Source organism: Oryctolagus cuniculus, chromosome 7, assembly GCF_964237555.1.
Source record: "Oryctolagus cuniculus chromosome 7, mOryCun1.1, whole genome shotgun sequence".
In the NCBI taxonomy this organism is placed as follows: domain Eukaryota; kingdom Metazoa; phylum Chordata; class Mammalia; order Lagomorpha; family Leporidae; genus Oryctolagus; species Oryctolagus cuniculus.
The window spans coordinates 128,686,994-128,758,459 of NC_091438.1; the positions used below are offsets into that span (position 1 = coordinate 128,686,994).

A 71,466-nucleotide genomic window follows, 5' to 3' on the forward strand; every position below is an offset into this window, starting at 1 on the left:
AGGCAGAGTGGACAGTGAGAGAGAGAGACAGAGAGAAAGGTCTTCCTTTTCCGTTGGTTCACCCTCCAATGGCTGCCACGGCTGGCGCACCGCGCTGATCCGAAGCCAGGAGCCAGGTGCTTTTCCTGGTTTCCCATGTGGGTGCAGGGCCCAAGCACTTGGGCCATCCTCCACTGCACTCCCGGGCCACAGCAGAGAGCTGGACAGGAAGAGGAGTGACCAGGACAGAATCCGGCGCCCCGACCGGGACTAGAACCCTGTGTGCCGGCGCCGCAGGCGGAGGAGGATTAGCCTAGTGAGCCGAGGTGCCGGCCACAGAGGACCATTTGGAAAGCATGTCCTCTTCTGCATGCTCTTCTTTTGAGAACCAAAACCTGCTTCAGGATAGCATAAACGCTTAGCAGTTCCACACCTGGGAAGTGAGGCCCCACCTGCTCGGCCCCCAGCTTCTGCCTGCTTTGCTGCTGCAAGTTCACACCTGTAACCTTGGGAGACACTGGACCCCCATCCCCACCCCACCACACAGGGGTCCAGCAATGCCTGGCAGGTTCACAAGTCCACATTCCCTTCACCCTGTGAGCCCCTAGCCAGTCATGGGCCAAGAGTACAAAAGCTCATCTCCTTAGCACAGGCTGACAGGTGCGGTGACAGCGCGGGCTCCACCTGCAGCTATGGCCTGCCGTGCTGGGCCTCTGCTGCCCTTCCCCTGAGGACTCTCCCAGGAGCCCTGCCTTAGGAGCATTCACACAGCTACAGCCAGTGAGAGTGGAGACCAGAATTGAATCCCGGAGCACATAAAGCCAGGGAGGCCTCCTCAGAAGTGATCTCAACCTTGCTCAATTTGCAAACATAAGTGAAATTCTACTTGGGTCATTTCTGATGAACACTTCTGTTAGAAATAAAACCAAATTCAACCAATCAGAAGTAGTCAACACAATTTGAAGTATGTAGCCAGGGCTGTTCCAGCAGGGTAGACCAAAAAAGGCAGTTTTGTGTCTGAAAACCGTAGCATAATGCCTTCTGCATTTTCTTCACAAATCCTTGCCTCTGCTTTGCCGATGGAACACAAAGGTTGTTTTGTGTGGATTTCCCAATTCATTGTTTCTTTTTTTTTGTATTTTTTAAAAGATTTATTTATTTATTTGAAAGTCAGAGTTACTCAGAGAAAGAGGCAGAGAGAGAGAGAGAGGCATTTGATCCCCTGGTTCACTCCCATTTGGCCACAACGTCCGGAGCTGTGCCCCTCCGAAGCCAGGAGCCTGGAGCTTCTTCTGGGTCTCCTACGCGGGTGCAGGGGCCCAAGGACTTGGGCCATCTTCTACTGCTTTCCCAGGCTGTAGCAGAGAACTGGATCGGAAGTGGAGCAGCTGGGTCTCAAACCAGTGCCCATATGGGATGCCAGCACTTCAGGCCAGGGTGTTAACCTGTTGGACCACAGCGCTGGCCCCAACTCATCATTTGTTGCTCTTTAAAATTTTATTGTGCTCTAACTTACTTTTGTAAAAACTTGTATTTTGTGATTTATTTTTGTTTATTTGGAAGGCAGAGAAACAGAAAACTCATCTGCTGGTTCATTCGCCAAATGCCCACAACAGGCAAGGCTGGGCCAGGCTGAAGCTAGGAGTCAGGAACTCCAACCAGGTCTCCGGGGAGGGTAGCAGAAATCCAAGAACTTGAGCTGTCACCTACTGCTTCCCAGGGGACATTAACAGGAAGCTGGAATTAAAACTGTGTGTTTAGGGGGGGGGTGGCAGAGCGGCACTGTGGCATACTGGGTAAAGCCACTGCCTGCAGCGCCGACATCCCATACAGGTGCCAGTTTGAGTGTCGGCTGCTCCACTTCTGATCCAGCTCTGCTGTGGCCTGGGAAAGTGGTGGAGGATGGCCCAAGTCATTGGGCCCCAGCACCCATGTGGGAGACCGAGAAGAAGCTCCTGGCTCCTAGCTTTGGATCTGCACAGTTCCAGCCGTTGTGGCCATTTGAGGAGTAACCAGCAGATGGAAGACCTCTCTCTGTCTCTAACTCTCTAGCTCTGTCTTTCAAATAAATAAAAAAAACCTTATTTTTTAAAAGAACTATATTTTAATTTTATTTATTTATTTATTTGAAAGAGTTACACGGAGATAAGGAGAGGCAGGGAGAGAAAGAGGTTTTCCATCCACTGTTTCTTTTTCTTTTATTTTCTTTTTCTTTTTTCTTTTTTTTTTTTTTTACAGGCAGAATGGACAGTGAGAGAGAGAGAGGCAGAGAGAAAGGTTTTCTTTTCTTTTTTTTTTAAATTTTTTATTTATTTATTTATTTTTTTGACAGGCAGAGTGGACATTGAGAGAGAGAGGCAGAGAGAAAGGTCTTCCTTTTGCCGTTGGTTCACCCTCCAATGACCGCCGTGGCCGGTGCGCTGCGGCCTGCGCACCGTGCTGATCCGATGGCAGGAGCCAGGTACTTCTCCTGGTCTCCCATGGGGTGCAGGGCCCAAGGACTTGGGCCATCCTCCACTGCACTCCCTGGCCATAGCAGAGAGCTGGCCTGGAAGAGGGACAACCGGGACAGAATCCAGCGCCCCGACCGGGACTAGAACCCGGTATGCCACTGCCGCAAGGCGGAGGATTAGCCTAGTGAGCCGTGGCACCGGCTAGAGAGAAAGGTTTTCCTTTACCGTTGGTTCACCCACCGCACCGCGCTGACCCGAAGCCAGGAGCCAGGGGCTTCTCCTGGTCTCCCATCCTCCACTGTAGCAGAGAGCTGGGTGGGAAGTGGAGCAGCCAGGACCCGAACCAGCGCCCATATGGGATGCCAGCAGTGCAGGCAGCAGCTCTACCCGCTAAGCCCCAGCAGCGGCCCCAAGAATGCGCTCTTTAATTTCCAGAGACTTGTGAAGTTTCCAGCTTTATTTGCCTGTTCCAGCTGTTCCACTTCTGCTCTAGCTCCCTGCTGATGGCCTGGGAAAGCCTCAGAATGATGGCTCAACTACGTGGGCCCCTGCTGCCCATGTGGGAGACCAGGATGGCGTTCCTGGCTCCTGGCGTCCACCTGGCCTAGCCCTGGCTGGTGCAGCCATGTAAGGTATGGGAGATTCTCTCTCTTCGTTCTGCTCTACCTTTCAAATCAATATTTTCAAAATTAAAAAAAAAAATATTCTCTGGTTCCTGGTGGTGTGCCCCCATAGTAGCACTGTCCACACCTCTGAGTGAAAGTGGTTCCTGCTTCTTGAGTGCTCAATGGCAGTCCCATCACATGTTTTGCCTACAACCTGGGGTGGGGGTGGTGTTCTGATGCTGTCTCTGATCTGAGAGCCAGGACAGGGCAGGAGAACCTGGGTTGATGGCAGGGTTAGGAAAGAACATCTTAGATAGGCGATAACTTGGCCTCGGTGGGGTGGGCCAAGCAAGGCATAGACAGAGATGTGGCAAAACTGAGTGGGCTCTTGTGGCCAGCCTGCAGCACAAAGAACCGGGTTTCCTGAAACAGAGAGTGGGAATGCGGGGACAAGGACACAAAGAATGGAGCCAAGACAAATCCTGATCATGGCTCGTTTATTCAGCAAGTCCAGTAGTATTTAAACATGACCAGTTGTACACAAGAAGGCACACAGAGGATTTACATATCTTAAAAGACTTTTGGGGTTACAAAGAGTTCCTGATACAGTTCTTCTGCTTAACAGATCACAAAGTGTTATCAATCATAGATTACAAGAGTATAAGAAAACACCTAGTTAATAAATGGAGGTTTAAGGTGTGGCTGATTATCTACATCATCTCTTTTGAGAAGTCTAGCAGTGAGATAGGATTCTTCCTGCCTCTTCCTGGAATCTCCTTAGCCTAAGTGTCTGTGCTGGGATGTCTCCATATGTTTAAGTGTAAACAAAAGGGGCTATTGCCTGTGGCTGCCCACAGGACAGGAGCTGGGAAGAGGCAAGAAGAATGTGAAGCTACCAAGCTAGAGCCTTTTGGGAGTTGACTGTGAAGTTGGATAGCAGGTGTGCAGTGTAGGAAGCCTGGAGGTATACAATGGCCCCTTTTAACGGAAGTGTAAGCTTTGGCCGTGTGCAGGGTTAGCTCAGCCTCTGAAGCTGTTTCCTGGAATGTGTCTTAGTCTGTTCTGTTTGTGCTGCTGAAACAAAGTCCCATAAACTAGGTGGCTTATAAGTGACAGAAATTTATTCCTCCACAGTTTTGGAGAGTGGGACATCCAAGTTCAAGGTGCCAGCAGATTCGCTGGCTGGTGAGGGCTTGCTGGCTGCCTTGTGGACAGCCATCTTCTCACTATACCTTCCTGTGGGGGAAGTAAAGAACTCTGGTCTCTGCCTCCCTGAAGGCACTCACTTCTTTCATGAGAGCTCTCCTCTCATGGCCTAATCTCTTCCCAAAGACCCAACACACTGGGGATCAGGGTTCAGCCTAGGAATCTGGGGGAGACATAGTTCAGTCCCTGCTAGGTTCTCAGGAAGCTCAAGCTGCTGGGTGCCAGAGGGGTAGTTAACAGTCTTCCACCTGGGCCAACTCACTTCACCTCCGTGGACCTCTGGATTCTTACATGAATTTAAGTTGTCTTCTGGAGTCATGATAGGAAAGAAAAGAAATGAGGTAAAAATCTTAGAAAGTGCATCCACTTCATTGAATCCCAGGAAGACATCTGGGGCGGCGGGCCATCTTTGGAAGAGTCCCTGGAGTGAGATCTCGGCAGGGCATAGTGGAGCATTCCTCTAGACTCCTAGCTGCACTGGTAGATAGAAATAGCTTAGGAAGAGCTTGCATTTTGAGGACAGGCAGAGTGCTGTGGGACCCCTGCATCCCACAGCACCATGCCTGGGTTGGAGTCCTGGCTCCACTTCCATTCCCAGCTCCTGCTCACGCACACCCTAGGAGGCAGCAGCGATGACTCCAGTGCTCGAGTCCCTGCCACACAGATGGGAGGCCTAGCTTGAGTTCCAGGTTCCTGATTTTCACCTGACCCGGTCTCTGCTCTTGTGAGCATCTGGGGAGGGAATCAGCAGATGAAAAATGTGCTCTCTGAGTCTCTGTCCCTGTCTCTCTGTCTTTTAAATAAAACACGAGGCAACAATTTTAAAAGAATGTGTGCTTTAGAAATGTTACTCCCTGTGTGGAGGGTGCACTGGTTGGAGTCCATTCTAGTATCAGGCCAGTTGAGGCGATTGCAGGCTTCAAGGCGAGGGCTGGGGAAGAGCTGGACTAGGATGAGATCAGCAGGGAGGGAGACAGCTGTATGGAATTTGAGTGGGGCTGGACTCTTGACCTTCTAATTTTTTTTGTGCAGGATCCTACAGCTGAATATCTATTCCAGTTACTAGACAACAACAGAGAGAGGTACACCCCTCCCACACTTGAGGAAATCGAGGAGTATTTGCAGGACCTCTGTGAGCCACATAAGGAAGAGGCAGAAACACCGGCAGTGCCTCTGCCTGCCTGTGGTGAGGGAAGCCAACAAGAGTCAGCCCAGAGCCTGGCGATGCCGACCTTGACCCCCACAGTGCCTTCTGAGCGTCTGAACATCCCCGGGACCGTCCTCATCCAGAACTCCACACAACCCTCTGTTACGGACCTTGATAGGCCTCTTGAGGACCAAAGAAAGACTCTTTTCACAGACCAGGAAGTAACCTTTGATCAGACCAAACCCACAGCAGACTCCCAGATGACAGGTGTCACTGACATTCCGAAGATGACACCGACTGATGGTCAGAAGTCAGCTGGCACTGCCGGCAAGCTGACAGTGTCCAGTGAAGACAGCCAGTTGAAGACCCTCGGCATGATCCAGATGACATGGGATGATCAGATCAATACACCCAGTGAGAACCAGACTATCCATGGAGCTCAGATGACAACTCTTACAGAGCGGCATGGGAGGACTCCCGGTGGTGACCAGATCCTCGATGGGGCCCAGAAGAGCAACACCACTGGTGGCCAGAGATTCTATAGGGGTCAGATAAGCAACTCCACTGATGACCAGACCCTCTATGGTGGTCAGATGAGTGCCCCAACTTGTGGCCAGGCCCTCTATGGAGGCCAGGTGAACTCACCAACTGCTGACCAGACCTTGTATGGGGGCCAGATGAACACCCCAGCTAGTGTGCTGACCCTGAATGTGGGCCAGATGAACTCAACAACTGGTGACCACACACTCTATGGGGGCCAGATGAACACCCCAGCTAGTGACCAGACCCTGTATATGGCCCAGATGAATTCTCCAACTGGTGACAAGACCCTATATGTGGGCCAGATTAACTTGCCAACTGGTGACCAGACTCTCTATGGGGGCCAGATGATGCCCTTCACTGGTAACTGCTCCCTCTCTGGGGGCCAGATGATGACCAATAGTAGCCAAGTCTATGGGACTCAAATGATGCCCCATCAGTCCTTCTCATTGCCACACCCAGGATTTGTATATGCTTCAAGTTTCCTTTTGATGCAAGGACAACCTCCAGAGTACTTTTCAAGTTCTTCTTTGGTTCAAGGACAACTCTTAGAAAAGCAGAATTGGAACCTACAGACCCAGCGCTATCAGCCTCCGAAGAATCCTGAGCTTTTGAAGCCTTATGTCTGTACATATCCTGACTGTGGGAAATCTTACTCAAAGTCTTCCTACCTCCAGATCCATAAGCGTAAACACACAGGTGAGTGAGGACCCAGACATAGGGGTAAGGGGTTTTGGGCCTTTTAAATTTATTTATTTATTTAGAAAGAGTTACAGAGAGATGGGGAAAGACTGATATCTTCCATCTATTGGTTCACTCCGCTAGAAGGCTGCCACGACCAAGGCTGGGCCAGGCCAAAGCCAGGAGCTTCATCCAAGTCTCCCACATAGGTGCAGGGGCCACTGCCTTTTCTAGATCATTAGTAAGCAGCTGGATCGCAGTTGGAGCAGCTAGGACGCAAACTGGTGCCCATACGGGATGCTAGTGTCTCAGGCAGTGGCTTTACCCACTATGCCTCTGGCTTTTGTGGCCTATTAGGGAGCAAACCAATAGATGAAGACCTCTCTCTCTTTCTCTTGTGTAACTCTGACTTTCAAATAAATAAATAGCTCTTAAAAGAAAAAAAAAAAAGAAAGGACAGGGTGAATAAAGTAGTCCTAGGACAGGCTCTGCTCGTGGGCCAGAGTTGTTCTGTGGCATGGATTGTATGCAGGTGATGGAACAAGGAAGGAATATGTTTGGCCCCTTCTGCAGGTTCTTGACCCTGCCTCTACGGGGACTGTGGCTTCATGGACCCCATTCTAGAACTAACAGCCCTGGACGCCCTCCGTTCACTCTTGTTCCTCTTCTTTCTTCTCCTCGTTTCCTTTCTTCCTCTCCTCCTTCATGGTTTTCCTCTGTCCCTCCATCTCCTTTTTACTCACCCCCTCCAGGCATTTCTCCTCTGACTCTTCCTCCCAACGTGCCCCAAACCCTGTTATTCTTGGTCACTTCCCACAGCGCTGCCTGCCATGACCCTGAGATAGGAGTCTCTCCTTGTCTCTCTTGCAGGGGAGAAGCCCTATGAATGCAGTGAGGAAGGATGCCCATGGAGATTCTCCCGCGTGGACGAGCTCAGCAGACACAAGAGGAAGCACTCTGGGGAGCGGCCCTACACGTGTACCAAGTGCGACAAGAGCTTTGCGCGATCTGATCACCTGCGACAGCATCAAAAGTCCATAGATGATTTCCACCCAGAACTATGAACTCCTCAGCCCGAGAGGAAATACATAGGGCTGAAAAATTCTCCCTTATTATTTTTGCTTTCCTGATCATCAGCACTGTGCCAACACAGTGCATGCTTAATATTATTGGTAAGCTTTTTAAAACATTTGTTATTTTTTCTAAAACGTGTGGATTTTCATACAAAAACTGGATCAAACAGCACTGCAGGCAGCTTTACCTGCTACACTACAGCACTGGCCCCAAAATGAACTTATCTTTTAATTCCATTTTCTAAAACCTTGTTGAAGTTCCTTGTACTTTGGAAGTAAATGGATTGAACTCGGAGATCAAAAGCAGTGCTTGAAAGAAAGGATTAAACAATAACTCAAATATATTCTAACTACAAGAGACTTACTTTAGATACAGACACAAATTGTTTGAAAGCAAATGGGTAAAAAAACAATATTCCAACCAAAGCATAAAGAGAAGAGTAGGGCTTGCTATACTAACTTCAGACAAAACAGACTTGAAATCAGAAAAGTAGGCTGGCCCCGTGGCTCCATAGTCTAATCCTCTGCCTGAGGCGCCGGCACATTGGGTTCTAGTCCCCGGTGAAAAATCATTCTACAATAATTACTAGAGACTTTATTAGTTGACTCTTAGAGTGATAGGACAAGCAGGCAGAAGGTAAGTAAAGAAACAGAGGACCTCAACAGCACAATAAACCCACTAGGCAAACAACACACAGATCACTCCACACAACAACAGCAGACCTCCTCAAGGCTACTCTCAATAGACTTTTTTTTTTTTAAGATTTATTTTATTTACTTGAAAGGCAGAGTTGCAAAAAGAGAGAGAAATACAAAGACAGAGAGATCTTCCATCTGCTGGTTCACTCCCCAAATGGCTACAACAGCCATGGCTGAGCCAGGATGAAGCCAGGAGCCAGGAGCTTCTTCCAGGTCTCCTCCATGGGTGCAGGAGTCCAAGAACTTGGGTCATCCTCCAACTAGACTCGGTACCCACAGGAGAGGCCGGTGCCGTGGGCAGCAGCTTATCTCACTACGCCGGCCCCCTCAAGAGGCTTTTTGAGAATAGATATGGGGCTGGCATTGTGGCACAGAGAGCTAAGCCCCAGCTCACAACACCTGCATCCCATCTAGAGTGCTTGTTAGAGTCCAGGCTGTTACACTTCCGATCTAGCTCCCTGTTGATGCTCCTGGGAAGGCAGTGGGTGATGGCCCAAGGACTTGGGCTCCTTCCACCCACATGGGATCCAGGATGGAGTTTCTGGCTTCTGGTTTTGGCTTGGCCAATCCTGGCTGTTGTGGCTATTTGGAGAGTGATAGATCTCTCTTTCTCTGTCTCTTGCCCTCTCTGTTGCTTTGCCTTTTAAATAAATAAATACATCTTTCAGAAATAAATAAAAATGGAGATGATACAAAGTATATTGTCTGACCACGATGGGATGAAGTCACAAATCAATAACAACAACAACAACAAAAACCTGGAAAACTGAAAAATGTATGGAAATTAAGCAACACACTCTTAAACAACCAGTGGATCAAACAAAAAATCATGGCAAAATTTTTTTAATACAGGGAAACATTTCTTGAATGATCAACAACTGGGTGTTTCCACAGTTACGCTAAAGAAACATTCTGTTACCAACATCTCCTGGGAGAAATATAATGGGTAAATCAGCTCAGTTATTTCTTCTTCCATTTTGATTTTTAATTCTCTTGTCTGATACTTGTTATCCAGTAGAAGGCAAATATTGTTGAAAATAAAGATTTTTGGGCTGGCGCTATGGTGTAGTGGGTAGAGCCACTGGCTGCAGTGCCAGCATCCCATATGGATGCCGGTTTGAGTCCGGGATGTTCCACTTCAGATCCAGCTCTCTGCTATGGCCTAGGAAAGCAGTGGGAGATGGCCCAAGTGCTTGGGCCCCTGTATCTGCATGGGAAACCCAGAAGAAGCTCTTGGCTCCTGGCTTTCTTTGCTTTGGCTCAGCTCCAGCCATTGCAGTTATTTGGGAGTGAATGGATGACCTCTCTCTCTCTCTCTCTCTCTGCCTCTCTGTAACTGCCTTTCAAATAAATACATAAATAAATCGTAAAAAAAGAAAGGTTTTTCTATAAGAAAGACATAGATGCTTGCCTAACTCCTAGAAATGTTGTCAGTTCTGCTAGTACTAGGTTACTCAAGCAGTAGATATAAAATAGATTTCATATTTGCTGAAATCTCAAGTAGGAAGCTGGGAAAATACAAGTCTGCTAGAAAATGATGTAAAGGAAGCTGCAACTCACCAAGAAGCATGAACAGAAATGACCAACACTCTTTGGATACGAGGAAGCAACTTAGCCAGGATGCATACTTGTGTCCTAGGAGATGAGGTAAGCTGGGCTATACTGAGTTAAAATTCTGGTGTTTAATCCTGCTTTGCTACACAAGAAATTGAAAACATACTGTTTGGGGCAGGCACTTGGTACAGCAGTTCAGATGCTGCTTAAGGCACCTACATCCCATATCAGAGTGCCTCTGTTTCAGTGCCAGCCCTGCTCCCAACTCCAGCTTTCTGCTAATATGCACCCTGTTGATGGCTTACGTACTCGGGTCCCTGCCACCCATGTCAGAGACCTGGACTGGGTTCCAGGCTCCTGCCTTCAGCATGGCCCAGCCGCAGCTGTTGTAAGCATTTGGGGCACCAACCAGTAAATGGAAATCAATCAATCAGTCTCTATCTCTCTCTTTCTCTCTCATGCTTTTCAAATAAATAAAAATAAATATTTTTAAAGAAAAGAAGATATCAAAACTTATGAGCTGTAGTAAAACCAGTGCTAAGGGAGAAATTCATAGCTGTTAGTCTCAAATAAACAAAGTTTACACTTGAAGGATTTAGAAAAAGAAGAGCAAATTAAACTCCAGGTTAGCAAGAGGAAAGAAGTAATAAAGATTACATGAGACAAACAAAACGAGAACAGAAAAAGTAGGGAAACATCAGTGAAACCAAACAGTTCATCTAACAGATTCTAACACCAGCACGTCTTCAGCCAGTGACTGGGAGGACTGCCTGGTTTACGACAGTCTTTCCACGCATGTCCATTGTCATTCCCAGATCCAGAGCAGGGTGCCACACTGCTCCCTGTCTCCTCCAATCCACGAGAGCTTCTCTGTGCTGCCCTGGGTGCTTGGGAAGAGGACTGCTCAGGTGTTTGCTAGAATGTTCTCCACTTGCCTGTGTCATGGACACGTGGAGGCTATGGATGTGGAGGAAGAATCCGCAGAGGCAGCATGTCCTAGCGGGAGGGCATCACATGAACATGACTCGTGGAACAACCTCACAGCAACTCTTTGTCTTTGTCTTGACCGTTTTCCCCTCATAGTGGGAACGAGGCAACTCATTGCACTGGTAGCAACTCTGGGAGAACTTGGAGCACAGCAAATGTTTTTGCTCGACCTGTTGAGGATGCATAGTTCCAGGATGCCCAAGCAAGATAAGGAAGCAGAACATATGAGATGAATACGCTTCTGGGTGGGGCACAGGCAAACTCTGCCATGGTGCCCGGGAGAGCAGGAGCCCAGAGACAGGCAGCATCAGAAAAGTCCCCAGGTGACGGAGACGGAGAATGGCTGCTACACCTGTGCCTGTGCTGTTGATCAGCGGCAACACCGTATTCCATTCCAGTGGAGGATGGCCCAGGTCCTTGGGTCCCTGCATCCACGTGGGAAACCAGCACAAAGCTCCTGGCTTCTGATCGGCGCAGCTCTGGCTGTTGGCGGCCAACTGGGGAGTGAACCAGTGGATGGAAGACCCCCCCCCCCCCCGCCTCTCCTTCTTTCTCTGTGTAACTCTGACTTTCACGTAAATAAATCTTAAAAATATTATCAGTCTTGTTCTGGGGCAGATACATGAAGCCATCCTCGGACACACAGTGTCAGCACTCCTTCAGAGCTTATTAGGTTCAAATTCTCCCTGCCCAGCCCACACCCTTGAGGCACAAATTCCAAGGTGAGACCTAGGGGTCTTGACATTAATAAGCTCTCCAGGTGACACTGACAAACACTGAAGCAAATGCAGAGATGCACTATTTTAGAGCAATCATTTTTTTTAAAGATTTATTCATTTATTTGCAAGTCAGAGAGAGAGAGAGAGAGAGAGATTTTCCATCTGCTGGTTCACTCTCCCAGATGGCTGAAATGGCCAGGGCTGGGCCAAGCCAAAGCCAGGAGCTTCTTCCAGGTCTCCTACATGGGTGGCAGAAGCCCAGACAACTTGGGCCATCTTTTGCTGTTTTTTTCCAGGCTATTAGCACAGAGCTGCATCAGAAGTGGAGAAGTCAGGACACCATTCAGCACCCCTATGGGATGTTGGTCCCGAAGGTGGCGACTTTACCTGCTACACTGCGATGCAGGCTCCTAGAGCAATTATTTCAAGTCTGGGATAGACTTACCCTCTCACTTTGAGCATTATGAAGAACACATAGACAAGAATACATGGGTTTAAATCCATTGAAGATTGATTTTGCTTGACAACTGTGAATTTCCCTTTCTCTTCCTCGTTGAATTTTACATTTTTGGAGCTCAGGATAAACAATAGTTATGCATTATCTGAAGATTGCATTAGCCAAAACCCTACAGTCAGTGATCGATTTAAGTAACAGAATTATCATTTCAGAATAATACAATCATTATTAATAATTGGAATCTGGCAGAAAACTCTGACTTGATCCAGGACTTGTAGTGCAATAACTTGACAGGTTCACAAAATTTTTGGTTTTGTCTGAAATTTACAAGTACAACATGTAGTTATTAAAAGTATGTTTCAACTGAATTGCACACCTGTGTTTCCACTTAGAATAATTGATCTTCTGTATCTGAAGGTAATTGAAAATGAAACTCGGTGAAGGGTGGGATGGGAGAGAGTGTGGGAAAGGGCAGGGCAGTTGGAGGGAAGGAGGTTGGGGGGGAAGCCACAACAATACAAAAGTTGCACTTTGTAAAATCACATTTATTAAATAAAAAAGAATTTAAAAATAAGTCTAAATAATAAAATTATATAACTCAGGTAATTTTAAAGAAATTAGGTATTTCACTTTAAAAACTTGTTGCAGGTCAGTTTATTGAGAAAACTGTATGCTGTATGTTAATCCTATTCACTTGATGACCTTGCATGATGTGAACTGGGACTCCAAAGGTCACAGCTGAGAAGTTTCTGAAATTACTTCCCCGTATTTGTTCAGGAACACAAAAATCAAATATCAAGAAATGTTCAGGAAATTCTGAAAATTGCCTCTTCTTATTTTTTCAAAAAGTGGTGATCAACGATCAGGAAGGAAACAGCTTGGAGAAAGGATGAAAATGATACATGTGCTAAACAAAATACAAATTTTGAAAATTTCCAATAAAACAATCTTTGGACCAAAACTATGTCGATACTTTTCCTTCCATTCCGGCCAACTTCAGCCCGAGGCTTCTGAGCTGCAGACATGTTGCATTCCAGCCTTTTCCATCTTCAGCTCTTCACGGTTAAACGTAATGCACTCTTTCGCTTCTGTGGCCTCATCTAAAACTTGATTTTCTTTGGTGGAGGGCTTCGCACTGACGCCGGCTCCAGGGCGCAAAGTCCGCGTCGCTATCTGCCTTGGCTCTGCGGCGTGGCGGCGTGGAGAAGGCCCAGTGGAGCTGACAGCTTGGTTAACCGCCAGTGGCGCTTTGTCTTGGGCACTTTGCCGCCAAGCATGGGCTGCTGTCCCACGATTAACAAATGGCTTCTTTCGCTGAAACGTGGCTGAGCCAGTGTTCAAGACATGGGCCCCGTTTTCCGTGAAGCATCTTTGAAGTAGCCTGGTCCTGGGCCGCGGACGAGGGGCTATGCCGGGCGCAGTACTGAGGGCCCCGCGGTGCCCCGAGGCGGTCCCGCAGGCCAGGGTCGTTGGGTTGGAGGCACCAGCCAGCCTTAGGCGATAACGTTTTTAAATCCAGCGCCAGGCCCGCAGGGAGCCAGCAGCGCTGCTCTTTGTCCCTCCCCCTCCAACCGCGATTCCTTTAAGTTAGCCATTTTATTTCAACAAAACCCAGAGCCTTGCTTGAATTAGCGTGACATGGCTGGCTGTCTATTCCTTATGGTGGTAAAATCCGGAAATCAGCCATTTTTCACACTCCTCTCTAAGCAGTCTTTCAGAGGTTTTCTTTGCTTGTTTATTATCTTTGATTTAATTTTAATGTACTTGATGAACTTTTCAGTACTTTCTAAATCCCAGTTAAAAGTCGTACTGAGGCTAGCATTCTGGCGTAGGGATGCTGGCACCATATGGGGGCAGGTGAGAGTCCTGGCTGCTTCACCAGGCTCCTGGCTTGGGCCTGGCTCAGTGCTGGCGGTTGTGGACACTTGGGGAGTGAGCCAGTGCTTGGAAGATCACCACTCTCTATCCCTCTCTAACTCTGATTTTCAAATAAATGAATATTTTTTTAAAATAGGTTCCTAGTACTGAAGAGTTTTTTTTTTTTTTTTTTTTTGAAACCCTTCATATGCATGTGCCATTTGGTGAAGCAGGTTAAGCCATTGCTTGGTATAGATGCCAATTCTAGTCCCAGCTGTCCACTTCCCATCCAGCTCCCTACTAAGACACCTGGGAAAGCAGCAGAGGATGGCCCAAGTGCTTGGGCCCCTGTGCCCATGTGGGAGACCCGGATGAAGCTCTAGGCTCCTGGCTCCAGATCAGCACAGTGCCTGTTGTTGCGGCAACTTGGGGAGTGAACCAGCAAATGAAAGACCTTTCTCTTCGTCTCTCCTTCTCTCTATATAACTCTTTCAAATGAAGAAAGCTTTGAAAACAATACATTTTCCTTCCTTTCTTATAGACTTAGTTATTTATTTGAAAGTCAGAGTTACAGAGAGAGAGAGATCTTCCAATGCTGGTTCCCTCCTCAAATTGCCGCAGTGGCCAAGATGGGTCAGGCCGAAGAGAGAATCTTCTTCCAGGTCTCCCACGCGGGTGCAGGGGCCCAAGCACGTGGGCCATCTTCCACTGCTTTCCCCAGGCCCTTAGTAGGGAACTGGAGTGGAAGTAGAGTAACTGGGACCTGAACTCACGGGTATACGGAATGCAGGTGTCCGAGGCGGCAGCTGTACACACTGCACCCCAGTGCCGCCTCGGCATTGCATTTCTTAGGGTGACCTGACCGAATCCACAGGATCCGGCACTCAAAGTAATTTTGGTTAAGTCTGCCGTGGTGAAGGCGGTGGACTCCACTGTCACTGAAGGGTTGATTGGTTTCAGAGGCTGTGGCCTTGAGCGTGTTTAAATAAGGATCAGACCATAGTAACAGAAAACTCTGGAGGTCAGCTCTGGTCTCTCCGACTTCCCGGTAAACCCTGTTTGCCAATCTTCGGTTCCCGCAGTGCGTGATGACTGCCACAACAAAACCCACTCCTGGGGCTGCAATGGGAGACTCACGGTGGGCTGTGGGGGAGGGGCCGGAGCTCAAGGCCAGAGGTCAAGGCCAGGTAGATCGGCTTTGGCAAGTGACTTAATCACCAAGCTAGAGTCAGGGGGAAATTAGCAGAAGCGAGGCGGGAGCAGAGGGCTCCGCCCCTGGGAGGCGTAGCCGGGGCCAGGAGCCAATCTGGAGCAGGTGTGCACACGGCCCGCCCCGCTAGTGCTATAAAAGGAGGGCCGCACCTCCTGCTGCTGACAGGATCAATTCTGGCTGCCTCGGTGGGTGGTCCGCTCCTGCTTCTCCAGCCTGCCCTGCTGTGTTTCTGCCACAGAGCGCACTGTTTGCTCCAGGTGCTCTTTCTGCGTCCACTATGGTGAGTCTGCGTCCACACTCGCCAGCCCAGGGTTCTAGCGTCACGGTGGGGAGGGGACTGGAAACGCTGCGGCGGGCGTGTGGGGGGCCCAGCAGTGCAACGCTGCCTACGAAGTTGGGGGTCCTGCAGGGCGCTCGATTCGCGTCAGGCTCTCGGGGCCATCCTTTCTGGGCACTTGCACGTACCGGTCCGGCCGAGGGCACACCTTCCTCCAGGCGAAGGCGGGCCAGCTGAGGGCAGTGGGGCTGGCGTCCCCTGGCTGCGGGGCCGGGGCCTGGCTGCTCGGCAGGAGTCCCCAGGCCACGCCTCGGCCCTGGGCTTCAGTGCGCTCTGCTGTGGACGGTGGAAGGACACTTCCAAGCCAGCTGCCTGCCGTGACTATTCTGTGAGGCCTGGCGGCGTGGGAGGCTGCTGGGTTAAGACACCCTTACTCAGGAGGCGCGGCAGTGACTGGGGAGGCAGCGACGGGAAAGCCTTTTGTTGTGATTCCTTGGCCTTTTCTCTATTTTCCTCTTCTTTTTCCTTCTTTCCTGGCTCCCTTTCTTCTTTCCATTTGAAAGAGGGCGGGACAAAGACCTTCCGTCTGCTGGTTCACTCCCCAGATGGCCCTGTTGGCTCCATCCAGGGCTCCCACATGGGTGCAGGGGCCCAAGGACTTGGGTCACCTTCCGCTCCCTCGCGGGCTCATGCACAGGGAGCTGGAGCGCTGCTGGCATTAGAGTGATGGCCCCCGCCTCGCTTCTAATTTTATTATTTCTTTCTGCTAACTTTGGGTTTAGTTTGCTGTTTTGCTAGTTCCTTAAATTGTAGTGAGGTTGTTGATGTAGGAGTTTTCTTGCTTTTATTTTCTTTATAGCTAGACATTTCCCTCTGGTGCAGCTTTTGTTGTATCCCATAATATTCGGCATGACGGGTTGTGGTTTCATTCACCGCTTAAGTTTTTTCCAAATCCTTGTGATTTCATATTGCATTCATTACTTTGCATAAGAGGGTGCTCTTTATTTTTTTATTAAATAAAACTCTGTATTAAGAGTTTTATTTTAATTGGCTTCTAAATAAGAGTGTCCGTAAATTTAAGCTGCTAAAATTAATCAAAGATACGTTTTAATTCGTGTGACCTGAATCTCGGTATCATATGTTTTAAACTTGCTGGTAGGAAGAAATTAAAAACATTTTATATGTTTGTGCTTAAGTTGACTGGTTCAACAAACTACACCATGTTAGATATTTAAGAGGCGTTTCCAAATACATGATTCTTAAAATTTATAGACGGCATTGGACCTTCTGGTAAATGTTTTCTTAAGTTGTTATCTAAAGGTTGAAACTGTTTGCTAAGTTTTCATGTGATATTGCTATTGTCAGCAAGCGATCTAGGACTTGCTCCCTCATTTCTCTATTCTAAGCCCCACTTGTTCTTTCATTTCTCTATTCTCTTCAAGGTAGGAAACTAATTCTATTATGAAGGAATCTGTAGGATGCACAATTTAATCTTTAGACCTTATAAAAGAGATGGCTAGCATTTTTCTGTAATAGCATAGCCAAAATAAGAGCTTAAATGATCATTTCCTAGCCAGATTGATTTCTCCAGCAGCAAGTAAACAGTAAGTAGATAAAACCTCCCTTTTAGACCAGAGGGAAAGAAAGTTTTAAAGTGAGAATACAATTTTCCTCATGGGCATCGTCTACCTTAGGAAAACTCCTACAGAACATGCCTGTGACTATAGACTTGTAGTTTAGGCCACCAAAGATTAGAGATGGGCCTTGGGCAGTCCCTTGACTTGCATCCTCTGGTCTGCTTTAACAAAACCCAGGAGGATAAGAAAGCCAGGCATCAGAAGCAATGGGTGGCAGGCCTATTAATGGCTGTTCTGTACAGTGATCTGCCCTCAAGGAGACCCACCAGGCCAGTCCACTGCAGTGGCTTTCAATGGGGTAAGCCTGGGCTGCAGCAGAAGTCAGCTTGTGAAGAGCCCTGGCAGCTCTGCCAAGAGTTGGATCACTGAAAATGACCTGCCCTGGAGTCGAAGGACACCCAGGTCAGAGCCACAGATCTTATTGGCTCTAAGCTGAAAAGCCCTTCACTCAGCCCAGCTTCCAAAGTGACCACCGCAGCTGAGGGGACGGCCAAGTAGGGTCAGCAACATTGCAGGCAGAACTGTAGATTTCCTGTTGGAGATGCCACCTGCCTTTACCTGGCCAGCTCTCCTCCCAGGCCAGCTAAGTAATGAAAGTCAACAGAGTGCCTTCCCCTAGGAGGTTCACACCTCCCTTAGGATGTCCCCATGTGGAGAGATTGATAGGTCTGGGCCTCTTAACTTCCAAGGCCTAAAGCCCACCAGATTACTCTCAAGCCCCTTCTGTCAGGTTCTAGTTGCCTCTCAATCAGAAAACTTAATTGTAGGCTAGACAGCACCTTTCTTAGCTCCTCTAATAATGACTCTGTCCTTTGTTCTAGACCCTGTCTAGCGCACTTGGGCCTCATTTCTTTGTAATCATAACCTCTACTCTACCACCAATGGCTCTACTCCCAACCTGTGTGTACTGATGGTCCTCTTCCCCAGTTAATGCTGTGTAATTGTTCAAAACCTCTCTACATTCAAACCCCTCTACCTACAAAAGATGAGTGACTTTTCTTCCAGTCTTGGCTGGAATCAGCTTTCCGGTCTGTTGGGTGTTCCCCAATAAACCTTTCCCTTGAAAAAAAAAAAAAGAGAGGTAGGTGCCTTTCTCTGAATGGAGGAGAGAACTTCCACTTTGACTATGAGCTTGTCTAAATATGATCAGAGTCGGTGAACTCGGAAGGCTTCCATAGACTTGGCAACTCATGACGGGAGCCTAGGGTGGTTACTGGCACCATAAACTAGAGTGTCAATTTGTAGGGTCAACAACAGGAGTCACTGTGTGCTTGCTCCTCATGTGGGATCTCTGTCCTTAATGTGCTATACATTGTGATTTAATGCTATAACTAGTAGTCAAACAGTATGTTTCACTTTGTGTTTCTGTGTGGGTGCACACTGTTGAAATCTTTACTTAATATATACTAAATTGATTTTCTGTATATAAAGAGAATTGAAAATGAATCTTGATGTGAATGGAAGGGGAGGGGGAGAGGGAGCAGGAAAGGGGAGGGCTGCAGGTGGGAGAGAAGTTATGGGTGGGGGGAAGCCATTGTAATCCATTTTCTGTAGTTTGGAAATTTATGTTCATTAAATAAAAGAGAGTTCAGTTTGGGCTGCTGAAACAAAGTCCCATAAACTAGCTGGCTTATAAGTGACAGAAATTTATTCCTCCACAGTTTTGGAGAGTGGGACATCCAAGTTCAAGGTGCCAGCAGATTCGCTGGCTGGTGAGGGCTTGCTGGCTGTCTTGTGGACAGCCATCTTCTCACTGTACCTTCCTGTGGGGGAAGTAAAGAACTCTGGTCTCTGCCTCCCTGAAGGCACTCACTTCTTTCATGAGAGCTCTCCTCTCGTGGCCTAATCTCTTCCCAAAGACCCAACACACTGGGGATCAGGGTTCAGCCTAGGAATCTGGGGGAGACATAGTTCAGTCCCTGCTAGGTTCTCAGGAAGCTCAAGCTGCTGGGTGCCAGAGGGGTAGTTAACAGTCTTCCACCTGGGCCAACTCACTTCACCTCTGTGGACATCTGGATTCTTACACTAGATTAAGTTGTCTTCTGGAGTCATGATAGGAAAGAAAAGAAATGAGGTAAAAATCTTAGAAAGTGCATCCACTTCATTGAATCCCAGGAAGACATCTGGGGCGGCGGGCCATCTTTGGAAGAGTCCCTGGAGTGAGATCTCGGCAGGGCATAGTGGAGCATTCCTCTAGACTCCTAGCTGCACTGGTAGATAGAAATAGCTTAGGAAGAGCTTGCATTTTGAGGACAGGCAGAGTGCTGTGGGACCCCTGCATCCCACAGCACCATGCCTGGGTTGGAGTCCTGGCTCCACTTCCATTCCCAGCTCCTGCTCACGCACACCCTAGGAGGCAGCAGCGATGACTCCAGTGCTCGAGTCCCTGCCACACAGATGGGAGGCCTAGCTTGAGTTCCAGGTTCCTGATTTTCACCTGACCCGGTCTCTGCTCTTGTGAGCATCTGGGGAGGGAATCAGCAGATGAAAAATGTGCTCTCTGAGTCTCTGTCCCTGTCTCTCTGTCTTTTAAATAAAACACGAGGAAACAATTTTAAAAGAATGTGTGCTTTAGAAATGTTACTCCCTGTGTGGAGGGTGCACTGGTTGGAGTCCATTCTAGTATCAGACCAGTTGAGGCGATTGCAGGCTTCAAGGCGAGGGCTGGGGAAGAGCTGGACTAGGATGAGATCAGCAGGGAGGGAGACAGCTGTGAGGAATTTGAATGGGGCTGGACTCTTGACCTTCTAATTTTTTTTTGTGCAGGATCCTACAGCTGAATATCTATTCCAGTTACTAGACAACAACAGAGAGGTACACCCCTCCCACACTTGAGGAAATCGAGGAGTATTTGCAGGACCTCTGTGAGCCACATAAGGAAGAGGCAGAAACACCGGCAGTGCCTCTGCCTGCCTGTGGTGAGGGAAGCCAACAAGAGTCAGCCCAGAGCCTGGCGATGCCGACCTTGACCCCCACAGTGCCTTCTGAGCGTCTGAACATCCCCGGGACCGTCCTCATCCAGAACTCCACACAACCCTCTGTTATGCACCTTGATAGGCCTCTTGAGGACCAAAGAAAGACTCTTTTCACAGACCAGGAAGTAACCTTTGATCAGACCAAACCCACAGCAGACTCCCAGATGACAGGTGTCACTGACATTCCGAAGATGACACCGACTGATGGTCAGAAGTCAGCTGGCACTGCCGGCAAGCTGACAGTGTCCAGTGAAGACGGCCAGTTGAGGACCCTCGGCATGATCCAGATGACATGTGATGATCAGATCAATACACCCAGTGAGAACCAGACTATCCATGGAGCTCAGATGACAACTCTTACAGAGCGGCATGTGAGGACTCCCGGTGGTGACCAGATCCTCGATGGGGCCCAGAAGAGCAACACCACTGGTGGCCAGAGATTCTATAGGGGTCAGATAAGCAACTCTACTGATGACCAGACCCTCTATGGGGGTCAGATGAGTGCCCCAACTTGTGACCAGGCCCTCTATGGAGGCCAGGTGAACTCGCCAACTGCTGACCAAACCTTGTATGGGGGCCAGATGAATGCCCCAAGTTGTGACCATCAGACCCTCTATGGGGGCCAGATGCACACCCCAGCTAGTGACCAGAACCTGTTTGTGCGTCAGATGAACTCACCAACTGGTGACCAGACCCTCTATGGGGACCAGGTGAACTCGCCAATTGGTGACCAGACCTTATATGGGGGCCAGATGAATGCCCCAAGTGGTGACCATCAGACCCTCTATGGGGGCCAGATGAACACCCCAGCTAGTGACCAGACCCTGTATGTGGGCCAGATGAACTCACCAGCTGGTGACCAGACCCTCTATGGGGGCCAGGTGAACTCGCCAATTGGTGACCAGACCCTCTATGGGGGCCAGATGAACTTGACAACTGCTGACCAGACCTTGTATGGGAGCCAGATGAATGCCCCAAGTGGTGACCATCAGACCCTCTATGGGGGCCAGATGAACACCCCAGCTAGTGACCAGAACCTGTATGTGCGTCAGATGAACTCACCAACTGGTGACCAGACCCTCTATGGGGACCAGGTGAACTCGCCAATTGGTGACCAGACCTTATATGGGGGCCAGATGAATGCCCCAATTGGTGACCATCAGACCCTCTATGGGGGCCAGATGCACACCCCAGCTAGTGACCAGACCCAGTATGTGGGCCAGATGAACTCACCAGCTGGTGACCAGACCCTCTATGGGGGCCAGGTGAACTCGCCAATTGGTGACCAGACCCTCTATGGGGGCCAGATGAACTTGACAACTGCTGACCAGACCTTGTATGGGGGCCAGATGAATGCCCCAAGTGGTGACCAGACCCTCTATGGGGGCCAGATGAACACCCCAGCTAGTGACCAGAAGCTGTATGTGGGCCAGATGAACTCACCAGCTGGTGACCAGACCCTCTATCAGGGCCAGTTGAACGCCACTACTAATGACCAGACCCTATTTGTGGGCCAGATGCACTCACCAACTGATGACCGGACCCTCTATGAGGGTCAGATGAACTTGCCAACTGCTAACCAGACCTTGTATGGGGGCCAGATGAACACCCCAGCTAGTGACCAGACCCTGTATGTAGGCCAGATGAATTCTCCAACTGGTGACAAGACCCTATATGTGGGCCAGATTAACTTGCCAACTGGTGACCAGACTCTCTATGGGGGCCAGATGATGCCCTTCACTGGTAACTGCTCCCTCTCTGGGGGCCAGATGATGACCAACAGTAGCCAAGTCTATGGGACTCAAATGATGCCCCATCAGTCCTTCTCATTGCCACACCCAGGATTTGTATATGCTTCAAGTTTCCTTTTGATGCAAGGACAACCTCCAGAGTACTTTTCAAGTTCTTCTTTGGTTCAAGGACAACTCTTAGAAAAGCAGAATTGGAACCTACAGACCCAGCGCTATCAGCCTCCGAAGAATCCTGAGCTTTTGAAGCCTTACGTCTGTACATATCCTGACTGTGGGAAATCTTACTCAAAGTCTTCCTACCTCCAGATCCATAAGCGTAAACACACAGGTGAGTGAGGACCCAGACATAGGGGTAAGGGGTTTTGGGCCTTTTCAATTTATTTATTTATTTATTTATTTAGAAAGAGTTACAGAGAGAGGGGGAAAGACTGATATCTTCCATCTATTGGTTCACTCCGCTAGAAGGCTGCCACGACCAAGGCTGGGCCAGGCCAAAGCCAGGAGCTTCATCCGAGTCTCCCACATGGGTGCAGGGGCCACTGCCTTTTCTAGATCATTAGCAAGCAGCTGGATCGCAGTTGGAGCAGCTAGGACGCAATCTGGTGCCCATATGGGATGCTAGTGTCTCAGGCAGTGGCTTTACCCACTATGGGTCTGGCCATTGTGGACAATTAGGGAGCAAACCAATGGATGAAGACCTCTCTCTCTTTCTCTTGTGTAACTCTGACTTTCAAATAAATAAATAGCTCTTAAAAAAAAAAAAGAAAGAAAGGACAGGGTGAATAAAGTAGTCCTAGGACAGGCTCTGCTCGTGGGCCAGAGTTGTTCTGTGGCATGGATTGTATGCAGGTGATGGAATAAGGAAGGAATATGTTTGGCCCCTTCTGCAGGTTCTTGACCCTGCCTCTACGGGGACTGTGGCTTCATGGACCCCATTCTAGAACTAACAGCCCTGGACGCCCTCCGTTCACTCTTGTTCCTCTTCTTTCTTCTCCTCGTTTCCTTTCTTCCTCTCCTCCTTCATGGTTTTCCTCTGTCCCTCCATCTCCTTTTTACTCACCCCCTCCAGGCATTTCTCCTCTGACTCTTCCTCCCAACGTGCCCCAAACCCTGTTATTCTTGGTCACTTCCCACAGCGCTGCCCGCCATGACCCTGAGATAGGAGTCTCTCCTTGTCTCTCTTGCAGGGGAGAAGCCCTATGAATGCAGTGAGGAAGGATGCCCATGGAGATTCTCCCGCGTGGACGAGCTCAGCAGACACAAGAGGAAGCACTCTGGGGAGCGGCCCTACACGTGTACCAAGTGCGACAAGAGCTTTGCGCGATCTGATCACCTGCGACAGCATCAGAAAGTCCATAGATGATTTCCACCCAGAACTATGAACTCCTCAGCCCGAGCGGAAATACATAGGGCTGAAAAATTCTCCCTCATTATTTTTGCTTTCTTGATCATCAGCACTGTGCCAACACAGTGCATGCTTAATATTATTGGTAAGCTTTTTAAAACATTTGTTATTTTTTCTAAGATGTGTGGATTTTCATACAAAAACTGAATCAAACAGAACTTCATAGAATCAGAAACAGTCTTCATTCATTCCCCTCTTGCAGTGTAACTGCTTTTATGAGGGTTCTATGAATCCTTCTGGATCTTGGCTGTACTTGCAAAACTGCCGTGAAAGCTGCCCGTGCCCAGGTGCAGTCACATCAGACCCAAACCTTGGAGGTCATGGAGGAGGGGACCTCGTGCTTCCATGTCTGAGAGCAGAGCCGTGACTCCTGAAGGTCCTTACGCCTAGAAGAGCTCTTACAAGAACTCTGTGAGTCCATGTAAGTTGCTTCTATGAAAATCTTTTTTTTAATACTTACCTTTTAAAAAAAGATGTTATATACTTGAAAGGCAGAGTTACAAAAAGAGAAGCAGAGACAGCAGGCAATCGTCTGTTTGCTGGTTTACTCCCCAAGTGGCTGCCCTGGGATGCGGCTAGGGCAGGCTGAAGACAGGAGCCAGGAGCTTTTGGGTCTCCCATGTGGGTACAGATACCCAAGGATGTGGGTTTTCTAAGGATGTTCTGTGTTCTAAATTTAAGGAAAGTTTTTCGCTTGAACTATCTATAGCTTGTACCGATTCGATAAATATTCTTGTGAGAAGAATGGTAACTTTTTTATTTTTCCCTGTCTGGTCCCGCCAAAATTTGAAACTGTGACTATTCTTATTTTGTGACAATATACTTACTTGCCTAAGTTCAATAAGAATCTTCTCTCTTTTTACTAGTGCATAATTCCAAACAGCGAGTTAGCAGCAGCGGAGAGCGGACCCCAGAGAGCCATGAGCACCCGATCAACGCCACCCTCACGCCCAGGAGGAGCCGCAGCCGCCAGCAGCGAGGCCGAGACCCGCATCCATCATCACGACGCCCCTGAAACCAAGCGCGCAGGGCGGTGGACCCAGTGAACTGGTTCCATGTGCGAAACGGCTCTGGTTCATCCAGGGGAAGAGCACGGAGGAAGCGTGTTTGTACCCAGCCTGCGTAAAGCAGAATTACCCAGGGAGGGTCTCGGCAGTGTGAGGCGACACTGGGGTGTGGGCAGCAAAGGGTGCAGACCCTGGTGCAGCTCCAGGGCAAGGCAGCCAAAGTGCTGCAGCCAGGAACCCGTGTAGATATGGTTGGGCCTTGGGGAGAACCCTTGTGGACACGGCCCCCGCCTTGGGGAGAACACATGTGGACACATCCCCCGCCACGGGTTAGAACTCTTGTGAACTCGGCTTGCTCCGTGGGTGAGAACCTGTGTGGACACGGACCCCGCCTTGGGGAGAACACTTTAAGACGCGATACCCACCATGGGGAGAACTTTTGTAGACACTGCCCATGCTGCCACTGGGGAGAACCCTTGAGGACGCGCCTGCAACGTGGGGAGAACCCTTGTGGATGCAGCCCTTGGTGTGGGGCCCGTACGGTTGCACACAAGGTGCATGCATAGGGGTTCTCGCTACCCTCTGCAGGTGCAGCCCCTAAGACATGGCCCAGGGTGTTCCCACCCTCCCGTGCAGAAGTGATGGAAGGTGCTGGCGGGCAGGTGGCGGGAGAAGGCGGAGCAGCGAGACCATGGGCAAGGGATGGGGAGCAGGACTCACTCCTCACCGAAGACAGCCTGGAGAGGACAGAGGAGCACCAGCAGCTGACCCAAGGCCGCCTCCCGCCACGGTTCCCACCGACGCCCAGAGGAGGGGCGGGAAAGAAAGCAGAGCCAGAGACTCCAGCACTGGCGGCTGTCCCCACACCAGCAGTGCACAGACAATTGGAGCTGCACCTTCCTGATTACAAGAGCGCATTGTCAAGGCAGCTTGGGATTTTTATTATCTTTTCCTGAAGATGTCGCTTTTTGGTAATAACAAATGTGTTTAAGAAGAAAAGCCTAGTTTTTCTCAGTACACCTTTAAAGAGTTTTAAATTGTTTCCTGTCTGATCAAGCTGAGATGTTTTAAGAACTTCATTTTTATATTTGCAGTAAAAGTTTGCAACTTGATTTTTGAAACAGTGAACTTCAATCAGCTCTTGTTAAAGGTTTAAATTAAAAAAAAAAAAAAGAAAGAAAACAACCCACGTTGGTTATGTCACTGTGGCATTGAGCACGGACATGGGATGAGAGCAGAGGAAGGCTGAAGTCTGCCTGGGTTTGGCTTCCCAGCCTCCAAAGAAGTTTATTTTCATTTTTATTTATGTAGAAGGCAGACAGTGGGAGTTCTGTCCACTGATTCTCCCTCTGAATGCCTGTGATAGCCTGGATTGGGCTGAGCTGCAGCCCGGACCTGGAAACTCGCCCTGGGTCTGCTACCTGGGCTGGCAGGGACCCAAGTGCTCGAGCCATCACCTGCTGCCTCCCAGGTGTGCACCAGCAGGAAGCCCGGAGTGAAGGTGCAGTCAGACTCAAGCCCAGGCACTCTGCTAGGGGATGGGAATATCCCAACTTGCATCTTAACTGCTCAGCCCAAGGCCCATGCCATTCAACAGATTTTTAATTCAGAGATTCCTATGTAGTTAATTGCTATTTTTGAAGCACTTGTGTAAATAATCAGATTTGTCTGTTGAAACTAAATTTATTTTATAAACAAATTACCTCTTATTCTCTTTTGTAAAACTAGGGGAAACTGTAGAAAAGTGGTTTAGAGAAAAACGATGTCTGTCTGCTGGTAGAGTGTAACCCTGTCTGTTGTTTTAGAGTTATTCTCTCTCTAGATGTTGGACTGGATCCTGACTTCTGGTTTCCCCTAATATGTGGCTACCACTCTCTAGCTAGGAAGAGGACTGTGTTGTAAGACATAATCAGGCTAATCATTTCACGAGCTCCCTCTTAGATCCAAGAGCCAAACAAGATTTGTTTGGACATCTGAGTTCTAGTTTGTCACTGATGCAAATATGACTAGAAATTTACATTAAATGCCCGTACGGCTTCAACTTCAATGGCTGTTGTCACTCAACACACTCACTCAATTTCTTTGCTGAGGTAGTCTTAGGTAACAGAATTAGTCTTAATTCTCTAGTAGGCAGACAAGATGGCTAGACTCATGTAAATTCTGGGGGAGCTGAGAGTAGGCTGAGTGGCTACAGTTAGTCTCACCCAGTTCTTTGATTTATTTAGCTGGTTCCCCTTCAGGCTTGAGTTCATGATTTTAAACCATTTTACAAACTGAATTTATCATTTGACTATTAATTTTACTTAGCATGGTCATTTCTGAACATTGTACCTGATCCTTGAAAGTCTCTGAAGTACAACTCCTAACTGGATAATGCTGGTCCAGCTCTGAGAGAGGATAGCCAATGCCCATGGAACAGGCCCAAGTGATTTTAATGAACTCCAGGCAGCCTGGGTTCTGCGAGCCACTTTTCTGGACCTTGTCACTCAAACATGGGCAAAGACTTGACATCAACTCAGTTTCCAACCATTCCCGAATGAACCAGAACAGGTCCATCCTGGTGTCGAGGGACAGTCAAAACCACACTTGAGATTGGGTAGTCGACAATGCTTTTGGAGAAGAAGATCGAGCACAAGGGGGAAATGGCGTCCCCTACGTCAGACCCGAACAAAGCAGAGCTGGGAGGTCCTGGAGATGTCCTGCTTCTGTGTCTCAGAGAATTCCTGAAAACACAATGTCACTCTGCCCTTTGAATAAATAACTTTTGAAACAGAAATGTGTGTAAGTTACATGTGTTTTCAAAATGAGTGTCTGCAAGAGTTAGGTGTTGCCATGGCCAGTGAGGACAGCGAGCCAAGCTGGAAGCAATGATCGTATCTACTCGCAGCCCCATGGTAAAAGCAAGAGGCAAAAAGAAGAGGGGCTGGCTCACTAATGTTCTGAGTGACAGTGCAGACAGGAGAATCCTATCTGAAGGAGGATTCCTACTTGTCTTGGGACGGCAGGCCGGAGGGGAGGAAGAGGGGAGAATGACAGGAGTGGCAAAGGCGAGTTTGATGGCAGGAGGTAGGTACCTTGGCCAAGGCTGTTGATAAGGAAGCCTTGGTGGAGGCCCCTGGGAGGTTTCTCAGCTGAGGGCCCAATAAGGAGACCTTTGAATGAAGGCGCCTGGGCTGGGATGCAGCTTGCATGCGAGCTTGGCAGGCCGGTGATGGCAGAGCCTGGCAGTTCTCTGGGTGGCTTTGGTTTACTAGTCAACATGGTAGTGTGTGGCTTACAAGATAACAGTGCAGAACTTCATTCTCTGTGACTGCATCCATCTGGTCCAGGCAGAGAGAGAGCTGTGGGAGAGAACAGACATGCTGGTGTGGGCAGCAGGCGTGGGACACAGTATCTGAGTCGGAAAGGCTGTGGTGTTGGGAAGATCCGCGGAGACAAGCCTGGGTGGTAAGCAGAGGGTGGGAGGCCGAGTCCTGCACTGTCTGTATTGGGAAGGTTGTGGGATGGTGGGCACTCAGCTGGGCTGGGCTGCAAGGTCGATGAATACTGTGGAACTGATGGATGGATAGACTAACAACTGTGCAGTAAGTAGACAGACAGACAGACACAAGTGTGTTTGGGGACCCCCTAGATGTTTAGAGTGACAACTTAAATCACTGAAGCAAAGGTGAACAGTTAGAAATTATGCTGGGACAACTACAAAGCCAGAATTAGATCTCTACCTCATTTCATACACAAAAGCCACCTCCAAGTGCAACAGGCATTTGGAAGTAAAATAAGAAACATTCAAGTAGTAGAAAACAATTGGTGAGTTCTTAACCATAACCAGAACTTAGAGAAAGCTTTCTAACTGTGACTCTCTTGGAGAGTTGGTAAAATTGGCTGCTTGGAAAGAAAAGTATTTTACATGACAAAAAGACAACTAGTGAGGTGGGCATTTGGCCCAGGGGTTAAGACATCTGCATCCCATATCAGAGGGCCTTGTTGGAGTCCCAGCTCCAATTTCCATCCTGGTGTCCTGCTAACATGCACCCTGGGAGGCAGAAGATGATGGCTCAAGTACTTGGGTCCCTGCAACCCATGAGGGAGACCCAGACTGAGTTTCAGGTTCCTGGCTTTGGTTTGGCCCAGCTCTGGCTATTGCAGCCATTAGCAGAATAAGCCAGAGGATGGGAGATCTCTCTCTGCCTCTCAAATAAATACATGAGAAAAGAAAAAAACTTTGTAAATATTAGGATGGATTTAAGTTCTGGGAATTTTATTATTAGAATATAAATTGATTTTATACCCAAAAAGAACTTCCAAAAAACTTTTGCTTTCTTACAGGCAGAGTGGATAGTGAGAGAGAGAGACAGAGAGAAAGGTCTTCCTGTTGCCGTTGGTTCAGCCTCCAATGGCCACCATGGCTGGCGTGCTGCGGCTGGGGCACCGCGCTGATCCAATGGCAGGAGCCAGGTGCTTCTCCTGGTCTCCCATGGGGTGCAGGGCCCAAGCACTTGGGCCATCCTCCACTGCACTCCCAGGCCACAGCAGAGAGCTGGCCTAGAAGAGGGGCAACCGTGAAAGAATCCGGCGCACGGACCGGAACTAGAACCCAGTGTGCTGGCGCCGCTAGGTGGAGGATTAGCCTATTGAGCCGTGGCGCCAGCCCCAAAAAACTTTAAAAAAAAGAAAAAAAAGAGACCTGTTTATTTGAAAGGCAGAGTTACAGAGTGGCAGAGGCACAGAGAAATTTTCCATTGAGGGGCAGAGCCAAGATGGCGGAATAGGGAGGGCGCGCACCGATAGTCCTGGAAAATTTAGTTTAATAAAAGTGGAGTTACAGTAGCCTCAGAAAAAGGATCAGGAAAAAATTGCAGAGGAAACTCTTCTGGATCAAGTGGCTGTGATTCAGAGGACCTACTGGGAGAATAAGGTTGCCCACCGCGCGGAAGCCGAGCCGTGGGAGCCGCAGGGTCTGCGCGCCAGTGCAGGAAGGGGAGTGGATGTCACACAGACACCAGCGGGGAGAGCAGGGACGCCCAGGGCTCCGAGTCCACACATCGGCGTTGGAAGGAGAGGTGAGCTCAGTAATCCGAGACATGGGCGGGGAAATGGAAGTCAGAATCTAGAGGGGAGCGGGATAGTTCGCCAGACTGACTACAGGAGAGAAGGAAAAAACATGGTGGGGGTACTGGTACAGACGAGTTTCTCTCTCTGCCAACCTTGCAAAGGAGAGCAAGAGACAAAGAGCAGGCCCCCACTCTGGATTTACATAACAACAGGGGAGAGCTAAGGAACTGAGTCACTAGGATTCAGTAGCCTAGGCAACCCAGTGGGAGTCCAGAGGAGAAACAGAGCCCGCACAGACACTTTGGGTAGAAGCCAGAGATTGGAAGCTAAATACCATCAATTCTGCACAGCCGTGCAGTGCGGTATTACTTAACTCCTGAATAAATAAATAAAATAAATAAATAAATAAATAAATAAATAAAAAGAGAGAGATTTACCACGCATAACCTGAGGGTCTCACCTTTGCACACCTGTAACCCGGAAGAACCAAGCAGAGCTCTCAGGCCACGCCCATCTCAAGCCTCCAAGACTCCTCCAACAGCAGGCAGTCCACTTAACACAGACATAGTATATAAAAAAAAAAAACGCACAGTGACAAGAAGAATTAACTATGCCAAGCAACAAACACAGAAATCGAGGGAACAAGATCAACGATGACACTATGATGCCTCCAAATAAACCAAACACCCCAAGCCAAGATTATGAAGATGATGAGATAGAAGAAATGCAAGATTCGGATTTCAAAAAATGTATGATAAGAAGTTTTCAAAAGCAAATCCTTGAACTACAGAAATCCTTATTGGACAGGATTGAAAATCTCTCTCGTGAAAATGAAATTTTAAGGAAGAATCAAAATGAAACTCAGAAACTAGTAGAACAGGAAAGTGTGATAGTGAAGAGAAATCAAAATGAAACGAAGAGCTCAATAGATCAAATGACAAACACATTAGAGAGCCTTAAAAACAGAATGGGTGAAGCAGAAGAGAGAATATCGGACTTAGAAGACAGAGCACAGGAAAACATACAAACCAAAGAAAAGAAGAGGAAATTAGAAATCTAAAAAATATTGTTGGGAATCTACAGGATACTATTAAAAAAAACCAACATTCGAGTTCTAGGAGTTCCTGAAGGCATGGAGAGAGAGAAAGGATTAGAAGGCCTTTTTAGTGAGATACTAGCAGAGAACTTTCTGGGTTTGGAGAAGGACAGAGACATCCTAGTACAGGAAGCTCATAGAACCCCCAATAAACATGACCAAAAGAGATCCTCACCACGCCACGTGGTAATTAAACTTACCACAGTGAAACATAAAGAAAAGATCCTAAAATGTGCAAGAGAGAAACGTCAGATTACTCTCAGAGGATCTCCAATCAGACTCACAGCAGATTTCTCACCAGAAACACTACAGGCTAGGAGGGAATGGCGAGACATAGCCCAGGTGCTAAGAGAGAAAAATTGCCAGCCCAGAATATTATATCCTGCTAAGCTCTCATTTGTGAATGAAGGTGAAATAAAGACCTTTCATAGCAAACAGAAATTGAAAGACTGTGGCCACTCGTCTGGCCCTGCAAAAGATACTTAAAGATGTGCTACACTCAGAAACACAGAAACACGGCATCAATATGAAAGAAGGTAAAGGAAGAAAAACCACCAGTAAAAGAGCATGGGAAGCTCAAAGCATATACTAGAAAATATCTCCGGGAAAATGGCAGGGCAAAGTCACTACGTATCAATAGTCACATTGAACATTAATGGTCTGAATTCTTCAGTTAAAAGACACCGTTTGGCTGATTGGCTCAAAGAACACAACCCAACTATTTGTTGCCTACAAGAAACATATCTCTCTAACATAGATGCATGCAGACTCAAAGTGAAAGGTTGGAAAAAGATATTCCATGCCAACAGAAACAAAAAAAAAGCAGGTGTAGCCATATTGATATCAGACAAAATAAACTTTAATACAAAAACTGTTAAGAGAGACAAAGAGGGACACTATATAATGATTAAGGGTTCAATTCAACAGCAAGATGTAACTATTATAAATGTATACGCACCTAATTACAGGGCACCGGTCTATTTAAAAGATATGTTATGGGACTTAAAGGGAGATTTAGATTCTAATACAATAGTACTGGGGACTTCAATACTCCACTCTCAGAAATAGACAGATCATCCGGACAGAAGATCAACAAGGAAACAGCAGATTTAATTGACACTATTGCCCAAATGGATCTAACAGATATCTACAGAACTTTCAACCCTACATCTGCAGACTTCACATTCTTCTCAGCAGTGCATGGAACCTTCTCTAGGATTGATCACATACTAGGCCATAAAGCAAGTCTCAGCAAATTTAAAAAAAATTAGAATCATACCAAGCAACACACTCTTAAACAACCAGTGGATCAAACAAGCAATTATAGGACAATTTTTTTTAATACAGGGAAACATTTCTTGAATGATCAACAACTGGGTGTTTTCACAGTAACATTTTGTTACCAACATCTCTTGGGAGAAATATAATGGGTAAATCAGCTCAGTTATTTCTTCTTCCCATTTTGATTTTTAATCTCTTGTCAGATACTTGTTATCCAGTAGAAGGCAAATATTGTTGAAAAGAAAGGTTTTTGGGCTGGCGCTATGGCGTAGTGGGTAAAGCCACTGGCTGCAGTGCCAGCATCCCATATGGATGCCGGTTTGAGTTCTGGGTGCTCCAATTCAGGTCCAGCTCTCTGCTATGGCCTGGGAAAGCAGTGGGAGATGGCCCAAGTGCTTGGGCCCCTGTACCTGCATGGGAAACCCAGAAGAAGCTCCTGGCTCCTGGCTTTGCTTTGGCTCAGCTCCAGCCATTGCAGTCATTTGGGAGTGAATAGAGGACCTCTCTCTCTCTCTCTCTCTCTGCCTCTCTGTAACTGTCTTTCAAATAAATAAATAAATCTTAAAAAAGAAAGTTTTTTTCTATAAGAAAGACATAGATGCTTGCCTAACTCCTAGAAATGTTGTCAGTTCTGCTAGTACTAGGTTACTGGTGACCTCAAGCAGTAGATATAAAATAGATTTCATATTTGCTGAAATCTCAAGTAGGAAGCTGGGAAAATACAAGTCTGCTAGAAAATGATGTAAAGGAAGCTGCAACTCACCAAGAAGCATGAACAGAAATGACCAACACTCTTTGGATACGAGGAAGCAACTTAGCCAGGATGCATACTTGTGTCCTAGGAGATGAGGTAAGCTGGGCTATACTGAGTTAAAATTCTGGTGTTTAATCCTGCTTTGCTACACAAGAAATTGAAAACATACTGTTTGGGGCAGGCACTTGGTACAGCAGTTCAGATGCTGCTTAAGGCACCTACATCCCATATCAGAGTGCCTCTGTTTCAGTGCCAGCCCTGCTCCCAACTCCAGCTTTCTGCTAATATGCACCCTGTTGATGGCTTACGTACTCGGGTCCCTGCCACCCATGTCAGAGACCTGGACTGGGTTCCAGGCTCCTGCCTTCAGCATGGCCCAGCCGCAGCTGTTGTAAGCATTTGGGGCACCAACCAGTAAATGGAAATCAATCAATCAGTCTCTATCTCTCTCTTTCTCTCTCATGCTTTTCAAATAAATAAAAATAAATATTTTTAAAGAAAAGAAGATATCAAAACTTATGAGCTGTAGTAAAACCAGTGCTAAGGGAGAAATTCATAGCTGTTAGTCTCAAATAAACAAAGTTTACACTTGAAGGATTTAGAAAAAGAAGAGCAAATTAAACTCCAGGTTAGCAAGAGGAAAGAAGTAATAAAGATTACATGAGACAAACAAAACGAGAACAGAAAAAGTAGGGAAACATCAGTGAAACCAAACAGTTCATCTAACAGATTCTAACACCAGCACGTCTTCAGCCAGTGACTGGGAGGACTGCCTGGTTTACGACAGTCTTTCCACGCATGTCCATTGTCATTCCCAGATCCAGAGCAGGGTGCCACACTGCTCCCTGTCTCCTCCAATCCACGAGAGCTTCTCTGTGCTGCCCTGGGTGCTTGGGAAGAGGACTGCTCAGGTGTTTGCTAGAATGTTCTCCACTTGCCTGTGTCATGGACACGTGGAGGCTATGGATGTGGAGGAAGAATCCGCAGAGGCAGCATGTCCTAGCGGGAGGGCATCACATGAACATGACTCGTGGAACAACCTCACAGCAACTCTTTGTCTTTGTCTTGACCGTTTTCCCCTCATAGTGGGAACGAGGCAACTCATTGCACTGGTAGCAACTCTGGGAGAACTTGGAGCACAGCAAATGTTTTTGCTCGACCTGTTGAGGATGCATAGTTCCAGGATGCCCAAGCAAGATAAGGAAGCAGAACATATGAGATGAATACGCTTCTGGGTGGGGCACAGGCAAACTCTGCCATGGTGCCCGGGAGAGCAGGAGCCCAGAGACAGGCAGCATCAGAAAAGTCCCCAGGTGACGGAGACGGAGAATGGCTGCTACACCTGTGCCTGTGCTGTTGATCAGCGGCAACACCGTATTCCATTCCAGTGGAGGATGGCCCAGGTCCTTGGGTCCCTGCATCCACGTGGGAAACCAGCACAAAGCTCCTGGCTTCTGATCGGCGCAGCTCTGGCTGTTGGCGGCCAACTGGGGAGTGAACCAGTGGATGGAAGACCCCCCCCCCCCAACCGCCTCTCCTTCTTTCTCTGTGTAACTCTGACTTTCACGTAAATAAATCTTAAAAATATTATCAGTCTTGTTCTGGGGCAGATACATGAAGCCATCTTCGGACACACAGTGGCAGCACTCCTTCAGAGCTTATTAGGTTCAAATTCTCCCTGCCCAGCCCACACCCCTGAGGCACAAATTCCAAGGTGGGACCTAGGGGTCTTGACATTAATAAGCTCTCCAGGTGACACTGACAAACACTGAAGCAAATGCAGAGATGCACTATTTTAGAGCAATCATTTTTTTTTAAAGATTTATTCATTTATTTGCAAGTCAGAGAGAGAGAGAGAGAGAGAGATTTTCCATCTGCTGGTTCACTCTCCCAGATGGCTGAAATGGCCAGGGCTGGGCCAAGCCAAAGCCAGGAGCTTCTTCCAGGTCTCCTACATGGGTGGCAGGAGCCCAGACAACTTGGGCCATCTTTTGCTGTTTTTTCCAGGCTATTAGCACAGAGCTGCATCAGAAGTGGAGAAGTCAGGACACCATTCAGCACCCCTATGGGATGTTGGTCCCGAAGGTGGTGACTTTACCTGCTACGCCACGATGCAGGCTCCTAGAGCAATTATTTCAAGTCTGGGATAGACTTACCCTCTCACTTTGAGCATTATGAAGAACACATAGACAAGAATACATGGGTTTAAATCCTTTGAAGATTGATTTTGCTTGACAACTGTGAATTTCCCTTTCTCCTCCTCGTTGAATTTTACATTTTTGGAGCTCAGGATAAACAATAGTTATGCATTATCTGAAGATTGCATTAGCCAAAACCCTACAGTCAGTGATCGATTTAAGTAACAGAATTATCATTTCAGAATAATACAATCATTATTAATAATTGGAGTCTGGCAGAAAACTCTGACTTGATCCAGGTCTTGTAGTGCAATAACTTGACAGGTTCACAAAATTTTTGGTTTTGTCTGAAATTTACAAGTACAACATGTAGTTATTAAAAGTATGTTTCAACTGAATTGCACACCTGTGTTTCCACTTAGAATAATTTGATCTTCTGTATCTGAAGGTAATTGAAAATGAAACTCAGTGAAGGGTGGGATGGGAGAGAGTGTGGAAAGGGCAGGGCTGTGGGAGGGAAGGAGGTTGGGGGGAGAAGCCACAACAATACAAAAGTTGCACTTTGTAAAATCACATTTATTAAACAAAAAAGTGTTTAAAAATAAGTCTAAATAATAAAATTATATAACTCAGGTAATTTTAAAGAAATTAGGTATTTCACTTAAAAAACTTGTTGCAGGTCAGTTTATTGAGAAAACTGTATGCTGTATGTTAATCCTATTCACTTGATGACCTTGCATGATGTGAACTGGGACTCCAAAGGTCACAGCTGAGAAGTTTCTGAAATTACTTCCCCGTATTTGTTCAGGAACACAAAAATCAAATATCAAGAAATGTTCAGGAAATTCTGAAAATTGCCTCTTCTTATTTTTTCAAAAAGTGGTGATCAACGATCAGGAAGGAAACAGCTTGGAGAAAGGATGAAAATGATACATGTGCTAAACAAAATACAAATTTTGAAAATTTCCAATAAAACAATCTTTGGACCAAAACTATGTCGATACTTTTCCTTCCATTCCGGCCAACTTCAACCCGAGGCTTCTGAGCTACAGACATGTTGCATTCCAGCCTTTTCCATCTTCAGCTCTTCACGGTTAAACGTAATGCACTCTTTCGCTTCTGTGGCCTCATCTAAAACTTGATTTTCTTTGGTGGAGGGCTTCGCACTGACGCCGGCTCCAGGGCGCAAAGTCCGCGTCGCTATCTGCCTTGGTTCTACGGCGTGGCGGCGTGGAGAAGGCCCAGTGGAGCTGACAGCTTGGTTAACCGCCAGTGGCGCTTTGTCTTGGGCACTTTGCCGCCAAGCATGGGCTGCTGTCCCACGATTAACAAATGGCTTCTTTCGCTGAAACGTGGCTGAGCCAGTGTTCAAGACATGGGCCCCGTTTTCCGTGAAGCATCTTTGAAGTAGCCTGGTCCTGGGCCGCGGACGAGGGGCTATGCCGGGCGCAGTACTGAGGGCCCCGCGGTGCCCCGAGGCGGTCCCGCAGGCCAGGGTCGTTGGGTTGGAGGCACCAGCCAGCCTTAGGCGATAACGTTTACAAATCCAGCGCCAGGCCCACAGGGAGCCAGCAGCGCTGCTCTTTGTCCCTCCCCCTCCAACCGCGATTCCTTTAAGTTAGCCATTTTATTTCAACAAAACCCAGAGCCTTGCTTGAATTAGCGTGACATGGCTGTCTGTCTATTCCTTATGGTGGTAAAATCCGGAAATCAGCCATTTTTCACACTCCTCTCTAAGCAGTCTTTCAGAGGTTTTCTTTGCTTGTTTATTATCTTTGATTTAATTTTAATGTACTTGATGAACTTTTCAGTACTTTCTAAATCCCAGTTAAAAGTCGTACTGAGGCTAGCATTCTGGCGTAGGGATGCTGGCACCATATGGGGGCAGGTGAGAGTCCTGGCTGCTTCACCAGGCTCCTGGCTTGGGCCTGGCTCAGTGCTGGCGGTTGTGGACACTTGGGAGTGAGCCAGTGCTTGGAAGATCACCACTCTCTATCCCTCTCTAACTCTGATTTTCAAATAAATGAATATTTTTTTAAAATAGGTTCCTAGTACTGAAGAGTTTTTTTTTTTTTTTTTTGAAACCCTTCATATGCATGTGCCATTTGGTGAAGCAGGTTAAGCTATTGCTTGGTGTAGATGCCAATTCTAGTCCCAGCTGTCCACTTCCCATCCAGCTCCCTACTAACACACCTGGGAAAGCAGCAGAGGATGGTCCAAGTGCTTGGGCCCCTGTGCCCATGTGGGAGACCCGGATGAAGCTCTAGGCTCCTGGCTCCAGATCAGCACAGTGCCTGTTGTCGCGGCAATTTGGGGAGTGAACCAGCAAATGAAAGACCTTTCTCTTCGTCTCTCCTTCTCTCTATATAACTCTTTCAAATGAAGAAAGCTTTGAAAACAATACATTTTCCTTCCTTTCTTATAGACTTAGTTATTTATTTGAAAGTCAGAGTTACAGAGAGAGAGAGATCTTCCAATGCTGGTTCACTCCCCAAATTGCCGCAGTGGCCAAGATGGGTCAGGCCGAAGAGAGAATCTTCTTCCAGGTCTCCCACACGGGTGCAGGGGCCCAAGCACGTGGGCCATCTTCCACTGCTTTCCCCAGGCCCTTAGTAGGGAACTGGAGTGGAAGTAGAGTAACTGGGACCTGAACTCACGGGTATACGGAATGCAGGTGTCCGAGGCGGCAGCTGTACACACTGCACCCCAGTGCCGCCTCGGCATTGCATTTCTTAGGGTGAGCTGACCGAATCCACAGGATCCGGCACTCAAAGTAATTTTGGTTAAGTCTGCCGTGGTGAAGGCGGTGGACTCCACTGTCACTGAAGGGTTGATTGGTTTCAGAGGCTGTGGCCTTGAGCGTGTTTAAATAAGGATCAGACCATAGTAACAGAAAACTCTGGAGGTCAGCTCTGGTCTCTCCGACTTCCTGGTAAACCCTGTTTGCCAATCTTCGGTTCCCGCAGTGCGTGATGACTGCCACAACAAAACCCACTCCTGGGGCTGCAATGGGAGACTCACGGTGGGCGGTGGGGGAGGGGCCGGAGCTCAAGGCCAGAGGTCAAGGTCAAGGTCAAGGCCAGGTAGATAGGCTTTGGCAAGTGACTTAATCACCAAGCTAGAGTCAGGGGGAAATTAGCAGAAGCGAGGCGGGAGCACAGGGCTCCGCCCCTGGGAGGCGTAGCCGGGGCCTGGAGCCAATCTGGAGCAGGTGTGCACACGGCCCGCCCCGCTAGTGCTATAAAAGGAGGGCCGCACCTCCTGCTGCTGACAGGGTCAATTCTGGCTGCCTCAGTGGGTGGTCCGCTCCTGCTTCTCCAGCCTGCCCTGCTGTGTTTCTGCCACAGAGCGCACAGTTTGCTCCAGGGGCTCTTTCTGCGTCCAATATGGTGAGTCTGCGTCCACACTCGCCAGCCCAGGGTTCTAGCGTCACAGTGGGGAGGGGACTGGAAACGCTGTGGCGGGCGTGTGGGGGGCCCAGCAGCGCAACGCTGCCTACGAAGTTAGGGGTCCTGCAGGGCGCTCGATTCGCGTTAGGCTCTCGGGCCATCCTTTCTGGGCACTTGCACGTACCGGTCCGGCCGAGGGCACACCTTCCTCCAGGCGAAGGCGGGCCAGCTGAGGGCAGTGGGGCTGGCGTCCCCTGGCTGCGGGGCCGGGGCCTGGCTGCTCGGCAGGAGTCCCCAGGCCACGCCTCGGCCCTGGGCTTCAGTGCGCTCTGCTGTGGACGGTGGAAGGACACTTCCAAGCCAGCTGCCTGCCGTGACTATTCTGTGAGGCCTGGCGGCGTGGGAGGCTGCTGGGTTAAGACACCCTTCCTCAGGAGGCGCGGCAGTGACTGGGGAGGCAGCGACAGGAAAGCCTTTTGTTGTGGTTCCTCGGCTTTTTCTCTATTTTCCTCTTCTTTTTCCTTCTTTCCTGGCTCCCTTTCTTCTTTCCATTTGAAAGACAGGTACAGAGAGAGAGGGCGGGACAAAGATCTTCCGTCTGCTGGTTCACTCCCCAGATGGCCCTGTTGGCTCCATCCAGGGCTCCCACATGGGTGCAGGGGCCCAAGGACTTGGATCACCTTCCGCTGCCTTCGCGGGCTCATGAGCAGGGAGCTGGAGCGCTGCTGGCATTAGAGTGATGGCCCTCGCCTCGCTTATAATTTTATTATTTCTTTCTGCTAACTTTGGGTTTAGTTTGCTGTTTTGCTAGTTCCTTAAATTGTAGTGAGGTTGTTGATGTAGGAGTTTTCTTGCTTTTATTTTCTTTATAGCTAGACATTTCCCTCTGGTGCAGCTTTTGTTGTATTCCATAATATTCGGCATGACGGGTTGTGGTTTCATTCACCGCCTAAGTTTTATCCAAATTCTTGTGATTTCATCTTGCATTCATTACTTTGCATAAGAAGGTGCTCTTTATTTTTTTATTAAATAAAACTCTGTATTAAGAGTTTTATTTTAATTGGCTTCTAAATAAGAGTGTCTGTAAATTTAAGCTGCTAAAATTAATCAAATATACGTTTTAATTCGTGGGACCTGATTCTCTGTATCATGTTTTAAACTTGCTGGTAGGAAGAAATTAAAAACATTTTATGTGTGTGTGCTTAAGTTGACTGGTTCAACAAACTACACCATGTTAGATATTTAAGAGGCGTTTCCAAATACATGATTCTTAAAATTTAGAGACGGCATTGGACCTTCTGGTAAATGTTTTCTTAAGTTGTTATCTAATGGTTGAAACTGTTTGCTAACTTTTCATGTGATATTGCTATTGTCAGCAAGCGATCTAGGACTTGCTCCCTTATTTCTCTATTCTAAGCCCCACTTGTTCTTTCATTTCTCTATTCTCTTCAAGGTAGGAAACTAATTCTATTATGAAGGAATCTGTAGGATGCACCATTTAATCTTTAGACCTTATAAAAGAGATGGCTAACACTTTTCTGTAATAGCATAGCCAAAATAAGAGCTTAAATGATCATTTCCTAGCCAGATTGATTTCGCCAGCAGTGAAGTAAACAGTAAGTAGATAAAAACCTCCCTTTTAGACCAGAGGGAAAGAAAGTTTTAAAGTGAGAATATTATTTTCCTCATGGGCATCGTCTACCTTAGGAAAACTACTACAGAACATGCCTGTGACTATAGACTTGTAGTTTAGGCCACTGAAGATTAGAGATGGGCCTTGGGCACTCCCTTGACTTGCATCCTCTGGTCTGATTTAACAAAACTCAGGAGGATAAGAAAGCCAGGCATCAGAAGCAATGGGTGGCAGGCCTATTAATGGCTGTTCTGTACAGTGATCTGCCCTCAAGGAGACCCACCAGGCCAGTCCACTGCAGTGGCTTTCAATGGGGTAAGCCTGGACTGCAGCAGAAGTCAGCTTGTGAAGGGCCCTGGCAGCTCTGCCAAGAGTTGGATCACTGAAATGGACCTGCCCTGGAGTCGAAGGATGCCTAGGTCAGAGCCACAGATCTTATTGGCTCTAAGCTGAAAAGCCCTTCACTCAGCCCAGCTTCCAAAGTGACCACTGCAGCTGAGGGGACGGCCAAGTAGGGTCAGCAACATTGCAGGCAGAACTGTAGATTTCCTGTTGGAGATGCCACCTGCCTTTACCTGGCCAGCTCTCCTCCCAGGCCAGCTAAGTAATGAAAGTCAACAGAGTGCCTTCCCCTAGGAGGTTCACACCTCCCTTAGGATGTCCCCATGTGGAGAGATTGATAGGTCTGGGCCTCTTAACTTCCAAGGCCTAAAGCCCACCAGATTACTCTCAAGCCCCTTCTGTCAGGTTCTAGTTGCCTCTCAATCAGAAAACTTAATTGTAGGCTAGACAGCACCTTTCTTAGCTCCTCTAATAATGACTCTGTCCTTTGTTCTAGACCCTGTCTAGCGCACTTGGGCCTCATTTCTTTGTAATCATAACCTCTACTCTACCACCAATGGCTCTACTCCCAACCTGTGTGTACTGATGGTCCTCTTCCCCAGTTAATGCTGTGTAATTGTTCAAAACCTCTCTACATTCAAACCCCTCTACCTACAAAAGATGAGTGACTTTTCTTCCAGTCTTGGCTGGAATCAGCTTTCCGGTCGTTGGGTATTCCCCAATAAACCTTTCCCTTGAAAAAAAAAAAAGAGAGGTAGGTGCCTTTCTCTGAATGGAGGAGAGAACTTCCACTTTGACTATGAGCTTGTCTAAATATGATCAGAGTCGGTGAACTCGGAAGGCTTCCATAGACTTGGCAACTCATGACGGGAGCCTAGGGTGGTTACTGGCACCATAAACTAGAGTGTCAATTTGTTGGGTCAACAGCAGGAGTCACTGTGTGCTTGCTCCTCATGTGGGATCTCTGTCCTTAATGTGCTATACATTGTGATTTAATGCTATAACTAGTAGTCAAACACTTTGTGTTTCTGTGTGGGTGCAAACTGTTGAAATCTTTACTTAATATATACTAAATTGATTTTCTGTATATAAAGAGAATTGAAAATGAATCTTGATGTGAATGGAAGGGGAGGGGGAGAGGGAGCAGGAAAGGGGAGGGCTGCAGGTGGGAGAGAAGTTATGGGGGAGGGGAAGCCATTGTAATCCATAAGCTGTACTTTGGAAATTTATGTTCATTAAATAAAAGAGAGTTCTGTATGGGCTGCTGAAACAAAGTCCCATAAACTAGCTGGCTTATAAGTGACAGAAATTTATTCCTCCACAGTTTTGGAGAGTGGGACATCCAAGTTCAAGGTGCCAGCAGATTCGCTGGCTGGTGAGGGCTTGCTGGCTGTCTTGTGGACAGCCATCTTCTCACTGTACCTTCCTGTGGGGGAAGTAAAGAACTCTGGTCTCTGCCTCCCTGAAGGCACTCACTTCTTTCATGAGAGCTCTCCTCTCGTGGCCTAATCTCTTCCCAAAGACCCAACACACTGGGGATCAGGGTTCAGCCTAGGAATCTGGGGGAGACATAGTTCAGTCCCTGCTAGGTTCTCAGGAAGCTCAAGCTGCTGGGTGCCAGAGAGGTGGTTAACAGTCTTCCACCTGGGCCAACTCACTTCACCTCCGTGGACCTCTGGATTCTTACATGAGATTAAGTTGTCTTCTGGAGTCATGATAGGAAAGAAAAGAAATGAGGTAAAAATCTTAGAAAGTGCATCCACTTCATTGAATCCCAGGAAGATGTCTGGGGAGGCGGGCCATCTTTGGAAGAGTCCCTGGAGTGAGATCTCGGCAGGGCATAGTGGAGCATTCCTCTAGACTCCTACCTGCACTGGTAGATAGAAATAGCTTAGGAAGAGCTTGCATTTTGAGGACAGGCAGAGTGCTGTGGGACCCCTGCATCCCACAGCACCATGCCTGGGTTGGAGTCCTGGCTCCACTTCCATTCCCAGCTCCTGCTCACGCACACCCTAGGAGGCAGCAGCGATGACTCCAGTGCTCGAGTCCCTGCCACACAGATGGGAGGCCTAGCTTGAGTTCCAGGTTCCTGATTTTCACCTGACCCGGTCTCTGCTCTTGTGAGCATCTGGGGAGGAAATCAGCAGATGAAAAATGTGCTCTCTGAGTCGCTGTCCCTGTCTCTCTGTCTTTTAAAATTGTTTCCTCATGTTTTATTTAAAAGAATGTGTGCTTTAGAAATGTTACTCCCTGTGTGGAGGGTGCACTGGTTGGAGTCCATTCTAGTATCAGGTCAGTTGAGGCGATTACAGGCTTCAAGGCGAGGGCTGGGGAAGAGCTGGACTAGGATGAGATCAGCAGGGAGGGAGACAGCTGTATGGAATTTGAGTGGGGCTGGGCTCTTGACCTTCTAATTTTTTTTTGTGCAGGATCCTACAGCTGAATATCTATTTCAGTTACTAGACAACAACAGAGAGAGGTACACCCCTCCCACACTTGAGGAAATCGAGGAGTATTTGCAGGACCTCTGTGAGCCACATAAGGAAGAGGCAGAAACACCGGCAGTGCCTCTGCCTGCCTGTGATGAGGGAAGCCAACAAGAGTCAGCCCAGAGCCTGGCGATGCCGACCTTGACCCCCACAGTGCCTTCTGAGCCTCCGAACATCCCTGGGACTGTCCTCATCCAGAACTCCACACAACCCTCTGTTATGGACCTTGATAGGCCTCTTGAGGACCAAAGTAAGACTCTTTTCACAGACCAGGAAGTAACCTTTGATCAGACCAAACCCACATCAGACTCCCAGATGACAGGTATCACTGACATTCCGAAGATGACACCGACTGATGGTCAGAAGTCAGCTGGCACTGCCGGCAAGCTGACAGTGTCCAGTGAAGACGGCCAGTTGAAGACCCTCGGCATAATCCAGATGACATGTGATGATCAGATCAACACCCCCAGTGAGAACCAGACTATCCATGGAGCTCAGATGACAACTCTTACAGAGCGGCATGGGAGGACTCCCGGTGGTGACCAGATCCTCGATGGGGCCCAGAAGAGCAACACCACTGGTGGCCAGAGATTCTATAGGGGTCAGATAAGCAACTCTACTGGTGACCAGACCCTCTATGGGGGTCAAATGAGTGCCCCAACTGGTGACCAGGCCCTCTATGGAGGCCAGGTGAACTCGCCAACTGCTGACCAAACCTTGTATGGGGGCCAGATGAATGCCCCAAGTTGTGGCCAACAGACCCTCTATGGGGGCCAGATGCACACCCCAGCTAGTGACCAGAACCTGTATGTGCGTCAGATGAACTCACCAACTGGTGACCAGACCCTCTATGGGGACCAGGTGAACTCGCCAATTGGTGACCAGACCTTATATGGGGGCCAGATGAATGCCCCAAGTGGTGACCATCAGACCCTCTATGGGGGCCAGATGAACACCCCAGCTAGTGACCAGACCCTGTATGTGGGCCAGATGAACTCACCAGCTGGTGACCAGACCCTCTATGGGGGCCAGGTGAACTCGCCAATTGGTGACCAGACCCTCTATGGGGGTCAGATGAACTTGACAACTGCTGACCAGACCTTGTATGGGAGCCAGATGAATGCCCCAAGTGGTGAGCATCAGACCCTCTATGGGGGCCAGATGAACACCCCAGCTAGTGACCAGAACCTGTATGTGCGTCAGATGAACTCACCAACTGGTGACCAGACCCTCTATGGGGGCCAGGTGAACTTGACAACTGCTGACCAGACCTTGTATGGGGGCCAGATGAATGCCCCAATTGGTGACCATCAGACCCTCTATGGGGGCCAGATGAACACCCCAGCTAGTGACCAGACCCTATTTGTGGGCCAGATGAACTCACCAACTGGTGACCAGACACTTTATCAGGGCCAGTTGAACACCACTACTAATGACCAGACCCTATTTGTGGGCCAGATGCACTCACCAACTGATGACCAGACCCTCTATGAGGGTATGATGAACTTGACAACTGCTAACCAGACCTTGTATGGGGGCCAGATGAATACCCCAGCTATTGACCAGACCCTGTATGTAGGCCAGATGAACTCACCAACTGGTGACCAGACCCTGTATGTGGGCCAGATGAATTCTCCAACTGGTGACCAGACCCTATATGTGGGCCAGATTAACTTGCCAACTGGTGACCAGACTCTCTGTGGGGGCCAGATGATGCCCTTCACTGGTAACTGCTCCCTCTCTGGGGGCCAGATGATGACCAATAGTAGCCAAGTCTATGGGACTCAAATGATGCCCCATCAGTCCTTCTCATTGCCACACCCAGGATTTGTATATGCTTCAAGTTTCCTTTTGATGCAAGGACAACTTCCAGAGTACTTTTCAAGTTCTTCTTTGGTTCAAGGACAACTCTTAGAAAAGCAGAATTGGAACCTACAGACCCAGCGCTATCAGCCTCCGAAGAATCCTGAGCTTTTGAAGCCTTATGTCTGTACATATCCTGACTGTGGGAAATCTTACTCAAAGTCTTCCTACCTCCAGATCCATAAGCGTAAACACACAGGTGAGTGAGGACCCAGACATAGGGGTAAGGGGTTTTGGGCCTTTTCAATTTATTTATTTATTTATTTAGAAAGCGTTACAGAGAGAGGGGGAAAGACTGATATCTTCCATCTATTGGTTCACTCCGCTAGAAGGCTGCCACGACCAAGGCTGGGCCAGGCCAAAGCCAGGAGCTTCATCCAAGTCTCCCACATGGGTGCAGGGGCCACTGCCTTTTCTAGATCATTAGTAAGCAGCTGGATCGCAGTTGGAGCAGCTAGGACGCAAACTGGTGCCCATATGGGATGCTAGTGTCTCAGGCAGTGGCTTTACCCACTATGGGTCTGGCCATTGTGGACAATTAGGGAGCAAACCAATGGATGAAGACCTCTCTCTCTTTCTCTTGTGTAACTCTGACTTTCAAATAAATAAATAGCTCTTAAAAAAAAAAAGAAAGAAAGGACAGGGTGAATAAAGTAGTCCTAGGACAGGCTCTGGTCCTGGCCCAGAGTTGTTCTGTGGCATGGATTGTATGCAGGTGATGGAACAAGGAAGGAATATGTTTGGCCCCTTCTGTAGGTTCTTGACCCTGCCTCTACGGGGACTGTGGCTTCATGGACCCCATTCTAGAACTAACAGCCCTGGACGCCCTCTGTTCACTCTTGTTCCTCTTCTTTCTTCTCCTCATTTCCTTTCTTCCTCTCCTCCTTCATGGTTTTCCTCTGTCCCTCCATGTCCTTTTTACTCACCCCCTCCAGGCATTTCTCCTCTGACTCTTCCTCCCAACGTGCCCCAAACCCTGTTATTCTTGGTCACTTCCCACAGCGCTGCCCGCCATGACCCTGAGATAGGAGTCTCTCCTTGTCTCTCTTGCAGGGGAGAAGCCCTATGAATGCAGTGAGGAAGGATGCCCATGGAGATTCTCCCGCGTGGACGAGCTCAGCAGACACAAGAGGAAGCACTCTGGGGAGCGGCCCTACACGTGTACCAAGTGCGACAAGAGCTTTGCACGATCTGATCACCTGCGACAGCATCAGAAAGTCCATAGATGATTTCCACCCAGAACTATGAACTCCTCAGCCCGAGAGGAAATACATAGGGCTGAAAGTTTCTCCCTTATTATTTTTGCTTTCCTGATCATCAGCACTGTGCCAACACGGTGCATGCTTAATATTATTGGTAAGCTTTTTAAAACATTTGTTATTTTTTCTAAGATGTGTGGATTTTCATACAAAAACTGAATCAAACAGAACTTCATAGAATCAGAAACAGTCTTCATTCATTCCCCTCTTGCAGGGTAACTGCTTTAATGAGGGTGCTATGAATCCTTCTAGATCTTGGCTGTACTTGCAAAACTGCCGTGAAAGCTGCCCGTGCCCAGGTGCAGTCACATCAGACCCAAACCTTGGAGGTCATGTAGGAGGGGACCTCGTGCTTCCATGTCTGAGAGCAGAGCCGTGACTCCTGAAGGTCCTTACGCCTAGAAGAGCTCTAACAAGAACTCTGTAATTCCATGTAAGTTGCTTCTATGAAGATCTTTGTTTTTAATACTTATCTTTTAAAAAAAGATGTTATATACTTGAAAGGCAGAGTTACAAAAAGAGAAGCAGAGACAGCAGGCAATCGTCTGTTTGCTGGTTTACTCCCCAAATGGCTGCCCTGGGCTGGGGCTAGGGCAGGCTGAGGACAGGAGCCAGGAGCTTTTGGGTCTCCCATGTGGGTACAGATACCCAAGGATGTGGGTTTTCTAAGGATGTTCTGTGTTCTAAATTTAAGGAAAGTTTTTCGCTTGAACTATCTATAGCGTGTACCGATTTGATAAATATTCTTGTGAGAAGAATGGCAACATTTTTATTTTTCCCTGTCTGGTCCCGCCAAAATTTGAAACTGTGACTATTCTTATTTTGTGACAATATACTTACTTGCCTAAGTTCAATAAGAATCTTCTCTCTTTTTACTAGTGCATAATACAAACAGCGAGTTAGCAGCAGCGGAGAGCGGACCCCAGAGAGCCATGAGCACCCGATCAACGACACCCTCACGCCCAGGAGGAGCCGCAGCCGCCAGCAGCAAGGCCGAGACCCGCATCCATCTGCACGGCGCCCCTGAAACCAAGCGCGCAGGGCGGTGGACCCAGTGAACTGGTTCCATGTGCGAAAGGCTCTGGTTCATCCAGGGGAAGAGCACGGAGGAAGCGTGTTTGTACCCAGCCTGCATAAGCAGAATTACCCAGGGAGGGTCTCGGCAGTGTGGGGCGACACTGGGGTGTGGGCAGCAAAGGGTGCAGACCCTGGTGCAGCTCCAGGGCAAGGCAGCCAAAGTGCTGCGGCCAGGAACCCGTGTAGATATGGTTGGGCCTTGGGGAGAACCCTTGTGGACACGGCCCCCGCCTTGGGGAGAACCCTTTTGGAGCGGTCCCCACCTTGGGGAGAAGTTTTGTAGAAACTGCCCATGCTCCTACTGGGGAGAACCCTTGTAGACGCGGCCTGCACCGTGGGGAGAACCCTTGTGGATGGGGCCCTTGGCATGGGGCCCGCACTGTTGCACACAAGGTCCACGTGTAGGGGTCCATGCTGTGAGTGGCAGAATCCCAGAAGAGTGGGAGTGGGGAAAAGAAGGAAGGACCCGGTCCCCGCTACCCTCTGCAAGTGCAGCCCCTAGGCCATGGTCCAGGGCATTCCCACCCTCCCGTGCAGAAGTGATGGAAGGTGCTGGCGGGCAGGTGGTGGGAGAAGGCGGAGCAGCGAGACCATGGGCGCGGGCTGCGGAGCAGGACTCACTCCTCACCGAAGACAGCCTGGAGAGGACGGAGGAGCACAAGCAGCTGACCCAAGGCCGCCTCCCTCCAAGGTTCCCGCGATGCACAGAGGTGGGTCGGAACGAAAGTGGAGCCAGAGACTCCAACACCCGTGGCTGTCCCCACCCCAGCAGTGGACAGACAATTGGAGCTGCACCTTCCTGATTACTGGAGCGCATTGTCAAGGCAGCTTGGGATTTTTATTATCTTTTCCTGAAGATGTCCCTTTTTGGAAAAAACAAATGTGTTTAAGAGAAAAAAGCCTAGTTTTTCTCAGTACACCTTTCAAGAGTTTTAAATTGCTTCCTATCTGATCAAGTTGATGTTTAAGAACTTCATTTTTATATTTGCAGTAAAAGTTTGCAACTTGATTTTTGAAGAAGTGAACTTCAATCAGCTCTTCTTAAAAGTTTTAAATTAAAAAAGAAAGAAAGAAAGAAAACAACCCACGTTCGTTATGTCACTGAGGCATTGAGCACGGACATGGGATGAGAGCAGAGGAAGGCTGAAGTCTGCCTGGGTTTGGCTTCCCAGCCTCCAAAGAAGTTTATTTTTTCATTTTTATTTATGTAGGAGGCAGACAGTGGGAGTTCTGTCCACTGATTCTCCCTCTGAATGCCTGTGATACCCTGGATTGGGCTGAGCTGCAGCCCGGACCTGGAAACTTGCCCTGGGTCTGCTACCTGGGCTGGCAGGGACCCAAGTGCTCGAGCCATCACCTGCTGCCTCCCAGGTGTGCACCAGCAGGAAGCCAGGACTGAAGGTGCAGTCAGAACTCAAGCCAAGGCACTCTGCTAGGGGATGGGAATATCCCAACTTGCATCTTAACTGCTCAGCCCAAGGCCCATGCCATTCAACAGATTTTTAATTCGAGATTCCTATGTAGTTAATTGCTATTTTTGAAGCACTTGTGTAAATAATCAGATTTGTCTGTTAAAACTAAATTTATTTTATAAACAAATTACCTCTTATTCTCTTTTGTAAAACTAGGGGAAACTGTAGAAAAGTGGTTTAGAGAAAAACGATGTCTGTCTGCTGGTAGAGTGTAACCCTGTCTGTTGTTTTAGAGTTATTCTCTCTCTAGATGTTGGACTGGATCCTGACTTCTGGTTTCCTCCAATATGTGGCTACCACTCTCTAGCTAGGAAGAGGACTGTGTTATAAGACATAATCAGGCTAATCATTTCACAAGCTCCCTCTTAGATCCAAGAGCCAAACAAGATTTGTTTGGACATCTGAGTTCTAGTTTGTCACTGATGCAAATATGACTAGAAATTTACATTAAATGCCCGTACAGATTCAACTTCAATGGCTGTTGTCACTCAACCACACTCACTCAATTTCTTTGCTGAAGTAGTCTTAGGTAACAGAATTAGTCTTAATTCTCTAGTAGGCAGACAAGATGGCTAGACTCATGTAAATTCTGGGAGAGCTGAGAGTAGGCTGAGTGGCTACAGTAAGTCTCACCCAGTTCTTTGATTTATTTAGCTGGTTCCCCTTCAGGCTTGGGTTCATGATTTTAAACCATTTTACAAACTGAATTTATCGTTTGACTATTACTTTTACTTTGCATGGTCATTTCTGAACATTGTACCTGATCCTTGAAAGTCTCTGAAGTACAACTCCTAACTGGATAATGCTGGCCCAGCTCTGAGAGAGGATAGCCAATGCCCATGGAACAGGCCAAAGTGAATTTAATGAACTCCAGGCAGCCTGGGTTCTGGGAGCCACTGTTCTGGACCTTGTCACTCAAACTTGGGCAAAAACTTGACATCAACTCAGTTTCCAACCATTCCCGGATCAACCAGAACAGGTCCATCCTGGCGACTAGGGACAGTCAAAACCACACTTGAGATTGGGTGGTCGACAATGCTTTTGGAGAAGAAGATCGAGCACAAGGGGGAAATGGCGTCCCCTACGTCAGACCCGAACAAAGCAGAGCTGGGAGGTCCTGGAGATGTCCTGCTTCTGCGTCTCAGAGAATTCCTGAAAACACAATGTCACTCTGCCCTTTAAATAAATAACTTTTGAAACAGAAATATGTGTAAGTTACATGTGTTTTCAAAATGAGTGTCTGCAAGAGTTAGGTGTTGCCATGGCCAGTGAGGACAGCGAGCCAAGCTGGAAGCAATGATCGTATCTACTCGCAGCCCCATGGTAAAAGCAAGAGGCAAAAAGAAGAGGGGCTGGCTCACTAATGTTCTGAGTGACAGTGCAGACAGGAGAATCCTATCTGAAGGAGGATTCCTACTTGTCTAGGTAAGGCAGGTGGGAGAGGAGGAAGAGGGGAGAATGACAGGAGTGGCAAAGGCGAGTTTGATGGCAGGAGGTAGGTACCTTGGCCAAGGCTGTTGATAAGGAAGCCTTGGTGGAGGCCCCTGGGAGGTTTCTCAGCTGAGGGCCCAATAAGGAGACCTTTGAATGAAGGCGCCTGGGCTGGGATGCAGCTTGCACGCGAGCTTGGCAGGCCGGTGATGGCGGAGCCTGGCAGTTCTCTGGGTGGCTTTGGTTTACTAGTCAACATGGTAGTGTGTGGCTTACAAGGATACAGTGCAGAACTTCATTCTCTGTGACTGCATCCATCTGGTCCAGGCAGAGAGAGAGCTGTGGGAGAGAACAGACATGCTGGTGTGGGCAGCAGGCGTGGGACACAGTATCCGAGACGGAAGGGCTGTGGTGTTGGGAAGATCCGGGGAGACAAGCCTGGGTGGTAAGCAGAGGGTGGGAGGCCGAGTCCTGCACTGTCTGTATTGGGAAGGTTGTGGGATGGTGGGCACTCAGCTGGGCTGGGCTGCAAGGTCGATGAATACTGTGGAACTGATGGATGGATAGACTTACAGAACTGTGAAGTAAGTAGACAGACAGACAGACACAAGTGTGTTTGGGGACCCCCTAGATGTTTAGAGTGACAACTTAAATCACTGAAGCAAAGGTGAACAGTTAGAAATTATGCTGGGACAACTACAAAGCCAGAATTAGATCTCTACCTCATTTCATACACAAAAGCCACCTCCAAGTGCAACAGGCATTTGGAAGTAAAATAAGAAACATTCAAGTAGTAGAAAACAATTGGTGAGTTCTTAACCATAACCAGAACTTAGAGAAAGCTTTCTAACTGTGACTCTCTTGGAGAGTTGGTAAAATTGGCTGCTTGGAAAGAAAAGTATTTTACATGACAAAAAGACAACTAGTGAGGTGGGCATTTGGCCCAGGGGTTAAGACATCTGCATCCCATATCAGAGGGCCTTGTTGGAGTCCCAGCTCCAATTTCCATCCTGGTGTCCCGCTAACATGCACCCTGGGAGGCAGAAGATGATGGCTCAAGTACTTGGGTCCCTGCAACCCATGAGGGAGACCCAGACTGAGTTTCAGGTTCCTGGCTTTGGTTTGGCCCAGCTCTGGCTATTGCAGCCATTAGCAGAATAAGCCAGAGGATGGGAGATCTCTCTCTGCCTCTCAAATAAATACATGAGAAAAGAAAAAAACTTTGTAAATATTAGGATGGATTTTAAGTTCTGGGAATTTTATTATTAGAATATAAATTATTGATTTTATACCCAAAAAGAACTTCCAAAAAATGTTTTCTTTTTGACAGGCAGAGTGGATAGTGAGAGAGAGAGACAGAGAGAAAGGTCTTCCTTTTGCCGTTGGTTCAGCCTCCAATGGCCACCATGGCTGGCGTGCTGCGGCTGGTGCACCGTACTGATCCAATGGCAGGAGCCAGGTGCTTTTCCTGGTCTCCCATGGGGTGCAGGGCCCACGCACTTGGGCCATACTCCACATCCTTCCAGCCAAGCAGAGAGCTGGCCTGGAAGAGGGGAACCGTGAAAGAATCCGGCGCACCGACCGGGACTAGAACCCAGTGTGCTGGCGCCGCTAGGTGGAGGATTAGCCTATTGAGCCGTGGCGCCAGCCCCAACAAACTTTAAAAAAAAGAAAAAAAAAAGAGACCCGTGTATTGGAAAGGCAGAGTAACAGAGAGGCAGAGGCACAGAGAAATTTTCCATGAGGGGCGGAGCCAAGATGGCGGAATAGGGAGGGCGCACACCGATAGTCCTGGAAAATTTAGTTTAATAAAAGTGGAGTTATGGTAGCCTCAGAAAAAGGATCAGGAAAAAATTGCAGAGGAAACTCTTCTGGATCTAGTGGCTGTGATTCGGAGGACCTACTGGGAGAACAAGGTCGCCCACCGCGCAGAAGCCGAGCCGTGGGAGCCGCAGGGTCTGCGCGCCAGTGCAGGAAGGATGTCACACAGACACCAGCGGGGAGAGCAGGGACGCCCAGGGCTCCGAGTCCACATATCGGCGCTGGAAGGAGAGGTGAGCTCAGTAATCCGAGACATGGGCGGGGAAACGGCAGTCAGAATCTAGAGGGGAGCGGGATAGTTCGCCAGACTGACTACAGGAGAGAAGGAAAAAACATGGTGGGGGTACTGGTACAGACGAGTTTCTCTCTCTGCCAACCTTGCAAAGGAGAGCAAGAGACAAAGAGCAGGCCCCCACTCTGGATTTACATAACAACAGGGGAGAGCTGAGGAATTGAGTCACTACTATTCAGTAGCCTAGGCAACCCAGTGTGAGTCCAGAGGAGAAACAGAGCCTGCACAGACTCTTTGGGTAGAAGCCAGATATCGGAAGCTAAATACCATCAATTCTGCACAGCCGTGCAGTGCGGTATTACTTACCTCCTGAATAAATAAATAAATATAATAAATAAATAAATAAAATGAGAGAGATTTACCATGCATAACCTAAGGGTGTCACCTTTGCACACCCGTAACCCGGAAGAACCAAGCAGAGCTCTCAGGCCACACCCATCTCAAGCCTCCAAGGCTCCTCCAACAGCAGGCAGTCCACTTAACACAGACATAGTATAAAAAAAAAAACGCACAGTGACAGAAGAATAATTAACTATGCCAAGCAACAAACACAGAAATCGAGGGAACAAGATCAACGATGACACCATGATGCTTCCAAATAAACCAAACACCCCAAGCCAAGATTATGAAGATGATGAGATAGAAGAAATGCAAGATTCGGATTTCAAAAAATGTATGAGAAGAAGTTTTCAAAAGCAAATCCTTGAACTACAGAAATCCTTATTGGACTGGATTGAAAATCTCTCTCGTGAAAATGAAATCTTAAGGAAGAATCAAAATGAAATGCAGAAACTAGTAGAACAGGAAAGTGTGATAGTGAAGAGAAATCAAAATGAAATGAAGAGCTCAATAGATCAAATGACAAACACATTAGAGAGTCTAAAAAACAGAGTCAGTGAAACAGAAGAGAGAATATCGGACTTGGAAGACAGAGCACAGGAAAGCATACAGTCAAACCAAAGAAAAGAAGAGGAAATTAGAAATCTAAAAAATATTGTTGGGAATCTACAGGATACTATTAAAAAAAAAAAACCAACATTCGAGTTCTAGGAGTTCCTGAAGGCATGGAGAGAGAGAAAGGATTAGAAGGCCTTTTTAGTGAGATACTAGCAGAGGACTTTCTGGGTTTGGAGAAGGACAGAGACATCCTAGTACAGGAAGCTCATAGAACCCCCAATAAACATGACCAAAAGAGATCCTCACCACGCCACGTGGTAATTAAACTTACCACAGTGAAACATAAAGAAAAGATCCTAAAATGTGCAAGAGAGAAACGTCAGATTACTCTCAGAGGATCTCCAATTAGACTCACAGCAGACTTCTCATCAGAAACCCTACAGGCTAGGAGGGAATGGTGAGACATAGCACAGATGCTAAGAGAGAAAAATTGCCAGCCCAGAATATTATATCCTGCTAAGCTCTCATTTGTGAATGAAGGTGAAATAAAGACCTTTCATAGCAAACAGAAATTGAAAGACTTTGTGGCCACTGGTCCGGCCCTGCAAAAGATACTTAAAGATGTGCTACACTCAGAAACACAGAAACACGGCCATCAATATGAAAGAAGGGAAAGGAAGAAAACCTACCAGTAAAAGAGCATGGGAAGTGCAAAGCATATACTAGAAAATATCTTTGGGAAAATGGCAGGGCAAAGTCACTACTTATCAATAGTCACATGGAACATTAATGGACTTAACTCTCCAGTCAAAAGGCACAGACTGGCTGAATGGATTAAGGAACAAAACCCATCTATTTGCTGCCTACAAGAAACACATCTCTCTAACATAGATGCATGCAGACTGAAAGTGAAAGGTTGGAAAAAGATATTCCATGCCAACAGAAACCGAAAAAAAAGCAGGTGTAGGCATATTAATATCAGACAAAATAAACTTTAATACAAAAACTGTTAAGAGAGACAAAGAGGGGCACTATATAATGATTAAGGGTTCAATTCAACAGCAAGATGTAACTATTATAAATGTATACGCACCTAATTACAGGGCACCAGTTCATTGAAAAGATATGTTAAGGGACTTAAAGGGAGACTTAGATTCTAATACAATAGTACTAGGAACTTCAATACTCCACTCTCAGAAATAGACAGATCATCCGGACAGAAGATCAACAAGGAAACAGCAGATTTAATCGACACTATTGCCCAAATGGATCTAACAGGTATCTGCAGAACTTTCAATCCTACATCTAAAGACTTCACATTCTTCTCAGCAGTGCATGGAACCTTCTCAAGGATTAATCACATACTAGGCCATAAAGCAAGTCTCAGCAAATTTCAAAGAATTAGAATCATACCATGCAGCTTCTCTGACCACAGCGGAATGAAGCTAGAAATTAGCAACTCAGGAATCCCTAGAGTATGCAAACACATGGAGACTGAACAATATGCTCCTGAATGAACACTGGGTCATTCAAGAAATCAAAAGAGAAATCAAAAACTTTCTGGAAGTAAATGAGGATAACAACACAACATATCAAAACTTACGGGATACAGACTTTGAGGGGGGCGGAGCCAAGATGGCGGAATAGTGAGGGCGCGCACCGATAGTCCGGGAAAATTTAGTTTAATAAAAGGGGAGTTACGGTAGCCGCAGAAAAAAGAACCAGGAAAAAATTGCACGGGAATCGTGAATCGGAGGACCTACTGGGAGAACAAGGTCGCCCACCGCGCGGAAGCCAAGTCGCGGGACCGAGCCGCAGAAGCCCCAGGGTCTGCGCGCCACTGCTCCAAGGGGAGTGCATGCCACACAGACAACAGCGGGGAGACTTGGGACGCTCAGGGCTCCGAGTCCACACATCGGCGCTGGAAGGGGAGGTGAGCTCAATAACCCGAGACATTGGTGGGGAAACGGGGGTCAGAATCTAGAGGGGGGCCGGAAAGTGCAGCAAACTCACTACCGGAAAGAAGGAAAAAAAAAGCTTCGGGGTTTCTCTTCCCCCTAACCTTGCAAAGGTTACAAGGCTGCAAGGCTTGAAGAATTCCCAAGAGACAAAGAGCAGGCCTCCTCTCTGGATTTACATATCAATGGGGGAGAGCTAAGGAACTGAGTCACTACAATTCAGTAGCCTAGGCAACCCAGTGGGAGTCCAGAGGAGCCAAAGACTGGAAGCTAAATACCATCAATTCTGCACAGCCCTGCCCTGCGGTGTTACTTACCCCCTGAATAAATAAAATAAACAAATAAATAAAAAGAGAGAGATTTACCACGCATAACCTGAGGGTGTCACCTTTGCACACCCTTAACCAGGAAGAACCAGGCAGAGCTCTCAGGCCGCACCCATCTCAAACCTCCAAGGCTCCTCCAACAGCAGGCAGTCCACTTAACACGGACACAGTATAAAAAAAAAAAAAAAAAAACAAAAAAACAAAAAAACGCACAGTGACGCAAGAAGAATTAACTATGCCGAGTAACAAACACAGAAATAGAGGGAGCAAGATCAACGATGACACTATGATGCCTCCAAATAAGCAAAACACCCCAAGCCAAGAGTATGAAGATGATGAGATAGAAGAAATGCAAGATTCGGATTTCAAAAAATGTATGATAAGAACATTTAGAAGTTTTCAAAAGCAAATCCTTGAACTACAGAAATCCTTAATGGACAAGATTGAAAATCTCTCTTGTGAAAATGAAATTTTAAGGAAGAATCAAAATGAAACTCAGAAACTAGTAGAACAGGAAAGTGTGATAGTGAAGAGAAATCAAAATGAAATGAAGAGCTCAATAGATCAAATGACAAACACATTAGAAAGCCTTAAAAACAGAATGGGTAAAGCAGAAGAGAGAATATCGGACTTAGAAGACAGAGCACAGGAAAACATACAGTCAAACCAAAGAAAAGAAGAGGAAATTAGAAACCTAAAAAATATTGTTGGGAATCTACAGGATACTATTAAAAAAACCAACATTCGAGTTCTAGGAGTTCCTGAAGGCATGGAGAGAGAGAAAGGATTGGAAGGCCTTTTTAGTGAGATACTAGCAGAGGACTTTCCAGGTTTGCAGAAGGACAGAGATATCCTAGTACAGGAAGCTCATAGAACCCCCAATAAACATGACCAAAAGAGATCCTCACCACGCCACGTGGTAATTAAACTTACCACAGTGAAACATAAAGAAAAGATCCTAAAATGTGCAAGAGAGAAACGTCAGATTACTCTCAGAGGATCTCCAATCAGACTCACAGCTGACTTCTCATCAGAAACCCTACAAGCTAGGAGGGAATGGCGAGACATAGCACAGGTGCTAAGAGAGAAAAATTGCCATCCCAGAATATTATATCCTGCCAAGCTCTCATTTGTGAATGAAGGTGAAATAAAGACCTTTCATAGCAAACAGAAATTGAAAGACTTTGTGGCCACTGGTCCGGCCCTGCAAAAGATACTTAAAGATGTGCTACACTCAGAAACACAGAAACACGGCCATCAATATGAAAGAAGGGAAAGGAAGAAAACCTACCAGTAAAAGAGCATGGGAAGCTCAAAGCTTATACTAGAAAATATTTCCGGGAAAATGGCAGGGCAAAGTCACTACGTATCAATAGTCACATTGAACATTAATGGTCTGAATTCTTCAGTTAAAAGACACCGTTTGGCTGACTGGCTCACAGAACACAACCCAACTATTTGTTGCCTACAAGAAACACATCTCTCTAACAAAGAGGCACGCAGACTGAAAGTGAAAGGTTGGAAAAAGATATTCCATGCCAACAGAAACCAAAAAAAAGCAGGTGTAGCCATATTAATATCAGACAAAATAAACTTTAATACAAAAACTGTTAAGAGAGACAAAGAGGGACACTATATAATGATTAAGGGTTCAATTCAACAGCAAGATGTAACTATTATAAATGTATATGCACCTAATTACAGGGCACCGGTCTATTTAAAAGATATGTTAAGGGACTTAAAGGGAGATTTAGATTCCAATACAATATACTGGGGGACTTCAATACTCCACTCTCAGAAATAGACAGATCATCCGGACAGAAGATCAACAAGGAAACAGCAGATTTAATTGACACTATTGCCCAAATGGATCTAACAGATATCTACAGAACTTTCAACCCTACATCTACAGACTTCACATTCTTCTCAGCAGCGCATGGAACCTTCTCTAGGATTGATCACATACTAGGCCATAAAGCAAGTCTCAGCAAATTTAAAAGAATTAGAATCATACCATGCAGCTTCTCAGACCACAGCGGGATGAAGTTGGAAATTAGCAACTCAGGAAACCCCAGAAAGTATGCAAACACATGGAGACTGAACAACATGCTCCTGAATGAACACTGGGTCATTCAAGAAATCAAAAGAGAAATCAAAAACTTTCTGGAAGTAAATGAAGACAACAACACAACATATCAAAACTTACGGGATACAGCAAAAGCAGTATTGAGAGGCAAATTTATAGCAATAGGTGCCTATACCAAGAAATTGGAAAGGTACCAAATAAATGAGCTTTCAGCGCACCTCAAGGACCTAGAAAAACTGCAGCAAACCAAACCCAAATCTAGTAGGAGAAGAGAAATAATTAAAACCAGAGAAGAAATTAACAGGATTGAATCCAAAAAAACATTACAAAAAATCAGCCAAGCGAGAAGCTGGTTTTTTGAAAAAATAAACAAAATTGACACCCCATTGGCCCAACTAACTAAAAAAAGAAGAGAAAAGACCCAAATCAATAAAATCAGAGATGAAAAAGGAAACGTAACAACAGACACCACAGAAATAAAAAGAATCATCAGAAATTACTACAAGGACCTGTATGCCAGCAAACAAGAAAGTCTATCAGAAATGGATAGATTCCTGGACACATGCAATCTACCAAAATTGAACCATGAAGACATCGAAAACCTAAATAGACCCATAACTGAAACAGAAATTGAAACAGTAATAAAGGCCCTCCCAACAAAGAAAAGCCCAGGACCAGATGGATTCACTGCTGAATTCTACCAGACATTTAAAGAAGAACTAATCCCACTTCTTCTCAAACTATTCAGAACAATTGAAAAAGAGGGAATCCTCCCAAATTCTTTCTATGAAGCCAGCATCACCTTAATCCCTAAGCCAGAGAAAGATGCAGCACTGAAAGAAAATTACAGACCAATATCCCTGATGAACATAGACGCAAAAATCCTCAATAAAATTCTCGCCAATAGAATACAACAACACATCAGGAAAATCATCCACCCAGACCAAGTGGGATTCATCCCTGGTATGCAGGGATGGTTCAACATTCGCAAATCAATCAATGTGATTCACCACATTAACAGACTGCAAAAGAAAAACCATATGATTATCTCAATTGAGGCAGAGAAAGCATTCGATAAAATTCAACACCCTTTCATGATGAAAACTCTAAGCAAATTGGGTATAGAAGGAACATTCCTCAATATAATCAAAGCAATTTATAAAAAACTCACAGCCAGCATCCTATTGAATGGGGAAAAGTTGGAAGCATTTCCACTGAGATCTGGCCCCAGACAGGGATGCCCACTCTCACCACTGCTATTTAACATAGTGCTGGAAGTTTTATCCAGAGCCATCAGACAAGAAAAAGAAATTAAAGCAATACAAATTGAGAAGGAAGAAGTCAAACTATCCCTCTTTGCAGACGATATGATTCTTTACTTAGAGGATCCAAAGAACTCTACTAAGAGACTATTGGAACTCATAGAGGAGTTTGGCAAAGTGGCAGGATATAAAATCAATGCACAAAAACCAACAGCCTTTGTATACACAGGCAATGCCATGACTGAGAAAGAACTGCTAAGATTAATCCCATTCACAATAGCTACAAAAACAATCAAATACCTTGGAATAAACTTAACCAAGGACGTTAAAGATCTCTACGATGAGAATTACAAAACCTTAAAGAAAGAAATAGAAGAGGATACCAAAAAATGGAAAAATCTTCCATGCTCATGGATTGGAAGAATCAACATCATCAAAATGTCCATTCTCCCAAAAGCAATTTATAGATTCAATGCAATCCCAATCAAGATACCAAAGACATTCTTCTCAGATCTAGAAAAAATGATGCTGAAATTCATATGGAGGCACAAGAGACCTCGAATAGCTAAAGCAATTTTGTACAACAAAAACAAAGCCGGAGGCATCACAATACCAGATTTCAGGACATACTACAGGGCAGTTGTAATCAAAACAGCATGGTACTGGTACAGAAACAGATGGATAGACCAATGGAACAGAATAGAAACACCAGAAATCAATCCAAACATCTACAGGCAACTTATATTTGATCAAGGATCTAAAGCTAATTCCTGGAGCAAGGACAGTCTATTCAATAAGTGGTGCTGGGAAAACTGGATTTCCACGTGCAGAAGCATGAAGCAAGACCCCTACCTTACACCTTACACAAAAATCCACTCAACGTGGATTAAAGACCTAAATCTACGTCCTGACACCATTAAGTTATTAGAGAACATTGGAGAATCCCTTCAAGATATTGGCACAGGCAAAGAATTTCTGGAAAAGACCTGGGAGGCACAGACAGTCAAAGCCAAAATCAACTATTGGGATTGCCTCAAATTGAGAAGTTTCTGTACTGCAAAAGAAACAGTCAGGAGAGTGAAGAGACAACCGACAGAATGGGAAAACATATTTGCAAACTATGCAACAGATAAAGGGTTAATAACCAGAATCTACAAAGAGATCAAGAAACTCCACAACAACAAAACCAACAACCCACTTAAGAGATGGGCCAAGGACTTCAATAGACATTTTTCAAAAGAGGAAATCCAAATGGCCAACAGGCACATGAAAAAATGTTCAAGGTCACTAGCAATCAGGGAAATGCAAATCAAAAGCACAATGAGGTTTCACTTCACCCCGGTGAGAATGGCTCACATACAGAAATCTACCAACAACAGATGCTGGCGAGGATGTGGGGAAAAAGGGACACTAATCCACTGTTGGTGGGAATGCAAACTGGTCAAGCCACTATGGAAATCAGTCTGGAGATTCCTCAGAAACCTGAATATAACCCTACCGTTCGACCCAGCCATCCCACTCCTTGGAATTTACCCAAAGGAGTTTAAATTGATAAACAAAAAAGTGGTCTGCACCCTAATGTTTATTGCAGCACAATTCACAATAGCCAAGACCTGGAACCAACCTAAATGCCCATCAATGGTAGACTGGATAAAGAAATTATGGGATATGTATTCTTTAGAGTACTATACCGCAGTAAGAAACAACGAAATCCAGTCATTTGCAACAAAATGGAGGAATCTGGAACACATCATGCTGAGTGAAGTAAGCCAGTCCCAAAGGGACAAATACCATATGTTCTCCCTGATCGGTGACAACTGACTGAACACCAAAAAGGAAACCTCCTGAAGTGAAATGGACACTATGTGAAATGGTGACTTGATCAGCATAGCCCTGACTGCTAATGGACAACTTAATACATTATCCCTCATAGTATTTTTTTTGTCTATTCTACTTAATATGACTGGTTTAATTCTGTAATTATCACACAGTTATTCTTAAGTGTTGAAATTTAACTGAAGTGTGATCCCTGTTAAACATAAGAGTGGGAATAAGAGAGGGAAGAGATGTATAATTTGGGGCGTGCTCGGGCTGACTTGCCCCAATTGGTAGAGTTGGAAACATACCAGGGGATTCCAATTCAATCCCATCAAGGTGGCATGTGCCAATGCCATCTCACTATTCCAAGTGATCAATTTCAGTTCACAATTGATCATAATGAAAGGACTAAGAGTCAAAGGGAGCACATAAACAAGTCTAGTATCTGCTAACACCAACCGATAGAATAAATAAAGGGGAGAGTGATCCAACATGGGAAGTGAGATACTCAGCAGACTCATAGAATGGCGGATGTCCTAAATAGCACTCTGGCCTCAGAATCAGCCCTAAAGACACTCGGATCTGGCTGAAAAGCCCACGAGAGTATTTCAGGCATGGAAAGCCAAGACACTCTGGCAAGAAGATCTCTGTGAGTGAGATCCCAGTGGAAAGAACAGGTCTTCAAAGAGGGAGGTGCCTTTCTCTGAAGGGAGGAGAGAACCTCCACTTTGACTATGACCGTGTCTAAACAAGATAAGAGTCGGAGAACTCAAGGGGCTTCCATAGCCTTGGAAACTCATAACTGGTGCATAGGGAGATTACTGATGCCATAAACAGGAGTGTCAATTTGTAAAGTCAACAACAGGAGTCACTGTGCACTTACTCCTCATGTAGGATCTCTGTCCTTAACGTGCAGTACACTGAGGCTTAATGCTATAATGAGTACTCAAACAGTATATTTCACTTTGTGTTTCTATGGGGGTGCAAACGATTGAAATCTTTACTTAATGTACACTAAACTGATCTTCTGTAAAAAAAAAAATAAGAAATTATCAATTCCCAACTTGACTCTCACTGGGATTAAACATGACAATAGGTCTGATCTGATTTCATCATCATTTAAAAAAATCATCTATTATTTTTCACTTTATGTTTCTGTGTGGGAGCAAACTGTTGAAATACTTACTTAAGGTATACTAAGCTGATCTTCTGTATATTAAGATAATCGAAAATGAATCTTGATGTGAATGGAAGGGGAGAGGGAGTGGGAAAGGGGAGGGTTGTGGGTGGGAGGGACGGTATGGGGGGGAAGCCATTGTAACACATGAGTCGTACTTTGGAAATTTATATTCATTAAATAAAAGATAAAAACAAAACAAAACAAAACAAAAAAAACTTACGGGATACAGTAAAAGCAGTATTGAGAGGCAAGTTTATAGCAATAAGTGCCTATATCAAGAAATTGGAAAGGTACCAAGTAAATGAGCTTTCAGTGCATCTCAAGGACCTAGAAAAACTGCAAACTGCAGCAAACCAAACCCAAATCTAGTAGGAGAAGAGAAATAATTAAAATCAGAGAAGAAATTAACAGATTAAATCCAAATAAAATTACAAAAAATCAGCCAAGTGAGAAGCTGGTTTTCTGAAAAAATAAACAAAATTGACACCCCATTGGCTCAACTAACTAAAAAAAGAAGAGAAAAGACCCAAATCAATAAAATCAGAGATGAAAAAGGAAACGTAACAACAGACACCACAGAAATAAAAAGAATCATCAGAAATTACTACAAGGACTTGTATGCCAGCAAACAAGAAAGTCTATCAGAAATGGATAGATTCCTGACACATGCAACCTACCAAAATTGAACCAGGAAGACATAGAAAGCCTAAATAGACCCATAACTGAAACAGAAATTGAAACAGTAATAAAGGCCCTTCCAACAAAGAAAAGCCCAGGACCAGATGGATTCACTGCTGAATTCTACCAGACATTTAAAGAAGAACTAATCCCACTTCTCAAACTATTCAGAACAATCGAAAAAGAGGGAATCCCCCCAAATTCTTTCTATGAAGCCAGCATCACCTTAATCCCTAAGCCAGAGAAAGATGCAGCACTGAAAGAAAACTATAGACCAATATCTCTGATGAACATAGGCGCAAAAATCCTCAATAAAATTCTCGCCAATAGAATACAACAACACATCAGGAAAATCATCCACCCAGACCAAGTGGGATTCATCCCTGGTATGCAGGGATGGTTCAACATTCGCAAATCAATCAATGTGATTCACCACATTAACAGACTGCAAAAGAAAAACCATATGATTATCTCAATTGAGACAGAGAAAGCATTCGATAAAATTCAACACCCTTTCATGATGAAAACTCTAAGCAAATTGGGTATAGAAGGAACATTCCTCAATACAATCAAAGCAATTGATGAAAAACCCACAGCCAGCATCCTATTGAATGGGGAAAAGTTGGAAGCATTTCCGCTGAGATCTGGCCCCAGACAGGGATGCCCACTCTCACCACTGCTATTTAACATAGTGCTGGAAGTTTTAGCCAGAGCCATCAGACAAGAAAAAGAAATTAAAGCAATACAAATTGAGAAGGAAGAAGTCAAACTATCCCTCTTTGCAGACGATATGATTCTTTACTTAGAGGATCCAAAGAACTCTACTAAGAGACTATTGGAACTCATAGAGGAGTTTGGCAAAGTGGCAGGATATAAAATCAATGCACAAAAACCAACAGCCTTTGTATACACAAGCAGTGCCATGGCTGAGAAAGAACTGCTAAGATCAATCCCATTCACAATAGCTACAAAAACAATCAAATACCTTGGAATAAACTTAACCAAGGACGTTCAAGATCTCTATGATGAGAATTACAAAACCTTAAAGAAAGAAATAGAAGAGGATACCAAAAAATGGAAAAATCTTCCATGCTCATGGATTGGAAGAATCAACATCATCAAAATGTCCATTCTCCCAAAAGCAATTTATAGATTCAATGCAATCCCAATCAAGATACCAAAGACATTCTTCTCAGATCTAGAAAAAGTGATGCTGAAATTCATATGGAGACACAGTAGACCTCGAATAGCTAAAGCAATTTTGTACAACAAAAACAAAGCCGGAGGCATCACAATACCAGATTTCAGGACATACTATGGGGCATTTGTAATCAAAACAGCATGGTACTGGTACAGAAACAGATGGATAGACCAATGGAACAGAATAGAAACACCAGAAATCAACCCAAACATCTACAGCCAACTTACATTTGATCAAGGATCTAAAACCATTTCCTGGAGCAAGGACAGTCTATTCAATAAATGGTGCTATGAAAACTGGATTTCCACGTGCAAAAGCATGAAGAAAGACCCCTACCTTACACCTTACACAAAAATCCACTCAACATGGATTAAAGACCTAAATCTACGACCCGACACCATCAAGTTATTAGAGAACATTGGAGAAACCCTTCAAGATATTGGCACAGGCAAAGAGTTTCTGGAAAAGACCCCAGAGGCACAGGCAGTCAAAGCCAAAATCAACTATTGGGATTGCATCAAATTGAGAAGTTTCTGTACTGCAAAAGAAACAGTCAGGAGAGTGAAGAAACAACCGACAGAATGGGAAAAAATATTTGCAAACTATGCAACAGATAAAGGGTTAATAACCAGAATCTACAAAGAGATCAAGAAACTCCACAACAACAAAACCAACAACCCACTTAAGAGATGGGCCAAGGACCTCTATAGACAGTTTTCAAAAGAGGAAATCCAAATGGCCAACAGGCACATGAAAAAATGTTCAAGATCACTAGCAATCAGGGAAATGCAAATCAAAATCACAATGAGATTTCACCTGACCCCGGTTAGAATGGCTCACATACAGAAATCTACCAACAACAGATGCTGGCGAGGATGTGGGGAAAAAGGGACACTAATCCACTGTTGGTGGGAATGCGAACTGGTCAAGACACTATGGAAGCCAGTCTGGAGATTGCTCAGCAACCTGAATAGAACCCTACCGTGGCCGGCGCCGTGGCTCACTAGGCTAATCCTCCGCCTTGCGGCGCTGGCACACCGGGTTCTAGTCCCAGTCGGGGCGCCGGATTCTGTCCCAGTTGCCCCTCTTCCAGGCCAGCTCTCTGCTGTAGCCCGGGAGTGCAGTGGAGGATGGCCCAAGTCCTTGGGCCCTGCACCCCATGGGAGACCAGGAGAAGCACCTGGCTCCTGCCATTGGATCAGCGCGGTGCCTAGGCCGCAGTGCGCTGGCCACGGCGGCCATTGGAGGGTGAACCAACGGCAAAGGAAGACCTTTCTCTCTGTCTCTCTCTCTCACACTGTCCACTCTGCCTGTCAAAAAAAAAAATAAAAATAAAAAAAAGAACCCTACCGTTAGACGCAGCCATCCCACTCCTTGGAATTTACCCAAAGGAATTTAAATTGGCAAACAAAAAAAGCGGTCTGCACCCTAATGTTTATTGCAGCACAATTCACAATAGCCAAGACCTGGAGCCAACCTAAATGCCCGTCAACAGTAGACTGGATAAAGAAATTATGGGATATGTACTCCTTAGAATGCTATACCGCAATAAGAAACAATGAAATCCAGTCATTTGCAACAAAATGGAGGAATCTGGAACACATCATGCTCAGTGAAATAAGCCAGTCCCAAAGGGACAAATACCATATGTTCTCCCTGATCGGTGACAACTGACTGAACACCAAAAAGGAAACCTATTGAAGTGAAATGGACACTTTGAGAAACAGTGACTTGATCAGCATAGCCCTAACTGTTAATGAACAACTTAATACATTATCCCTCTTAGTATTTTTTTTGTCTATTCTACTTAATATGACTGGTTTAATTCTGTAATTATCACACAGTTATTCTTAAGTGTTGAAATTTAACTGAAGTGTGATCCCTGTTAAACATAAGAGTGGGAATAAGAGAGGGAAGAGATGTACAATTTGGGACATGCTCAAGCTGACTTGCCCCAAATGGCAGAGTTAGAAACATACCAGGGGACTCCAATTCAATCCCATCAAGGTGGCATGTACCAATGCCACCTCACTAGTCCAAGTGATCAGTTTCAGTTCACAATTGATCATAATGAAAGGACTAAGAGTCAAAGGGAGCACATAAACAAGTTTAGCACGTGCTAACTAACCGATAGAATAAATAAAGGGGAGAGTGATCCAACATGGGAAGCGAGATACACAGCAGACTCATAGAATGGCAGATGTCCTAAACAGCACTCTGGCCTCATAATCAGCCCAAAAGGCATTCGGATCTGGCTGAAAAGCCCATGAGAGTACTTCAGGCATGGAAAGCCAAGACACTTGGCAAAAAAAAAAAAAAAAAAAAAAAAAAAAAAAAAAAAAAAAAACACCTAAATGAAAGATCTCTGTGAGTGAGATCCCAGTGGAAAGAACAGGTCTTCAAAGAAGGAGGTACCTTTCTCTGAAGGGAGGAGAGAACCTCCACTTTGACTATGACCTTGTCTAAACAAGATAAGAATCGGAGAACTCAAAAGGCTTCCATAGCCTTGGAAACTCATGACTGGAGCATAGGGAGATTACTGATGCCATAAACAGGAGTGTCAATTTGTAAAGTCAACAACAGGAGTCACTGTGCACTTACTCCTCATGTAGGATCTCTGTCCTTAATGTGCTGTACATTGAGATTTAATGCTATAACGAGTACCAAAACAGTATATTTCACTTTGTGTTTCTATGGGGGTGCAAACTGTTGAAATCTTTACTTAATGTATACTAAACTGATCTTCTATAAAAAAAAAGAAATTATCAATTCCCAACTTGACTCTCACTGGGATTAAATATGACAATAGGTCTGATCTGATTTCATCATCTTTTAAAAAATCATCTATTATTTTTCATTTTATGTTTCTGTGTGGGAGCAAACTGTTGAAATCTTTACTTAATGTATGCTAAACTGATCTTCTGTATATAAAGAGAATCGAAAATGAATTTTGATGTGAATGGAAGGGGAGAGGGAGTAGGAAAGGGGAGGGTTTCGGGTGGGAGGGACTTTATGGGGGGGAAGCCATTGTAATCCATAAGCTGTACTTTGGAAATTTATATTCATTAAATAAAAGTTTAAAAAAAAAGAAATTTTCCATCTGCTTGTTCACTCCCAAGATGGCCATAACAGCTGGAGCTGGACTGATCTGAAGCCAGGAGCCAGGAGCTCCCTTCAGGGCTCCCACACGTGTACTGGGGCCCAAACCCTGGGTTATAGGCCTCTACTGCTTTCCCAGTCCATAAGAGAGCTGGATCAGAAGTGGAGCAGCCATGTCTCAAACTGGCACCCATATGGGATGCTGGCACTGCAGGCAATGGCTGTCCCCGCTACACCACAGTGCCGACCCTAGAATACTTTTCAGAAGACATGTCTTAATCTCTATGCCAAACGCCTACCCCTAAACTTATTTGAAGTTTTAAAAATTCTATTTACTGTCACTTTTTTATTTGATTCATTTATTTTCATTGCACTGGGCTGGGAGAGCATTCTCACCTTATTTGATAGGCAGAGAGACAGAGATCTTCCAGCCACTGGTGTATTCCCCCAAATGCCTGCAACAGCCAGGTGTGGGCCACACTGAAGCCGGGAGCCAAGAACTCAATCTATGTCTCCCATGTGAGACAGTACTTGGGCCTCATCTGCTGCCTCCCAGAATGTGCATTCGTAGGAAGCTGGATTGGAAAGAGTAGCCCAGACTTGACCCAGGCGCTCTGATAGAGGATGCAGGCATCCCAATAGATGACTTAAGCCATTGCACTAAACACACCTGCAACTAAGCTTACTTTTAAAAAAATTTTATTTGAAAGGCAGATTTCCACAGAGAGAGGGAGAGATCTCCCATCTGCTCCTTTACTCTCCAAAAGACTGGAGTTCCAAACTCCATCCTAGTCTCCCACAATTGCACAGGAGCCCAAAGATGGAGCCCTTTGCTGCTGCTTTCCCAGGCACCATCAGCAGGGAGCTGGATCAGAAGTAGAGCAGCTGGGACTCCAACTGGCTCGCCCCAGGTACATCGAGGCCACTAATGGCTCAGAGCAAGACAGCCACACAGGATGGGATCAGTGTGGGGTGGGAGCTTGGCTCCTCTCCTTGGCAGCACTGAGCACACTGAGAATTTTTGTCCCTGGTCTTGCTGCTGTGCAACAGAGGTAGGGCACCTTCGTGTACCTCTGACCCCCAGTGTCCCACACGGGGTATGACCAAGGGTTTATGTGCAGGAGGTGGGGGACATGGCTAACTCCAGGAGCCTTCCAGGTCCGACTCAGGCACCTCCTTGTCTCCATGTTCCTTGGCGCAGGTCCCTGAAGGCTTGATGCTCTTTGTGTTGCAGACGCTTGCAGGCTGACTCTCCTGTGAGCTCCCCGCTGCTGGGTCCAAGGTTCTTGACCTGGAATGCTCTCCCCTCTTCATTCCCCTGCCCCTTGTATTCCAACGTTTGAGGAATGACTAAACGACACACTCTAACTAGACACCAGAGTCACCTCCTTCAGAGCCTCTGACTCTCCTGAAGGGGGCCCTCTCTCCTATGACCCCTGGACCCAGATGGGCCGCTGAACACAGAAGCCAGGCCTCCCTCACCTCTGTGCCATCCCCGGCAGTGTTAGTGCCAAGCTGGCTCAGGCAACACCTAGAGAAAGCACCCCCTCCTGGGGAAGAGACTCACCCCTGGGGCAGACACAGCCTGCATGCGATTCCAGCTCTGACACCTGCTACCTCGGCCCAGTTCCTTTCTCACCATTAGCTTGCTGGTCAGTAAAATGGCCTGCTGAGTCCACAAATGAGGTTCAATGCCACCCAGCTGAGTCGTCAGGGTAGGCATTATCCCTTCAACCTGAGAGAGGAGAGAGCAGGGCGGGCTAGGCCCCTGATCATCTGGTACTTGGTAGTCCAGGAACCTGAGCCAGGTGGGCGAGAACGAGGAGCTACAGAGGGAGTGGTCCTTCTCGGCTCCTCTTTAATGTCCCTCTGTCCCCCCACGCATAAGTCAACTAGAAACAGCCCAAAGCCTGAATGAAATACTGGTGGCTGGTGAATGCCAGAGAGAATCTGAGAAAGATTATGTGGATGATAAATCAAGATTATGATGAATCAGTTATGTTTTATTTGGGAGGTGCTTCAGAACTGGGAAAGTAGAAGTGGAATATGGGAGGTATCACAAGGGGCTCCATCGCCCAGCTCGGCAACCTTGAGAGGCACAGCAGGTATGTCCAGCAGCTACCTCAGGTCTCCCCAGAGGCTGCACTGTTCTGGAGCTACCAGGCCTTGCAGAAATGCGTGGAAAGACAGGAAGAAGGCAGAACTGATCTGCCTGGCTCTCTGCTACTTTCCATTCCCTTTAGTCAAATTGCACCCATGGCTGTTAACGTCCCTGCAGTCCCACGTTGCTAGCAGTTGCTCAGCAGGACTCTGCCTTCCATGCCCTGCAGTGGGGCACGCCATCCGTGTCTGAAATGGTGACAACACAAAAACTCTAGACGTGTGGCAGGTGAGTGCCAGAGAGAATCTGACGCTGTCCATATGACAGGTCCAACACAGTCCACTGTTGGGTTTCTCAGTTTCCAGAACAGGAAATAAAGCATAGTGATCCAAGATCTTTCCCAAAGGCACAGGACTAGGAAGTGCTACGCTCAGGGCTTCAACATGGTCTGGCTCTGGAAACTGAGTGATCAGGAAAGAGAAGTCAGGTTTTGTTCAGCAGGCGAAACAGTCGCTGAGGGCTTTTAAGCTGGGGAGTGACATGAGATGATGAACCTTTCAATGAGCTCCAGTCTCTGCTGTGCTCCACGTTCCATCTGTCTCACATTGGCAGAAGCAGGTGGCTCCAAAGAGGTGAGGGCATCGAAATCGTTGTGGAGGTTTTTGAGGGGACCCTGACTGAGTCCAGAGCTGCATTTGGACTTTAAAATAGCCTTATAATCTTCTCTGTCATCATCCAAGCCTACACCTACCAAGAACATGAGCTGGGCAGAGGTAGGCAGGATTTGTGTACAGAAGAGGACATTGACCTAAAGGCCAGGAAGAAGAATATCATCCATCTGTTCGCCGTCAGCCTGCGGGTCTGGAGATCCTGGCATCCACTGAGGCATCCGTTGGTGTTGTCTGAGATGGTCAGACCTCATGAACTGTCAGCCGCACTGCTCACATCTGTGTGGTCGGTATCTTGTGTGTATCCGTGAGCGTCGTGTGAGCTCGTCAGATCGGAAGAAAGACCAGTTACAGCCTTCCCACAGGCATTTATAGAGCCTGTCACCTAGGGGGTGGCAAGAGAGATGAAATTAAGAACAGACCAGCGGGTGGGAAGGAAGGGGTCCAACTACACGAGGCAGAGAAGGGTGGGGAATCAGAAGGGAAGATACAGGAACGCAGTGAGGGGGCAACACAGCAGCAGTAACCTCCCCATCATCTTGGCGGTCATTAGGCACACAAGTCAGTGGGCCTACATCGCTTGGTGCCAGGCTTAAAAGGTGAAGGGCTAGAGCTGGGGCTACGAGGCCCAGCAGGTTAAACCAGTGCTTGCAATGCTGGTGCCGGCATCCCATATTTGGGCCCTGGTTCAAGTCCCAGCTGCTCCACCTCCTGTCTAGCTCTCTGCTAGTGCCCTTGGGAAGGCAGCAGGGGATGGCACAAGGACTCCCACATGGGAGACCCAGGTGGAGTTCTGGGCTCCTGGTTTCAGCCTGGCCCAGCCCCAGCTGTTATGGCCATTTGGGGAGTCAGCCAGTGGCTGAAAACCTCTCCCCCTCTCTTCATTCTCCCTGTCCAACAAATCTTAAATTAGATGTCTGTTTGTGGGCTAATCCCAAACCATTACAGAAACCCAAAGCCCAGACTCCTCCACACCTGCCCCACTCCCACCCCCCACCACATTCACCTGTGTGCTTGTGGGACATCACTGGGATCCTGTTGCACACAGACACTGGCAGTCTGCTAGGGGGCAGCCCTAGACTCCCACTGGAGGGCATGTTTACCTCTGGAATCCTGGGCTCTAAGGGCATCATCTGAGGCATCATCATGCCTGGCTGAGGGGGGAGCACCCCCTGGTCATAAATAATCTGGGGAGAAGGGAGAGTGGCCTGGGAGCTGTAGCTCATGCCATGCTCCTGCAGGTTCATGCCAACCTACAACCCCACTCCTCCCTCACCCAGCATGGGTGCCTCAGCAGGCAGTAAGGGGCCCCCAACATGTCTGTGCCCTGACTGAAGTGTTGAGTGCTGGGCAGGCCATAGCTACAAGGTTCATTCAATCCACTGCTTCCAGAAGATGGAACTATGTCCAACATGCACATTGACCGCTCAGTGTCCTTGGGGAGAGAGAGAGAGAGAGAATCCAGTGAAACCCACCCCACCTCGTCTTTCAACTCCACATAGCGCTCCTCCCCAGTCTAGAGCCAACATCTCTGGCCTGGAGCTTCCTCCCTGGAGACTGCTCTCTGGCTCCTGGCTGGGCTCACAGGAGCACAGTGGATGCTTACACACGACTGTGCCACTTTCCTCCTTTGCATGCTTTTGGTTTTCATTTCATACAAAGCAACAAAAAGAATCAGCAAAATACTCCCTACCCCACATCTTTAGAAAAACACTGAGAAAATGCACGGACTACAAACTATGACTGATTGGTATGAAGAGTAGCAAAGAAGGCATTCGTAGGTGACTATCTTGAAATAGGATAGATCAAAGAATCCTATGTTTTAAATAGATTTTATTTATTTATTTAAGCGGCAGAGTTACAGACAGAGGAAGACACAGAGAGAAAGGTCCATCCGCTGGTTCACTCCCCAAATGGCCACAATGGCTGGAGCTGCACCCATCCGAAGCCAGGAGCTTTTTCTGGGTTTCCCACATGGGTGAAGGGGCCCAAGGACTTGGGCCATCCTCTGCTGCTTTCCCAGGCTGTAGCAGAAAGCTGGATCACAAGTGGAGCAGCTGGGTCTCAAACCAGTGCCCATATGGGATGCCAGCGCTTCAGGCCAGGGTGTTAACCTGTTGGACCACAGCGCTGGCCCCAACTCATGATTTGTTGCTCTTTAAAATTTTATTGTGCTCTAACTTACTTTTGTAAAAACTTGTATTTTGTGATTTATTTTTGTTTATTTGGAAGGCAGAGAAACAGAAAACTCATCTGCTGGTTCATTCACCAAATGCCCACAACAGGCAAGGCTGGACCAGGCTGAAGCTAGGAGTCAGGAACTCCAACCAGGTCTCCGGGGAGGGTAGCAGAAATCCAGGTACTTGAGCTGTCACCTGCTGCTTCCCAGGGGACATTAACAGGAAGCTGGAATTGAAAGTGTGTGTTTGAGGGGGGGGGGGTGGCAGAGCAGCACTGTGGCATACTGGGTAAAGCCACTGCCTGCAGCGCCGACATCCCATACAGGTGTCAGTTTGAGTGTCGGCTGCTCCACTTCTGATCCAGCTCTGCTGTGGCCTGGGAAAGTGGTGGAGGATGGCCC

General features: G+C 46.9%; 2 protein-coding genes across 2 annotated transcripts; both read left to right on the plus strand.

Annotated features, from left to right (window-relative positions):
• Positions 1-20,040: 20,040 nt before the first annotated feature.
• LOC138850365 (Kruppel-like factor 18) lies at positions 20,041-23,173 on the plus strand. Its single transcript, XM_070076796.1, has 3 exons — positions 20,041-21,802; positions 21,980-22,138; positions 22,998-23,173. Exons 1-3 carry the CDS (start codon positions 20,041-20,043, stop codon positions 23,171-23,173), a joined length of 2,097 nt encoding a protein of 698 aa, XP_069932897.1.
• Positions 23,174-26,828: 3,655 nt separating this feature from the next.
• On the plus strand, positions 26,829-45,488 carry LOC100347417 (Kruppel-like factor 18). Its single transcript, XM_070076797.1, has 4 exons — positions 26,829-26,907; positions 41,232-41,344; positions 42,337-44,458; positions 45,313-45,488. Exons 1-4 carry the CDS (start codon positions 26,829-26,831, stop codon positions 45,486-45,488), a joined length of 2,490 nt encoding a protein of 829 aa, XP_069932898.1.
• The last annotated feature ends 25,978 nt before the right edge of the window (positions 45,489-71,466 follow it).

What these genes read in the sequence shown, in the direction of transcription:
- LOC138850365 (XM_070076796.1), top strand. Translation starts at nt 20,041, where the DNA reads ATGCCGACCTTGACCCCCACAGTGCCTTCTGAGCGTCTGAACATCCCC. An exon ending in CCAGATGATGCCCTTCACTG is followed by an intron (nt 21,803 to 21,979) that starts GTAACTGCTCCC and finishes CTTTGGTTCAAG; the next exon opens with GACAACTCTTAGAAAAGCAG. An exon ending in CCATAAGCGTAAACACACAG is followed by an intron (nt 22,139 to 22,997) that starts GTGAGTGAGGAC and finishes TCTCTCTTGCAG; the next exon opens with GGGAGAAGCCCTATGAATGC.
- LOC100347417 (XM_070076797.1), top strand. Translation starts at nt 26,829, where the DNA reads ATGCTTTTGGAGAAGAAGATCGAGCACAAGGGGGAAATGGCGTCCCCT. An exon ending in GAACAAAGCAGAGCTGGGAG is followed by an intron (nt 26,908 to 41,231) that starts GTCCTGGAGATG and finishes ATTCCTCCACAG; the next exon opens with TTTTGGAGAGTGGGACATCC. An exon ending in CCATAAGCGTAAACACACAG is followed by an intron (nt 44,459 to 45,312) that starts GTGAGTGAGGAC and finishes TCTCTCTTGCAG; the next exon opens with GGGAGAAGCCCTATGAATGC.